The sequence below is a fragment of the Manacus vitellinus genome, unplaced genomic scaffold (genome assembly GCF_001715985.3).
Source record: "Manacus vitellinus isolate BGI_N305 unplaced genomic scaffold, ASM171598v3 scaffold_20_pilon, whole genome shotgun sequence".
Taxonomy (NCBI): Eukaryota; Metazoa; Chordata; class Aves; order Passeriformes; family Pipridae; genus Manacus; species Manacus vitellinus.
In genome coordinates this window covers 2,854,260-2,926,348 of record NW_021939471.1, presented here as the reverse complement: position 1 = coordinate 2,926,348, position 72,089 = coordinate 2,854,260, and the positions used below count along the sequence as shown (strand labels likewise).

The 72,089-nt window shown below is 44.3% G+C and overlaps 1 long non-coding RNA gene across 1 annotated transcript; it reads left to right on the top strand.

The window, feature by feature from the left end:
• The first annotated feature begins 40,092 nt into the window (after positions 1–40,092).
• LOC108639497 lies at positions 40,093–48,332 on the top strand. The gene is made up of 3 exons (XR_001920552.1): positions 40,093–40,188; positions 45,295–45,380; positions 48,233–48,332. It is a non-coding gene; the product is annotated as an uncharacterized LOC108639497 (long non-coding RNA).
• Positions 48,333–72,089: the final 23,757 nt, after the last annotated feature.

The window sequence follows — 72,089 nt, the reverse complement described above, 5'->3', positions numbered from 1 at the left end:
ACAGAAGGAAGAAAAAAAAAATCCGAACAAAAGTCTAATCAATGGCTGTTGCTTTGCTTCCTTCCATGCTTTTATTTCTCCTTGTAGCTTGCTACCTGGTGTTTTCCCTGCCTTTGGAGATGCCTCTGAAGAAGCAAAATAGGAAGTGAAAACTCTGGTGATGCAGTTTCCAAATACATGTTGCTGTTTGGAGATGAAAAGGTAAAACTTAAATCCAACCCTGAGATGTTTCAGTTTCAGGCTTCCAAATAATGTTCTAACCCTCCTGCAAGCACGCTGGGACAGAAACTGTGTGTGTAGATAGCAAAGACATGATCATTTTCTGGCTGTACTATGGGAACCCCTTACTTAATGCTGCCCTACCCATCACACAGCTGGTTTAAAGATCCATGTGATTTATCTTTTTTTAAAAAATAGTCATCTTTCAAGAAACAAAGAGCTTCCTTTTACCTCCTTCAGATGCCTTTCTGACAAGGGCTGGTTTTAGGTCAAGACCCTGCCTCTGTTTTCAGGTGGCAGCTTGTCAGGCAGGATTTTTTTTTTTTTTCTTTTAATTTCCTCTCCCCCCCCCCATGGATGAATGATGGGCCTAATTCAGGAACTCTAAAATTGTTATTATTCTCTCTGAGCATGAGAAACACACCTGTAATTTCTCACAGAATATGCTTTGTGGCAGAAAAATCGCATTCCCTCCTGCGCCGGTGCGTGAAACGTATCCTTATGTAAAGAGCAGCTTAGCTCATCTGTTTATTGCTCCAGCAGACTCCCGGCGTATGGAAACGCCTGGCGTGTTTGTTTGTGTGCCGGTGGTTAATGCTCATTAAGCAGGGAGACTAATAGCACTGCCTGGAGCCAGGCAAAGTGGAAGGCACTTGTTGTATGAATTTCCCCAGCTTGATTTGGCAGGCGCGGGCGGGCGGCGCTTAACCTGCGGCACCCCTGCTGCTCCTCTTGGCTGTGGGAGCTTGTGCCGGGGGCTGGGATGGCTTTAGGAATGGCCTCTACCTGCTCAAAAAGGCACTGATGACTGGGTGGGCCACAAGGGATAGTGATGGAGCCATTCCAGCAGTCCTGCTCCGCCTGGGTTTCCTCCATTTTTCCAAGCCATGGACCCCTCTGCTGTCTGCTGCTCCTCCCAGGCATCCTCCACTCCATTTTCTTCAGGCTTTGCTGCCTAATTTCTCCCCCATCTTCTTCTTTTGCATTCAGGGGATTATCTATGTGTGACAGCAAATGGGAAACTGAGGCATCTGGCTGTAGAGAGTGTCATGTGAAATATGTCAGTGGTGGTGTAGTGCTAAACTCTGAGAAAATATCATCAGACTGACAGGTCAGAGGGAGATCAAGGTGCTGATAACTCACTGCTCTCTCCAGGCAGGAGAGACAAGCCAAGGCTGAAAATCTGGCATAGCACTGGAGGCAATGTGGATTTCCCCAACTTGTTTGCATCTCACGCGCTTAGAGAAAAAGTTCAGTTGGGGAAAAAGATGAGAAGCACTTCTGAAGTTTGATTCGCAGGGATAAACAAAATTTAGGTGCCCAGAACAGGTTCCCCTCCCCCCCCAGAATTGTACCCGTGAAGTGGGGTGTCTGCTGAGCTGGCCCATGTCTGTCAGTAAGCATGGGAACGGCTGCGAGCGGAGGTGTCCGCAGAGACAATGCCCAGGGGATGTGCCTTATTGAAGGCATCGGATCCCAGCTCTGACAGCTATGAAACCACCTTGTCAGCTGCACTGGGTGGGTGAAATGCAGAACAGACACTGCAAGGGAGCCAATGTGTTATGTGGTTATCAGGCCAGGCTCCAGTCAGAGTCACTCGTTTCTAATGTTAGCATTTTACTGGGGTCACACAGAATCACAGGATATGCCAAGCTGGAAGGGACTCACAGGGATGATCAAGTCCAACTCCTAGCCCTGCACAGGACCATCCCCAAGAGTCACACCATATACCACGTAAAGCTTCTTGAACTCTGGCAGGCTGGGTGCTGTGACCACTGCCCAACCACCCTCTGGGTGAGGAACCTCTTCCTAATATCCAACCAAAACCTCCCCTGACACAACTTCAGGTCATTCCCTCAGGTCCTGTCACTGATCACCACAGAGAAGAGATCAGTGCCTGCCCCCTCCTCTTCCCCTCATGAGGAAGTTGTAATTGCAGTGAGGTCTCCCCTCAGTCTCTTCTTTTTGTTTGTCATCTTGTTCTGGCTTGGTAAGATTCAGAGAAGTCTTGTCTTGTGACAGCAGTTATGGCAGGTGTGTGTGTGGCCAAGGCTGGGGTCTGGCTTTGAAGGTAAAATGTAGTGTGATGCTCCCTGATGAGGCTGGAGACTTCCCAAGGGATGCTGGGGGACATGACGCAGAAGAGCCTGGCCAGGGGCTGGCAGCAGGGTACCATGTCAGTGGAGAGAGGGCTTGAGGTGCTGTGCATCACTTTGAAGCAAGGGAGAGCTTTCTCCAAGATCCCTTTGGAGGAGAAGAGCTGAGGGGAGTCTTGACTGAGGTTTTGGGTGCTGAGGATTGGGCTGGGGACAGAGGATGTGGATGTGGCAGGGAAGCTGCCATGACTATTCCAAAGAGGCCAAGCTTTAGTCCAGGCATGTGCAGAAAATCCCACTTGTCATGCTGGTAAAATAACCAAAACAAAAAAAAACCAAACCCCAACAGCTAAAGAAAAGCTAATAGGTCTTGGTGGGTGTGATTTGGGATTCTGCCATATGTGGAGCATCTGGCTTTAAGTCTCTTGGGATAAAATCCATTGCATTTTTCTCTTATAGAAAGGGGAAGATCTCAAGTCCATCAGTAAAGACTCTGCTGGGTGGTTAAAGAAAGCAAAAATGAGGTCCGGAGAGGATTGTCCTCAAAGCTTATGGTTAAGCAGTTGGTTAAAATGGAGAGTGTTCATACTAGAGAAGCTAGGCAGTGCTTACAGCATCCATAGGGTATTTACATTACAGCATCTTCAGAGTGTTTCTCTGAGAAGCTGTGGCAGGGATGTACAAGAGTGTCTGAGGAACTTGGGCACCAGTCTCACTCATTTTGTCTGACAGCTTTGGGCTTCTCAGCCTTCTGCAAACATTACCATCATTTGTCTAGATGAGGAGTGATTATGTTCAAGTTACTGTCATTAGGTAACTCTTATCAGGTCATTAGGTAAGTCTCATCAAGGGATGATGGCTCCATAACAAAAGTTGCCTTTCCTCCTCAATGAGGTAGTCTCAAGTGACAATTTCACTTTTTCTCTCTGCAGAAAAGATGCATCTCCAGACAAAAGGCTGAAATTAGGTCTTATGTTTGGTAAATATACTTTAACCAATGAGATACTGAATGAAAGCTTTTTGCTCTTCTCTTTTTTTTCCTTTTAGATGGAGAAATCCTTCAATGCTCAAATTCTTAATCTGAAAGATTGAAGTGCTGCACTGAGGAGTGAATCTTAAGCATGAAGAAATCCCTGGACTGCAGAGTTATAGGGAGGTGAGATAAGACACCTCCATCCACATCATTCAGTGAAGGTTTCCTAGTCCTTTTGTTGAGCAACTGCCCCTTGTTGTGATGCTTGAAAGGATCTTGTCTTGAGATGTGCAGGTCTTCCTACCTGTTCACAGTGCAGGGAACACCTCTGTCCACTCCACAGGTTTCTGCTATGGGGACCAGCCTCTGGCAAGTCTCAAAGCTGCAGCCCTTCAGCCCCTTTCCAAGAGCTTGATCTAGTAAAGTAAATTAAGATGTAGCCACCGCCTCTGAGAGCCTTTGGACTCACATATATCTAGAAGCATATCCATAAGATTCATGTACTGAATGCAAACTATAATAGCACTCATTCTGGAATAAGAGTTGTTTTATTTTATCTTGACTTAATACATTTTCTTATTCTAGCTTAAGAGCATCCAGAAAAGCTCTTCTAGTAAATTTTCAAGTGTCAACAAGCTGTTTTTCTTGGTCTCACAAACTCATCTTTGAAATGGGAATAACTTAGTCTCCCATATGGTGTTGAAAGCTACTTCATAGCGGAAATCTCCTGTATATTCATACAAAATTTTAGAGGAGCAGGTGGAAATTATCTGGCAATTAAAGTTAGTGCTATGGAGCTAGGACTTGGAATGACACAGTCAATCTATTCAAAGTTCTCATCTCCTACTGTCAGCAGTTGGTTACGTGACTGTTCATCGTACTGTTCCTCAGGGGGAGAAAAAGCCCTCAAAGAGATGGCAAAAGATTTCAGCTGATTTCTGATAACTGCCTTTGAGCAGATGATGACATTTATCTGAAAGGAAACAGTTAAAAGTGGGTTCTTTAGCAGCTCTGGCTCTGACATCGTTCTACAGACTTATTGGGGTATTAACAAAGAAAAGTAGCTTTCTGTGAACGCAGGAAGTGGCCTCCAGTAAAGTTTACAAATTTCACAGAAAAACGGACATAAAAAGGTCAAAACTCTCCCCAGCCATTCATGTCTAATTTTATTTCTAGCATTAGATTCCTCTACTCACTTAAAATACTCCGGTCTGAGCAATAATATAGGGTGGTTGCCATCATCCTGAAGTGTTCATCACCCTCTTGTAGCGTCAGTCAAAGGTGTATCCGTCACCATTTTTCAGAATTCCTCGGTATTTTCTTGAATGTTTGTAGCTGGTGTTAGATCACCAAAGAAATGTTTTCATCCGTCACAAAAATTACAAACTTCAGGGGTTTTGTTTGTTTGTTTAGGTTTGTTTTGGTTGGGTTTTTTTTTCCCTCTGACTTGTTTCAATTTGTGCAGAACTAGTTAATCTCATGCCTCCCTCAAAGGTTTTGCTCAAAATTTCCAAACTGTCCTGAATGAAAGACCTGATGAACTATTTTACCTCCAGAATGTATGACTTGTAGGGAGATATAAAGACATATAAACAGCTGTTTTGGCTGGAAGTTTGTTTGAAATATTGTTTCAAATATATATAAAAATGAAGAACAGCACTTCACGGAGGCCCCATTAACAGCCAGGAAGATTTGCTGCCTGTGCCTTTTACATGCTGCTCCTGTCCAAATTTCTCTCTGGTGTTATGGTGAGGAGCACTGTGGCATTGCTGTGAAAACTCTGCCATGCATCAAGAGCCCCAGGTGAGACCAGTTCCCTGTAAAGCAGATGCTCAGGTGGTTTCCACTGAGGCCTTGATGCTTATGGAGGTCTCTCCATCCTGCTGAGGCCAGAAGGTGATTGGGGAATTCAGTGTTTGGCATGAGAAATCTTGGAAGAGGGGAGAGTTTAGCTGGCTTAAAATTAAGCAGTGGAAGTTAAAGGGAAACACGATCAATCTCAGCTGGAAGTTGGTGCGTTTTAAATATGGGATGGTTCTTTTTTGTGACCTGTGTAAGAGTTTGCTAATGAACCAGATTTATTATAGAAGCTGAAAGAAATAGCTTTGCACAGCAAGATAAGCATGCTTTTGACTTGGTTCCAGGTATGACAATAGCTGAGAGCCATCAAAAGTCGGAAGAAAATAGCTGCCAACAGTCCTGTCTAACTCGGATGATCCTGAATTTCTTCTTGCTCTGTCAAACCCTGCTCACTCAGTCCTTTCTGATGGAAGTGAGGACAGAATGTTCCTTCAAGAGCAGTTTTTGTTTCTAAGCATTGACTGTGCTTTCTTTGTAGGATAATGGAGAGCCTTGGAAAGTGAACTCTCTCCTCTGCCATCCTCTGCATGTCCGACAAGGAATGCTGGGTACTGAGCATGGAGGACACGTGGGATGGAAAGAGGTTCAGCCTCTAAGGTTCAGAGTATGCCAGCAGATATCAGCAACACATCAGAGATGATAGTCAGGAAGGCATTTTTGAGGAAAAAGGTCTGCTATTGAAGTTACTGAAGAAGTCTTGTCTCCTGCTCCTGACTACAGCAAGTGGAATTACCAGACCAACTCTTTTCTTCCCTTCTCCCTGAAGAAGACAGTGAGAGGCCAGGTAAGCCTTCACCACACCTTGGCAGGAAAAACCTGTGCTGGGGAAATTGGTACGTGTGGACTGGGTGAGTGCTAGAAAATGTGTACTCTTAGACTACAGGATTGTGGTCTGAAATAAACCCAGAACCTGAGCTTTGAGGATTTTCTGGCACTGAAAATGCAACTGTTTATGGTGAGGTTTGTGTGTATGCTGTACCAATGCAACTGGATTTTTATGGAGCTTTTGTTCTGGGAGGAACACCTTGCCAGAGAGGTAAAGGACACTTAGCTATTTGGATGACCAGAAAGATAAGGCAATGTATAAAACAAGAATGAAAAATATGACATTCTAACTGGAAAATACAGACTTCGTGAATTTGGGCACTTTCACAGTCTTTTAACAAAACCTGGAAACAAATGGTTGAAAGTTGGCTAAAAATATTTACCCCCTAGTCAAAATGTCTACTGTTTTCCTTGTTTCCCCATCAGGCTGTTTAAACCTGCTAAGAGATTAGTTTTGGCTATGAGTTTTCATGCATAATCTGAGTTGTAAACAAGGGGTTTTTTCTTCTAATATGTAAAATAATTGGATTTTGAACAATGTTGTATATTTGAAGCTAGTCACATATGTAACTAATAGTTATGAAATTGGAGGGAGTTTCAGGTCATTGTTTGAGGGTAAAGATGCTGAAGAAAGACACAATTTGGAGCAGTTCAGTTCAAATACTTTCTCAGCTGCAGCTTTTACTCTGTCCTGTGAATTTCCAGGACCCTACCATTATGTGAAGGCTTATTTTGAAACTTTGAGCATTCAGTCTACGGTTTTAAAGGAGAGGATGAGGGCTTTTTGCCCCACTTGAGGAATTTGATCTTGATCTGAATGCTGGGGCCTTTAAAATCCTGGAATGGTGATGTCTGTCTTTCAGAAATCTATGCAGGTGTGTAACTCAGTACTTCTGTACCCAAAGGCATTTCTTCATGTGTTTCTTCACTAAGACTCAAAATTTCCATGCTGAAGTGCAATAATATTGCTTAGGGAAACTTGCCTTGCCTTGAAATCCTCCTCATTGCTAGAAGTGCCTGAAGGTGCATGTAGTAACTGTCCTTATAGTCATAAGCTATGCAATTATAAGCTATATGTAGTTATAAGTAGCTATAAGCTACTTGGATACTCTAAAAGTAGGGTGGAAATGATTAAAAGTTTCAGGAGGGCTTGGGCAGAGGGAGGAGTCCATGCTCAGGAACACGTCTCCCCTGTTACACACACATGTGCCGGAGGGGAAAATGGAAGTGGAAGAGAAGTCCCCTCTGGGTTTAAGGCTGGGGGGTCCTCGAGGTGCTGCTGCCATGGCCCCAGGGTAGTGTCCAGCCCTAGCAGGGGTCCAAACCTTTTGCTGGTATTTGAAGATTTGTGTCTGCTTTGGAGTGAATTTTTAAAGTCAGTGCAGAGTGTGAGGGTTGCTGGTTTTCATTTTTAAGGAGAAGAGTAATGGGTTTGTTCATCAGCTGCTGACAACTCTGTCTCTGGGCAAAGAGGGAGGGGGACAAGATGTGTAAGTCGGGATAATGACCCCCTTTCAAGACTATCCTGCCTCGGCCAGTAATTTCTGTAACTTTACAGCCAGTGTTTAGTGTGTGGATGGAGATGTTTTCTTCCCTTCTCCGCAGCAAAATCCCTCAGTCCCATGCTCCTTTCCCTCCAGAATTCCTTGTGCTCCCCTCACCTGCCCTACACTAGGCATGCAGCTCTGTTACTTCCCAGCCCCTTGCTTTTCCTTCCTCTACACCTTTCCAAGGGGGTTCAGGTTTGAGATGTAAGTCTCTTTTCTCCCTCCCCTCCTTCACTGTGGTGGATTCATCCCAGTCTGAACCTGAAGGTGGCACGGACATTGGCAGAGGGAGAGTGAGCTCGTGCCCCCTGTGGCATCCAGACAGCACGGGTCAAATTCAGCTGTCTGGCAAACCTGTAGTCTCCCCAGCATGCCCCACTGTGCTGGCTGGCAGGGAGGAGGGGACAGATGATAAATGAGTCACAAAAATGCTGTTCTTGGTGCACAGTGAGTGCCACAGGGCTCCAGAGTAGATCTGAAAACATAACTCCTGGGTATGTGCAAGCCATCTCTCCCGAGGCTGGGAATGGTTCCCTTGCTCTCTGGCAGCCTGAAAGCAGCCGGGGAAGCCATCGTAGTCACAGTCATTGTTTATTTTGTTATTTTATATCAGAAAAACTTCTACTGGGAGAGACACACAGACTGTCCAGTTATCTCTTCCCGCTTTTAACCCATCAATGTCCTTAAAAACACAGTCCAGGTAGACACAGCATGCTCTTCTGAGCCCCTAGCTACAGGTGTGCAAGCACAGGTCCCTCATGGACCCTCTCAGGTGCTTACCGTTGATCCTGAAGATGAAAATTGGCAGTAACTGAGAAGATTTCGGTTTTCCTGAGGTTAAAAGTCACATTTTGTCAACTCTAAACTAAGACAGGTTTTGTCTGGGCGGTATCTGACACACAGCTTGCCGCCTGCTATATCTGAGATTAAGATGTTTCCATCAAAACAAAATCCCCTTATATTAAGATATTTTAGGTCTGTTTTTTTCTCTAGGATACTGAATAGAAGCTATTTAAAGGTATTTTAGTGGGAAGCATCCATGGATGCTGATCACAGCTCTCTCTGCTATCTGTTCATAGGATGCAGACATTCTTGTTCAGTTTCTAGACATTACATCTGTTTGTTAAACTCAAAGATTGAGTTTTTCTCGAGCTTTTTAGGTCTGACTCACATTGCTCAGGGATCATGGTGCAAATGCTGTTTCTTTTTTGCAAGATCAGTACAATCAGGCTGTATGGTCTGGCTGTGCTGTATGGTCTGGCTGTGCTGGACTGAGTGGCCACAGTGTTTGTCCCTGAGTGTCACTATTTCATGGAAGAGATTAATTAGGCTCATTTGGGTTTTGTTTGTGACAGTCCCTGTTACCCAAAGACCACAAGGCATGTGCAGGAGTGTTTCTTCGATGCAGATCTAGCCACACTTTTAAGGAGAATCCCCTGGAGGCTTGCAGTTCACACTTGATGTTGCTTACTAATATTTATTTTCAAATGCAATGTATCAGCTCAAAGAGGAGACTCTTAATATGGAAAAAGTGAATACAACACTGGATCTGACCCAGATTTCTGGCCAGAAACTCAGATCAGAGTGAAGTAGCTACCCTGAAGTTCCTGCTCTCCAATTAGGGAGATGTCAGTGAGCACACAGCTAAGCAGCAGTCTGGTAAACATAGGGATGTTTTTATTAAACAGCTTTGGGATGCAGAAGTATTTATACTGACCTTGTTTTCCAACTCTTCAGAGGCCCAAGGAGAAAGCTGGAGGTTCTGTAAGAAGTAAGGCGCCTTCATTATATTGCTTCCCATCTGTCTGGTTAGTTTTTAGGATCTATATGTATTCATCTCTCAGGGAGCACTGGGGATTTCACAGGCGAGGAAACATGTGAATGAAACTTTATGGGTGAAGTGTCTAAGAGCACCTCCATGTATCAGAGGGACATGGACTCAGTGACAGGTCAAGGGCTTGCTGGGAAGTGAGCCAGCTCATGCTGGTTTGGTGCTGTACCATGTAACCTGTCACTGCTGTGTCCAGAGCATGGATGGGGGTGTGTGTGTGAGGTGGGACCTCAGGTTGATGTGCAAAGAAATCAAAGCCATTGGGCTGCATGAGGAAAGAGAGGTGAGATGACCTCTCCCTTTGGTGTCTGTGAAATAGTTTCCTAAAGACATCGTATATGGTTGTGATCATCCGGAGCAGTTGAGAGGACAGCAGGCAGAAAGGAATCTGATGGTGGAACCAGTGAGAGCAAGCCCTAAGCCTGGATAAAGGTTATGATTTTCCCAAGCATTTGAGAGACTCATCATTTCCACTTTAAATCCTATGATAACTTAAAGGGATATGTTTCCCACTTTTCCTTTTCAGTGCCCAGTAAAGCTTCCAGTGGGTTAAAGCAGGAGCACCCAGCACATCAGAGTGCCACATGCCCACAGCCACCTGGGGGGTGTGAGCCAGGTCCCAATGGGATTGGCTGGGCACAGGGCTGTGAGGAGCAACCTGGGCTCCCAAATTCAGTGTGGCACTAAGTGCAGCTTCTTGTGAGAGGTGAGGTGACACCAGGCTTGATGAGCGAGTGCCTGGTGGTTTGTGTGTGCTTTAATGGAACTATTTAATACCTTTTGGAAAATGTAATTAAAAGTGAAATCACCCAACTGACATATGGTTTATTGGCTCCCTCTAATTAAAGTCTGCCTGGGAGAAAAGTGCTGCGGCAAGTGCAGGTGGGATCCCAGTGAAATCCTACACCTGAAATGCCTTCCCAGGGCATGTGCAGACCAGGGGAAAGAAAGATGGAATAAAAATAAATAACACTGGCTGCAGGAAATGGGTGAAATGATTTCCTAATACACCAAGCTTAATTCTGCACATTGCCTTCACAGTGAACAGAGTGGGGCAGTGCTGCACTCACGAGGTGATGCCCAAGCCGCACTCAGAGCTGGCAAACACAAAATGAGTTTTTGCCATCCTTCTACCCCACAGAGGCCCCACGTAGCTGTTTGCCTCTTGCCCTGCCATTGATAGCCTTTCAGGTATATCCTTGTGACCTTAGTAAGCTTGGTCAGTCCTGTGCCAATGGAGGAGATCTCTGTGGCACTTTACCCTGACGTTGGTGTTTGGCAGGTTAAAACACACCCCGATGTCAGATGTGTTGATGCTGATCCTTCCCTGTGAAGGAATGGGGAGGGCATGTCCCTCTGTGCACATTTGGGGCATGTGTGGGAATTGCAAAGCCAGGTGCCTTCCTTAGGAGGGAAGGCAGCTCTGGATGCCATTGGGACCAGCTTTAAACCTGGCAGCAGTTGTGGTGCACACTGTGCAACCTGGGTCAGCTGTCAGGCTCTGAGTAGCATCAGGTCATGTCCACTGAAATCTATGGCTGGAGGCTGTGCTGACATCACTGCCTGTGCTTAGGGCAAGGTCACCTGTCTGCTCAAGGAGCTGCAGTATTGGTCTTCTTGACCTCTTTTACTGAAGAACCTTGAAATTAAGGCAACACCTTAGTCCTTTAGAAATAGACTTAAGTATGTTAGGAAGTAGCAACTTGAAAATTGTATGCATCCCAATCTGTTGCTTTTCCTACTCAAACTGAAAGACATTATATGAGTTTAAAGGAGCAGTGAAACACATGGTGTGGAGCCATACTTGGGGACATGGAAGTTGTCTCCATCAGCCTTTTTCCTCAACACCCTTTACCTATCTGGTCCCATGTGCTGAGGTGTTGCAATAGGGTGTTGGTTGTAGCATGTATCAGTAGAACAAACCAATTTCTATTTCAGTATTGCCCTCACAGGTTTTTTTCCTGCTCTGTCAGTGCCTGGTGTTTCACCTAACACCTCGCTTCAGATAACTGATGGAGCATGGAGGACTTCCGCTGCTGTTGGAAAACATGGGCTTGCTCAGGTGGCTGCATCATCACTTGGCATGAGTAAAAACCTTGATAAAGCACAAGACAAGTAAACTTTGTTCCCTGGTTCATGAGTTTCGAGGCAGTGTTGGGATTCACTGATGAGCAGGTGGTTTGTCAGCTCTTAAGGGCTAAGGGAGTTATTCCAATTGGTGCAATGATGGTCTGTGCCCATCTTCTTAGAGGCAAAGCAGTCGTGGCATCTCATCCTCCCGTACCAAGCCACATTCAGCCTTTTCCATCTCTTTTTCCAGTTCTCTGTGGCCAATTTGCTCTAGACTAAAGCAAACTTTGGAAGGAGGAGACGGTGAGTGAGGGATAGCTCTGCAGAACTGCCGTAGTAAAGCAGGGAGAGCTTTGCTTGTGCTTGCTGCAGAGCTGGGCTCTTTGGCACCCCCCATTTATTAACCCTTGCTCTCACACCTGTTCTTGTTCTCGCACCTCCGGCGCTCCAGAGCCACTTCTTGCACCTCCCACAAGTGCACATGCTTGTGCTCCAAGAGCTCCCTGGATTTCGGACCTGTGTGTGATCAGAATGAATTAGACTTGGCTGAAGGATGGGATTATTGCAGACCTGTCACTTCACAGTATGTTCCTGTTACAGCCCACACTCATGTCTGCTAGTATTTTAAAGTAAACTTTAATTAGCATCTTCTGAAGAGTGTGAATAAATTGTTTTATTGTTGTTTTGGGTTTGGTTTTGTTTTAAGGCAAAGAGTGTTTACTCACCAAGGACATGTTTCCAAACTCTTCATCCACGCTAGTCCTGGTTTTTCTGATATGTCACTGTGTATCACTGTGAAGCTCTGCGTGGTGCTGTTGGTGGGAGCAAGGCTCCTCAGAAGTGGGGTAGGACATACTGTGGAGGCACATGCAAGTGCTGGAGTGTTTTTGAGTCATGTTGGAGCAATGCTATCAGACTCCTGATGGCCATGTGTCACCCATTTACTAGCAAACTATTCCAGGGGACTTGCTCCAGGCTAGGTACATCTGTCTGCCTTGGTTTAGTGTAGCAGCTCCTTTACCTGAAGTCTGATGGGCATGGCTTAGGTTCAGTGACCTCAAAGATCTTAAATAACTTGTGTCTAACAGTGCTGCAATCCAGCAACACTGAAGACATTCTCCCTTATTGTAAATAACATGTCTGTGGTGCTCTTTGCAAGGGGCACTAGGCATGTTTCCCAGACTTCAGTCCAGAATGAGTGAAGCAGGTGCCTAATGTGGTCCAGAGATCTGCTCATAGACAACAAAGGGATGGAAAGGATTTTTTGTACATGGCTGAATTCCTGCAGAATTACTTTACTGCTGAAAATAGGTACACTAATGATGTGTAAAGGTTTCTACCCATCCAACCCATTTACTGGACTGAATTTGTGAAAGTGGTGGAATAATGGGTTGGAAGGGGATGAGCTGCAGACTTGTTTGTCCTCTTTTGTGGAGAGAGCATTAAGGAAGGGCTAGGAAATCAGGCTGGGGTTGGGGTGTTACCTGTGAGTGCTGACACAGAGTATGATCCCCACCCCATCCCATCTGTTTTTAAAGGTGGTGTGTGATGTGAGCAAGGTAAACCTGCTCCCTGGAATACCAGAGGCAAAGAGAAGTAAACCAGCAGCAGGGGAAAAAAAGGGTAAATTTAAAGGCCTGGGTGGTAAGCAAAATTTTTCAGAGGGAAGAAGGTGTTGCCTTGGGTGAGCTGTGAGGACTCCATTGGCTTTTGCATTGCAAGGAAATGTACTTGAGCAAATGGGCTGGTATGAAGTATTCAGGCACAGAGATTGACTCCTTTTAGTTTCACCCATGCATGGCTTCGGTTCCACCCATCTTGTTTAAACAAACATACTTGGTGGGGATGAGGCAAGGAAAATCCTGTTCTCTGCTTGTGTTTGTTCTTCCCTCTGCTCCTCCAGCAGGGACACTCGAAACACAGATGGAGATCAAGGCGTTAGGTTTTAACAGATCCAAGTCAATTTGATGTGTCCTTAAAAAATCCCACAGTCATTTCCAGTGGCATCCGCAGAGCTGCTAACAGCTGAGTGTGTGCCCAGTCACTAGTTGCTGCATGTATTAGTCTTCTCATATCGAAACCATTCTTTTCCTGTCATGTGGAGGCTTCCAGTGTGGCTTTTTGGTGGCATCAACACAAGAGCATGTTTAGAAATGACAAAGTGGTGTTATCTGGAGGATCACCATGGGAGCAGCAGGGCGGTGGAAACCAGGTTGTCATCTTGTGCTTCTAAGCAACTTGTTCCCAGTTTTCTGGTGAGACCTCTGTCAGTGAGTGCCACATAAAAAGGCTTCCTGTAGGTTGTCAAAAAAAGGATACCACCTGAGAATCACAACACCCAATTCTCTGACCCATCAGTAGTGAAAATAGGCTACCTGTACATCTCAGCCCTCAGTCTCTTCCAGCAGTTCTCCAGAAAACACAGCCTACTTGGCAAAGGAGAGCCCTCTGCCTGCTGGGAAGGTCTGGGGAAGAGTTGCCCCCCATTGCTTCCTAATAGGGGATGGGGGATGCAAGAGAACTGGCAGCCCATGCTCTGCTTACCCACCGGTGTAAATACCTATTTGGTGACTTGCAAAAATAACAAGAGACTTCAAAATTGGAAGGATTATTCTTTTTATGCCACTTCTGCTTTATTCCTTTTTTCCTCAGTTACCCCAGGGTCTCATAGAATTGATGGTGGGAACAGACCTCAGGACTCACAACTCCTCTTCAAACCCTGGGGGCAGGAGCCTCTAGAAGGTGATTCCAATTTCTCTTTTCTATTGTTTTTGTGTTCAGGAATGATTCTTTGTACTCCTTGGCATTGCTACTGGAGGAGAAAGGGGTTTTCTGTGGCCCTGACCTCCCCAGCTGTGGAAGAGCTGTACCAGATCCAAGCCCTGCAGAAAGGGTGGGAATGTCCAACCCATGCCAAGTCCATAGGGAAAACTGTTTCTTTGAAGAAACAGTTTGTGGCTTATTCTACCAAAATTGAAGAGAGAGAATTCAGAAGTTATTAACATCAATTATCAGTATAAAGGATTATGAGGGACTGATCTCTGATTGGGAAGCTCTGATGCACATTCCCAATCTTTCCTATTATTTTACCCTTCTTCTGACTCACCTGGTCTGGTTGCTATGTCTTGCTCCATTCTGGGGGAAGCAGAGCACTCAACATGTTGCTCACCTCTCCTGTGACCTCTCCAATGCCACACCTTTGTTGGATGACAGCAACAAAAACAGTGCAGAGAATTCCCAAAAGGGTGAGGACTCCTTAATCCCTTCAGAAAACCAACCTGATACTTTGTGGGTGGGTCCCAGCTAGTCTCAGAGTAAATTAACATCTCCTTCCTCATCCACAGCTCTCTGCCTTTCTGATCACACTAAATGCAAGTGCCAATCCCAGGTGCCTTTGGCCCATCTGCCTCCTTGTTTGCAAAGGTAGTGCTTCATGGGAACAGGGGGCTCACCCTCTTAAAATCCAGATGTTTTCTCTTTTCCTAGTTCCACATATGGCTATCTAATCCATGGGTCAAGGTGCCTGCCTAGCAGCCAGCAAGAGTACCCTCATTGCCACTGGCTTAGATTAGTTGACAGTTTTGCTTCTTCTTCAATGACCTCCCTCAATGTTTTCCATAACTCTGTTTCTCTTTGGTCTGAATCCTTCATCTCTTTATTTAGCATCTTTCTTCCATCCTGTATTTTGTACAGATGCATCACCATGGTACCAAGGCTCCCTGTGGTCAGTATTAGGCATTAATCATTGAAATGTTGGAGAATTTGCTTCCATTTTCGCAGGAACAGGCTAAAAGAAGTCAATTTTCCATGTTAGGTGATAGTTTACGGGTGAGACTGGACTGACAGACCCATCCTTTCCGCTTGGGTCTTTGAGAAACACATGTTCCAGTCCTGGTGTTAAGAAATCTTGATGCTTTCCCTGGATTTGTAAGGTTGTGATTTATCAAGCAAGAACATAGCAAACCAACATCTTGTTCCACATCTTCACCACAGGGATGATTCATATGGGCTGCTTGTGGCATCTGGCACTGCATTTTGGCTGTTCTTCTGGAAAGAGTGAGCCCTTTGTGGATATCTGGTCATTAGATTATGAATTTTGTTTGCTCCCACCTGAACTTAATTCAGACTCGGTGCCACACATCTTCATTAATCCTCTTAGCCCTGATTTAGTTGCACCCTCTCACCTGAAAGCAAGGAATTTGATAATGCAGCGATGAAATGAGCTGCAGAGATCTGACATTCAAACCCAGACAAACAAAACTCTCTCGACTTGCTTGGAGAAAACCCACATCAATTACACTGTCAGATTTATTTACCTTGCACAGTCCTGAACCATCCCAAGGCTGGGACATGTGCTGTCAGTGTCTGGGGCAATGCCTCTGTGGTTAAGGATGTGCCCTGGTTGCTGGGATGGACCAGGAGCACAGCACACAGAGGGGTGTCCGTGGGCTTAATGAGACTGTGGGAATGCTAAGGAGCAAAGCCTCCAAGAGGCAAATGCCACAAAATCTGATTGAGTTCAATAAAGCACATACTGTAAGCTTGGGCTTGCTGGAAAAAAAAAATGAGGAAAGGAAAAAAAGAAGGAACCTACTGGAAAGGAGAAGTTTCCAGAGTTCCTGCATTCCTGTGCCATGAGAGCAGTGCAGCCCAGAAATGCTCACTTTGTTTGGTTTTCCCCAGCATTTGCTTCTTGCTCATGGCCAGCAATTTGCACTGTACAGCAGAGCTCTCTCCAGTTCCTGCTTAGACTGGAAACTGGGCTCCCCGCAGTAAGCTGGGGGTGGCTGGCTGTGTGCCCGTGCAGGGAGCGCAGGGAAGGCTCAAGCCCTGGGCTCGTGACACCCATTGCTCATCTCTTTTCCCAGAGCTCTGGTGTGTCCCTTCCCTGAGCTCAGAAACCTGCCATCACAGCCTCCAGAGCCCTCTGTGCCCAGGCTGGCGAGCAGTGGATAAGGAGGGCATTGTTGGGCTGTTGTCTGCCTCGGCACGTTCGATGGGGAGAACTAAAACAGACAAAGGAGAAGATTAGGTGTCAGAAAGTGTCTAATTATGGCTTATGAAATTACCAGCTTAGTGGCTTATGGATGGAAATGTACAGAGGAAACCTGTATCAGTCAGTGCAGCCTCCAGCTGTTCCCTGAAAGCCTGGTCTCCAGAGGAAAGGGAAGGGAGCAAGCCCACCAGAACAGTCCTCAATGGCTGTGGAAGATGCAGACAGTCCAGATCCCATCATGTCTGGTTCCTTGAGAGCAGCACGTGCCCCATGTTTCGAAACAGCACATCTCCTGGAGGACAGGAAAAGGCACACTACTATTCCCTACACAGATTCCCTCTGCCCACTCTCGGCTCCATGGAGCACACGATGGGGATCGATGCTGTTCTTCCCATGGCCACAGTGCTCGAGGGCTGTGCCTACATGTACAGTGCTCCAGGTATTTCAGAGAGAGGCCTTTACCCCTCCAAATTTGATGGCTTAGTGGTTTTGGTTTGGTTACTGTTTAATGATACATAATGATTTAATACTTCTCACTCTTACGGTTTTCCATGAAATGCAGGGATGACAGTAAATGCATTTTGCTTTCAGCTGTGAGCACAGTAAGTTTTACAGTACAGCAGCTGTATGTTTGTAGCCTGTAGGGCAAAGCCTGACCCCAGAGCTGTCTCCTAAGGCATGGCAAGGCCAAGGTGTGAGTCCCCAGTAGGTCATTACCTGCTTCTCCAATGATATTGGAGATTCTGACGGATTTTGTGTGCATATGAAATGCATAAACACAAATAGGAAATCATCAGGGTTTTTACCAGCAATGCCTTTCAGAATAAGTGCTCAGTGAAACTTCAATGCAACAACAGGAAAACTAGGACAACTTTTTTTTTAAACTTTCTGCAAGGTAGCCAAAATCTGTCGTTTGATAACATGCTGGCTGCATACTTATCTCTCAGAGATCCTGTAAGACTTCCTCTCGGTAACTAATGTCCCATCTCTGGTACGTTGTATCCACCTTCCTGACTGTTCAGAAGCCGATGCTGCTGCCCAGTCTGGGGGCCAAACCTTGGATCAGCTCACACAGGTGCCATACAGACCATATATGCAATGGCTTTTCCTCATAGTGACTCATGAAAATAGGTGTGCCCTCAATTTCTTTTGGAGCACTTAACTGGAATAACTCAGATGGAATGGGAACGCCTTCTACCTTGCCTTGTGTACTTGTACTGGTCTTGCCAGAGCGCTGGTGGAGACCCAGAGTTTTATTCCTACTGTAGAGAGATTCTGGGCACAAAGTTGCATGGGGAGTTGTTCAAACGGGGTTAAGTTTTATGGGAAGCAGTGTTTGGTCATTTTGTGTTTTCGAATGGATTGCGAGGGATGTGTATCCCTGGGCTTCAAATCTTTATCCTTTGATTTTTTTACCTGTGCAAACCTGATGAGAGTTTTACTCAGCTTTTCTATGCCATTTCCTATAATGCCTTAATTTTGTAACCAAGATGAAGTTCTCTTGGAGAAAATCCTTGAGCTGCTACAGCAGGTACATAGCCTGGACCACTACCAACCCTCACAGTAATCAGTCAGAAAATCTTAGTAACTTTGAAAGCAACTGAAATACAGCTTGTCAGATTTATGGTGCAGCTTCCTCTTTTCCTTTGGTGCAAAGTTGTGGGGTTTTTCCACTAAAAATTACCTTTTCATGTGCACATCTGCTTTCCACCCCAAATCTTGGTATTTATGTATCACACTACTGACAACCAAGCTGCTCTGGCTGAAAACCAAAGAATTTTTGTGCAAAATAACATTAGTTTGTCCCATGGGAACTGTGGTTTTCTCTACCTTCTGCTTCCATTCTCCTTTCTGGACCAAATTTTGTTGCAACCTGCAGCTCCTGGGATGTGCTCCCAGCTTTCCCAGACAGAAAGAGTGGGTGTGCTAAGCTAGGAAAGTCGTTAACTTTTGAGGTCTTATGAATTTGGGTGAAAAAACTTAGGCTACAAAATAAAAATTGAAAAAAAATAAAAACCTCAGGGACAAAAACTGAAGCCCAGTGACACATATTTGAGTCATGACATTTCAGTGAAAAGTATTTTTCTCCTGTGTAAAATTCTGATAAAACCAGAATTGCACATCAACACTTTCTGGAGGAAAATACCTTTTCTTCCTATTTTCATCCAGTCTATTCCTATAAAAAGAAAGAGGTTTCCACTGTAGTTGGCTTATGTGGGATTTTAACAACCCAGCCGAATGTATCAGAAACCTTCAAAGTGTTTCATAGAAAAGTTGTATTGAGTTTCATAACGTTTGTCCAGCGTCCTGAAAGCTGGGGAAGTATTTTGATACCTGAAAAGCTTGCCTGCAGAACCGCTGTGTCAGATGTGTAGCTGGCTGGAATCAGTGCAACTCCACTGACTGGGGTGCTGCAGTGATTTACAGCGTCGGGCGAGTGTTGCCTGGTGGTTCGAGCTCAGTTTGCCCCATGTACAGTCACCAAAACTGGGGGCTCCTCCATGCACCCCAGCTTCTGCTGCTTTCTTTTATCAGCACAGGGAAAGCGGTATGATGTGGCTGAAACTTTTTACAGAGGTATGTTTGTTTTCCCTGAAGGGATAGTACTTTAATTTTTTTTTGTGCTTTTTTTTTTTTTTAAGTTTAACTTTTTTAATTTTTTTTTTTTTTAAATTTAGCTGTCTCCACAGTAGTGATTTTCTGGTATTAACTGATTTTGTGAATTATAGCAACTCTGCTGACGTACTGAGAACTGAGTGTATGCTAGTCCCATCTGAGAAAGAAATGGGCTTTTTTCAATTACAAAGTTCTTCTTGGAGTCAGAAAACAACGCGTTCAGCTATACCAATCCATGGAAATCACTGGTTGTGTTTATCCAGCAATTAAAGGGGGATTACAGCCGCCTCAGAGCTCGGCATCCCGTCCCCTCCCCTGCACACACCAGGAGCCTCAAAGCCACATTGTTCCCTGTAGCCATCAACGCCAGCCCGGGGACAAGGCGGGTCGTGAAGATGGGAAAGGGTAGGTTCTGCCAGGGAGTGGGATTAAAAAAAGAATAAATAACAAAAACAAAGGAAAAAGGGTGGGGGAAGGAATGATAGTTATGTTTTCTTCTTCCAAAGGTGTTTTCTGTGTCCATCCTTGGTGCAGGGCAGCAGGAAGGGAAATATCTCTTCCAAACACCCCCTGGCAATCTTCTTTCAGGGGATGTTGTGGAAGGTGCTGGGCAAGAACATGGGCAGAGGTTGTCCCTTGCCCTGAAAGCACTGACTTAGCGTGAAGGACTGTGTTTGGAGGTGGCATTCCTGGGGGCCAAGGCTCCTACTCTGCTTACAGGTCTGGCCAAACCCGGAGTGGGGATGGGGTGAATCACAGAGGTGAATACGTGTCTCTTTGAGCAGGATCCCTCAGGCTCTGTGAGGCAGGACGGCCACCAGCGAAGCTGGATTCCTGCTCCCCATGGAAACAGCCTCCCGTAGCGCCCATCCCTGCCCAGACAGCCCTAATCCTCCCTCTGCGGTCACCCTGAGAAGCCTCCAGCTCTCTTATCAGCTAGGATCTTTTTTTGGCAAATATTTACGAGAGGCTGCTTTGCAGAAGAGGCAGTGAGCCAGGGCGGGTGGCAGGGGCCCATGCTGAGGAGAAAGTCCTGGCAGGGACGGGACAGGGGTTATAGTGTGGCCGTGGGGTCCCTGCAGTATGTCCCCTGTCGCCCTCCTGTGTTGGGGTGAGCTGGCTGTGCTTCCACAGGTTCCAGAGGGAAGCAGAGGAGGAGGCCTGGACGCTAGGGACGAGGACACAATGCACGCATGGTGCCACCAAGTTTGGACAGAGCAACTCCAAGTGTGGGACTGTGGGAAAAGCTTGAGCAACCAGTGAGAGATGATCCTGCCAGCAGTGTCTTGGACAGACCAGCAGGAGCCAAAGTGAATCACGAGGCACTTCCTGCCCAGCCCCTCTATCCACGGGAGGTACATGTTGGTACAGATCAGGCTGCAGGTCCAGCCCCCAGAGCTCCATTTTTCTGAGGGCTCAGGTCTGTGTAGCCAGTTTTGGAACTGAAATTCATATCGAAACCTGTGCTCACCCCACCCACAGTGCACATGAGGTTTGGGCAATCTCTGCAAAGAACATAGAGATCTTCAAAGGAATTGAAAAGGGACACACCACCACTAATAAAACCCCCACCCCAAAGCCCCAAAACCAAGATTTGGGCAAGTAATGAGTCCTGTCCCAGCTTTTGATTTGACCTTGGTCATGGCCACAGATGCACCAAACTTCGGTGCCTCACTTCTAAAGATGACAGCACCTAGGGCCATGAATGCCTGTGCATGCAGCTGTAAGCTTACTTTTTCTTTCTTTTCCCTCTGCAGCCATGCAGCCAAGTAAGGTAAATGTGAAAGCTCAAGAAGCTTTGTTACCCTGCCAGTGTGTAAAATAAATGGGGACCTGAGAAGCATTGAGCTGGAAGCAATAATCAGCCTCTGTGATAACATCCCACTCCCTGGACAGGCAGCATCAAGAGCATCTGTGGAAATGAGTTGATGTTCTATAGTCCATTACAGTAAGTAAATGATATCTGGAGCCTTTCGCGGCATTTGTTGGCTTTTTACATCTCCCTCTATTGCCCTTCCTCATTGTGCAAGCTGGCCAGTGGAATCATAGAATCATAGAATCAACTGGGTTGGAAAAGACCTCTGAGATCATCAAGTCCAACCCTTGATCCAACACTGCTGTGGTTACCAGACCATGGCACTGATGCCACATCCAGCCTCCAGGGATGGTGAATCCACCACCTCCCTGGGCAGCCCATTCCAATGGCTGATTACTCTCTCTGTAAAAAATTTTTTCCTAATATTCAACTTAAACCTCTCCTGGTTAAAGCTTAAGACCATGCCCTCTTGTCCTACTGCTGGTTGCCTGGGAGAAGATTCCAACCCCCACCTGCCTACAACCTCCTGTCAGGGAGTTGTAGAGTGATGAGATCTCCCCTGAGCCTCCTCTTCTCCAGGCTGAACAACCCCAGCTCCCTCAGCCTCTCCTCATAGGACTTGTGCTCCAGTCCCTTCCCCAGCCTGGTTGCTCTTCTCTGGACCTGCTCCAGCACCTCAATGTCCTGAACTGAGGGGCCCAGAACTGGACACAGCACTCCAGGTGTGGCCTCACCAGTGCTGAGTACAGGGGAAGAATCACTTCCCTGATCCTGCTGCCACACTGTTCCTGATCCAGGCCAGGATGCCATTGGCCTTCTTGGCCACCTGGGCACACTGCTGGCTCATGTTCAGCTTCCTGTCAGTCCACACTCCCAGGTCCCTCTCTGTCTGGCTGCTCTCCAGCCCCTCTGTCCCCAGCCTGTAGCACTGCAGGGGGTTGTTGTGGCCAAAGTGCAGGACCCGGCACTTGGCCTTGTTGAACCTCATCCCGTTGGAATCAGACCATCTCTCCAGCTTGTCCAGATCCTTCTGAAGAGCCCTCCTTCCTTCCAGCAGATCAACACTCCTGCCCAGCTTGGTGTCATCTGCAAATTTGCTGATGGTACACTCGATCCCCTCATCCAGATCATCAAAAGAGATGTTAAACAGGACTGGGCCCAACACTGATCCCTAGGGGACACCACTGGTGACCAGACACCAGCTGGATGCAGCACCATTCATCACCACCCTCTGGGCCCAGCCCTCCAGCCAGTTCCTAAGCCAGCACAGAGTGCCCCTGTCCAAGCCATGGGCTGCAGCTTTTTCAGGAGTTTGCTGTGGGAGACGGTGTCAAAGGCTTTGCTGAAGTCCAGGTAGACACATCCACAGCCATCCCCTCATCCAGCAGGCGGGTCACCTGATCATAAAAGGAGATCAGGTTGGTCAGGCTGACTGAGTCTGATCCCTTGTCCATCTTGTAGGTGCTGTATGATTGCTCCATAACATTGCCAGGCACTGAGGTCAGGCTGGCAGGCCTTGGAAAAGGAGATGTGCTTTCCCTTGTTCAACAGCACAGAGGCCATTAAGGTTTTGGGTTGGTTCTGAAGTCCCTTTGCACACACATAGAATCTTGGAATAGTTTGGGTTGGAAGGTACCTTTAAAGTCCAACACCATCTTCAACTAGATCAGGTTGCTCAGAGCCCCGTCCAATCACAATCTGACCATGAATGTTTTCAGGGATGAGGCATCCACCACCTCTCTGAGTAACCTGTCCCTCTCTGGGCCAGCCCATGTCCCTTCTTATAACAAGGCTCGTTACAGAGGTAACAGCTTTTGCTGTTTCTTTCCCTGGCTTTTGCCTCAGCTTTGTGTCTCCTGCCTGCGGCAGCGGCAGTGCCCAGCAGACTGTGTGGCTTGCAGGGGCATCTAGTGGCTGAATGCTGCAGGAGTGATCAGGGCCATACAGTGATTCCCTTACCCTCCTCTGGTATCAGCCCTCTCCTCCTTACACAGCTTACTGACCTACAGTCAGCACCTGGAGATCATTAACACTGCCAGTTAGCTGATGTAAAAGGTATCCCTCTTGCCATCCCCCCCAGGTCTTCCCAAAATACCTGTTTTGGGTAAGAAGCACAATTTTGCAGGTGGCTTTAATCCTCCTTCAGCTGAAGGTGTGGCACTAAGGCTTAATGGCAGTGACATCCCTGCACACATTGCTGTGGCTCCTCCATGTGCTCTGAGGAGCTACCTCCAGGAAGCCTGGACACAAACATCACTTTGGAGGAAGCCTACTACTGCTCCAAAATTTTTGGTTGAGTGATTTGTTTAGCTCAGCCATATCTCAGCTTAAAAAGACCAAGGAAATCACAGAATAGTGACAGGGAGGAAGAAAAACTATGATACAGGTGACTGGGACCAACTCTGCTGTTGCTGTCAGTGAGATGCCCGTGGAGAGCCAGGCACAGCAGTGCCTGTGGCCATCCCCAGCCTCAGGGGTGTGAGGGGGACACTGCAGTGACACCGAGCACTGCATTCGCTTTCTTTAAATCTCCAGAGGACGATACCTGTGTCAAACACTCCTTGGAAGTAAGATCACAATATAGTGTACTGGAGGCTGATAAACAAGGCCCTGTGACTCATGTCTCCCGGATTTTATAGGAAAATGCACATAAAAGCAATTACTGGGGTGTGAATTATTTCGTTTCTTAATGGCCTGACAGCTTTGACAGTTTCTAGCTTGTTATCTATCACAAACCCTCTTGATCTCCTAACTTTAACATGACTTTTAATTATACTTTCATAGGAGTAAAAGGACAGACAATCTGCAGTCTGGTTTCCATTCAATCAAACTTATTTAAACAACAAGGGAAACTTTTCCTCCTGGCGAGTGATTTGGATGTCTATAATGGGGTTTAAATATATGCTTAAAGAGATGTTTAAAAAAACCCCACAGATAGTTCAGAGTTTGCTCTTTGTATGATTTCAGGGTGGAAAAACAAACAAACAAAAAAAGTCTTTTAATTCAGAATTTAAAAATTAAGAAATCATTTGATCCCCACATGCCTGAGTTCCCAAAGCCTTTCTGTGAGGGCAGTAAGCTTCACTACCTCACCTGGAAGACCCTTTTCTTTTCCAAAATACAGGCTTGTCTTCCTGGTCCTGCCAATTCTTGGCAGCATCTTGGCCCCCACGGCCCGTGTTCCTACTGCTCAGCCCTGGTCCGAGAGCAAAGCCAGTGCTAAAAAGCTGGATGTATTAAGGATTACAGAGAACTTGGCAGCTGTAGGAATGGACATCATGTGCACTGAAAGATGTGAGCTGGAAATCAAGTGTAAAGCAAAGTTAGGAAGGTTACACTAAAATTACAGTAAAAGCCACAATGAACAAAGTTACAAAATAAATTTACTGTGTTCTTCCAGGACAGTCATTTAACAGTTAGGAGGAACCATGTATGTATAACCTATTTTCTTTCTCCTTGTGTATGCGCATTAAAACACAAATTTGCATTTTCTTTAATGAAAATATCATTGTATCATATATCTCATATTTTTCTATATGACCTATTATAAGCATCTCTTACAATATTGGAAAAGAGCAGCATATATGACCAGGAGGGCTCTGGAGTTGCAGAGATATTAAATAGATCCCATACATCAGTTGTTTGTTGGTCTGTCTAGTGACAGGCCGCTGTTTATCTTATGATAAAATAGCATGTTAGGGAAATGCCTCTCTCAACTGCATTTCTATGGAAAATGTTTTTGTAGAGAGAAGATATAAGGAAAAGGTAAGATGAGAAAAGGGAAAAAAGAAAAAAAGTAACTTGAGAAATTCAGGGGCAATAAATCACCACACCAGATGGTATTCATCTGTGAATGCTGTGCAAAGCTATCAATTTAAAAAAATTGCACAAGAGTGTGCCATTAAAATGCAGACAAAATATCTGCCCAGTTTCACTGCCCATCTTTGTGGTGCCTGGGCAGGTACGAGGTGACTTGGTTCCACCTGCTAACATCTCTAGATGCCTCAGAGTCCACTTAGTATCTCCACTGCAGCCTTGGAAACTTGACTCATGGGTTATGTGTCTATTTACTAACTAATTCTCTTAATTATAGCGAGAAAGTGCAACTAAGTAAGTGTATTCTGAATAATATTTTTAAAATCCAAGAGACACTGATTTGCAATGATCTTTGTGCTGTGACACTCCTGCAGAGAAAAATGCTTTGTGTCGAGCTCATATACCTTTCATCCTAGGTTTTAGAGGGCTTTTGGCTGTGTTGGCTCTGTGGATGAAGAGACAGCCTGTGATCCACCTACACGTGGTTCTGAAGGTCAGGAATGAAGTCTCATGTTGCCATCAATGTGTGATCCATCAATCTGTGACCCAGTGGAGGATCCTTTTGCTGTCAGGACCACTCTACAGACCCATCCTGGTCACTCTGAGTTGGGCTCATCAGGTAATTCCCATGGCTGGGGGACAGTGGGTAGGAAATAACAGGATTTAATCTAGTCTTGGGTCTGCAAGATAGAGCATAGTCAATGAGAAAGCATTCCCAGCTGGTCGGTGGGAGCTGCCTGCACTCCCAAGGAAACATGTTAAGTAAGGACTAAGCTCTAAAATACTGGTAGGTTCACTCAGTGTGCCATCTATAAGGACAGCAACCCAGCTTTATCTAATTTGGGATTTTTAACAATCCTTTGAAAGCAAAATAATGGACGTAAGGGAATCCAGGACAATATGCAGAAGGTAGCAGATGGATTACGATGCTTGCACTGAGAGCCTGGGAAATTGTAGCCTGCACAAAGTGAGAGGTCAGTGACATTAAGGAAACCCTCTCATCTCTGTAATCCTATTTTCTCTCTTCCTTACCTTGCGGATCGCAGCGTGAGGATAAATTCTGTGAAAGTGTGAAGGTATGGCAGGTACACAGCTGCATAAAACAAGGGACTCTTTCCACTTGGTAACCTGTGATGTGGTTCTGCTGCCATTTAAGATTTGGTAAAGAAAGGGAAAATAAAGACAGCTGTGGATGTGGTGGTGCACAGGCATTTGTGCATCTTGCACTCGGAGCTCCCTGCTGTGCTGGTGACACAAGTGAATAAATGGACTGAGAAATGGGGCCTTGGGGACCAGCTTTCTTCTGGTGGGGAGGAAGGGCGAGTGCTGTGTGCGTGTGAGGATGCAGGCTGAGCTGGGTAAAGTCTTTGTATTGGCTTAATTGGGAAAATATTTCCCCCCTTTTAGTTTGAAGTGGGGGGCACTGGCTTCATGCCCCGTGAGTCCTGTTTAGAATATATTCAGTGTGGGTACTGGTTTTTTATATTTAATAAAAATAAAATTAAAAAAAAGTGTTATCGCATTCTCCAGTCCAAAAACGATGATTTGTAAAGAAAAGAAAATTGATCTAAAGGCCACAGGAGCAAATTGAGGGGTCAATTTTGACTTTAATTCCAACAATTAATTAAGGAACTTTTCTGGAGAGGTTTGTAAAATGAATATTGATCTCAAATCTCAGGCGCTCTGCAGTCATGTCTCCGTCCTGGTTTATATCCTCCCATCTTGATTTATGGATTGGGTTTAGCAACAGCAGAGCTCCATGGCAGGGCAGCTCAGCAGCACCGTGCGAGTGCCCGTCCCGAGGGCACAGAGCTCATCCCTACAGCAGAGCTGGCATGTTTTAATGGACTGAGCCGTCCCCGTGTCACGTTCAGCGAGTGCTTTGATGGCCAGGTGTCATCTACTGCTGTCCTGCCCCAGCTCACCCTCCCGGGCTTCCAGTAAATGTTCATCTGAGCAGCATTTTTGTCTGCACAGCAATGTAAAATGAACTGAATTCTGGATTGCTGGGAAGGCAAGAATGCATTTGATACTGGAAGATGCAGAAATAGTTGACAGCCAGTTGATAGATGGGGAGGGGTCTGGAGGACAAGTCTGATGAGAAGCAGCTGAAGCAGCTGCAATTGTTCGTCAAGGAGAAAAGGAGGCTCGGGGGGGATCTACAACCTTCTACAGCTCCCTGAAAGGAGATTGTAGTGAGATGGGGTTTGGTCTCTTCTCCTAGGTAACAAGCAACAAGACAAGAGGAAATGGCCCCAAGTTGCACCAAGGGAGGTTTACATTGGATATTAGGAAATATTTCTTCACCCAGAGGGTTATTGATCATTGTAACAGGCTGCCCAGGGAAGTGGTGGAGTCACCATCCCTGGAGGGATTTGGAAGATGTGTGGTGTGGATGTGGCACTTGGGGATGTGGGTTAGTGGTGAACAGTACCGGGTTAACAGTTGGACTTGATGATCTTAGAGGTCCTTTCCAACCTTAACAATTCTACAGTTTAAAGGAAAATTGTCTGTAGAAGGATTGCCAAGGTTACTTCAGGATTTTGAGTTGTTTTGCTCAGTTGGGTTGGGATTCTTTCAGGGCAGGGCTGGGTTCTGTCACTACCAGGTCTCTGTGATGGCTGAAGAAGGGGTACAGTACTCAGGGTGGGTGTGGGGAGGCAGAAAGGCTCCTCCTGGTACCTGCTGCTAATGAGTTTGGTCCATTTGGGTGTCCTGCTCCACAGCATGGGCACTGTAAGGCTGGGCAGAAGTAGAGCCTTCACTCCTGAAGCGTGTGCCTTTTCTCTTCCAACATCCCATCCTGTCCCTCCCATGCCATCCTTGGTAATAAAAAGGAAAATACTGAAATACTTACAGAAAATTGAAAAAAAACCCCAAAACCACTATCTCATAGGTGATTTTCTCTTTCATTCTCTTTTCTGTACTGCCTCTCTTCTTCCCACTCCTTGTGGACACTTGTTTTAAGCCAAGAGATGTCAGAGGTGTGGATTTGGAGTAAAGGACATAGCTCTGTTTTTAGCCTCTGTGTCACAAACAGAAATTTTTAGGAAGGGTTAATCTGAGCAGCTGCCCTTAGCATTTCACCAGTTTCCCTTCTTCTTGCAGATGCCCTTTATACTTATTACAAAGCACAGATTTCTCCAGCCAGGTGAGGTGAGTTTACCAGGAAAATTGTCTCCATGCAGAAAAAGTTTGGTGATAGCTGGACATAAACCAAGTAGCATCAGCTCTAACAATATTACTGCGTGTAGAAGCCTGGGAAGCAAATTTCCAGCCTCAGAAAATATTTCTACCTGCTCAATATAAATCATGTTCACTCTTTGTGGGAGGATAATCAGATTACCAGGTGAGAGGTATTTAGCATGACTTTAGGAGATTAGTTGGAATTCTAGTCACAGTATAGCATGTAAGCAAAAATCAAGGGTTTTAACACTGGGAACTGTTTTGTGGCTGAACAAGTACCCCTGACTATGAAATACAGCTGATATTTAGTGTCTTACTATTTTATTTACTACTGCATTTACAGCACACCCAGGTAGTTAGCCAACTACTTATAAAGCATATTTTATGTTTGGAGATACTCAGCATGGCTATAAAATTATTTTTAAGGGCAAACATGGTGTGTTAATGGCATTACACACACTCGAGGTCCCTCTGGGAAAGAAAACAAATAAACACCCGTTTTCTGAGTAGACTCAATCATCTCATCCTGAGTTTTGCAGATGAGCTACACAGCTCAAACTGGTTGACTTCCCGGCACTTGATGGGAACCATTTAAAAGAATAAACTTGAAGAGATCAATACCCCTTACATACTGTAAGTGATGTAGCACCAAGTACTGCAGGATTGTTAAAAATTCTGTCATAAAGGACTGCTCAGAAATCAAAGACAGTGGTTTTAGGGACTTAGTCCCCTTTTGGTGCGCGGGGGATTCACCTGCAGAGCTGGGGGCTGATGATAATCTTCCAGGCAGGTTTTCCTCAAGTTTTATTCCTGATTTATATGGCTTGCAGGGAAAACAATATCAGATGGAAAGCTTGTGAGCGGGCAGAGATGAGAAGAGACGCCGGGGAGAGAGGCACCCACGTGTGTGTTTATCCATTTATGAAAATGGGGAATCCAGAGGCAAACAGGCTCAGCAGTCCCTCGGTGCAGGTAATTGAAAGTGAGCTCTGCAAATGCACGCTCCTCTTTCATGCTCCAAGGGTTAATAGTCTTCTGGGGCACATAAGAAAAAGTTCCTTTGAGATCCATATGATATCTCCTGCCTATCCCTCAGCCATTACTTTGTTTCTCCTTTCAGTAAATCCTTATTATTTAGGACAGTGTTGCTTTTTCCCTGGCAAACTCATGCTGGCTCACCCTTTGCATATTATATTCATCAAGAGGCTCTACTGCTTTCCCTAAGGATCTTTGCTGCTATTTTTCCTGGTAGTGCGAGGAGGGACTGGGAGTCCTGGGAGAACCATCAGTTCATTTTGAAAGGATTGATATGAACCTGGCCTTCTTCCAGTCTCTCCACTGTAGAAATTGTAATTTATCATTGAAAAGCACACATTTTTTTTGTTAGCAGTTCAACTCCTTCACTCTCAGTTCCTTCAACTTTTCTGGATGGATGCCATGGAAACCTAAATGATTTATTATAATTCAGTGGTTGGGATTGAACAAGCACCTCTTTATTGCTATCTGTACAGCTCCATCAGCTCTGGGCATGGCACAGAGCAGGCCAGCCCTGACACCCGGGCAGAAGGAATGGTAGGGTCTGACATATAAAACCAGGTCTTAAACTTGTTACCCATTTTCTAAACAACTCTTCCTTCTTTGCCTTTGGGCACTTCTTGCTGTGTATTGGCATGGAAATAGAGAACAGAGTTCTCAGTGAACACTCCCTCCTCACTGATGTTCACAGACTTTTTTCCAGTTGCCTCAGACATTTTCTTCAGCTCAATAGAAGAATCTTAGCAGAACTATTACAATAAAAGAAGCATTGACACTGTGCTGGCCTGTTGGATGTAGGAACACTACATGTGCTACAGGAACAAATTTATAAGCCAGAGTAATGCAACAAGTGTGCTGCTACCTCACCTCTGTATGGTTACCTGTCTATTGGACAGGTAACATGTAGCACTCATGATGCTGCCTTATGTTAACAGCAGGATGTCCAAATAATACAGGACAGCAAACTTTCTCTCCTGAGATTATTTTGCTGGTGCAGACACCAGGACTGAGACATTTAAACGAGAAGATGCAGATCCCTGAGGCTTATCATAAAATATTTATATGAAGAGACCACGGACCAATAAATTTCAGTTATAAATGTTTACAGCTGAAGGTAGTAATAAATAAACTTCCAAAAGCAATATTTCAGTTTGCACTTATTGTACTTTACTACACGTTGTATTTTCAGGAAACTATAATAATTATAGCAGGACATGGAATTAGCTCATGTTTAATGAATGATTACCCAGTTTAGTTGTGATCATTATAACATCAGGGCACAATTAAAACTGTGAAATGTTGTTTATTCTGGAGAGAGATGGGACTGTTTCTCCACAGCTACCATTTATATGTCCAACCAATGCATAATCTGTTCATTAAATTGTGAGTGAGGTGGGTACACTTTAATGAATTTATCAGATGACTCATAATTCTTGCATTTCCAGTCCTCTAGCTTCAGCTGTGCAGGCTTCACATGGTCTTTGGCAATAGAGGGTTAAAGCCTGGAGAAAATTTGCTCTACAGGGAGCTTAGTGGCCACCTCCTACTGATTTGCAAGAAACCAAGTTCTGATAATTGCAGGTTATTCTACTCCTTCCCCTGCCCTGTGTTCGCTGCACCCAGAGTGGCTGCTCTCCCCTCACTGCTTGGGGCAATGCTGCATCACCTTTAACCTGTGTGTCTCTTGTAGGGCAAGGCGTAGCTTTGTTTCAAGTTTTCATCTTGCAATTAAATGCTTGGGATGAGTTTCAAAGAGAAATACTTTACCTGGTGACACAGAGGGAAATGCTGTGCTGACATCTGTGTTGGGTTGATTCAGCCTGGCCTGGTGCAAGTGGAATGGTTTATGCTACTTAAAAATGAGTCACTCTTGGTGCCAAGCAAGCACCTGGTAATAAATTTGGTTGTCTGTCTCATCTTCTGGTGACTCCAGCTGACCCCTGGCAGGGGCCAGTAAGCTCTTTCCAGAAGGAGAGAGCTCCTGGGTTGTCTGTCTGGCACATCAACCTTGGATAAGGAGGGAGATAATAGTTACAAATAATTCAATATTGCCTTCATATGTGAGCCAGAGGACTCTTACCTAACCCAAACCCCTAACAGATGGGCTTCCTCTTGTGTTAGGAATGGCAGATACACAAAACTGTTAAGCACAGTCCTCCAGCTCCTGTGGGCAACGCAGAGACATCTAGTAAGGGTGATTTACTCTACCTTGTCCTAAGATGTTGTGATTCTCCTCCTATGGAGGCTTCTTGCTTGTCATTGGCTGTAGACAGCACTCTGCAGTGGTCTGTGACTGATCAGTGTTCACCAGGCAGACAGCTTTTGTGTGGCTGAATATGATGAGATGACATCTCTCGTCTCTAGTGTTTTTAATATCCTTCGAGTGTCTCCTGCCTAATTGCACATTGATAATTTTTCTCTTTTTTGTTTTTTCCCCTGTCTGTCTTTCCCCAGTGCTCTGTGTCTGGCTGCCTTTCTCTGGTCCACATGTCTCTGTGGAAAAAAGACTGACTTTGACAGGAAACGTGTTCTTGGCCCTTCCCAGAGAAGACATGGCATACTGCAAGAATAGATGGGAGCTGTAGACAGGTTGAACCATGGTGCAAGGTGGCTCCAAAGCCCTCCAAAGGTAGGTCTCAGCAGTGACTTGGCCATTCTGGTATTTAGGATAGCCCATGGTATATGGAGATGCCTGAGGGGTGATGCTTTAGAAGTGAGGCACCTCTCTAACTTCAAGGCAGGAGTCTTTATGATAGTGCTGTGACTGTGCTGGTTTAAAGATATGGGTGAAACGAGGTCTGCAAGGACCAAGTATGGTGTTGAACAGGCTACCTCCTGTTTTCAGGAGGAAAAAGAGATACCTCAGGTCACATAGGCACAGATCAGAAACAGCTTATTATTAAACCTGCACATTTCAATGTTTAAATGCAAGTTGAGTGCTGTTCCTCCATGTCTAGTTAGATTAGCTGAGAGAAAATGAGATGGCCACAAGTACAGGAGAGGGTTTACTGGTGATATGAGAGAGGTGGCTGTCTCCTGAGAGGTACCAGCAATCTGTAGTGCAGACAACTTTGTACGTTTTTTTGCCATTTATAGATGTTACAAGTGTTTCCCAGATGATGTCTCGATGCACTTGGCAGATGTTGGACTGCTTCACCTGCTCCTCATGAAGCTTAGCTGTTTGGAGGCTGGGAAGGGACAGCAATGGAAAAATGGTGAGAATGAGTTTACTTTTCTTACATTCTTCCTGCTTCTTGATGATCTTCCTTGTCAATTATTTTTTTCTTTTCTGAGAAGGCTGCAAAATTTCCCCCTTCGTAGTTCACATCTCCCCTCATAACTACCTGAGATAAATTTAGCCAGGAAACCAAATTGATTGGGTTGCTTTCTGGGGGAAAGCAAGCCATCCACAGGCTTTGATCTTCGCTGTGGTGTTTGGAATGTGCAAGGAGACAGAAAAAGGAGAAGTGGGCAAGTATTGGAACACCTTCTGTGACAGCTCCCTTTAGCAAGCACTTCACCCAAGAGCCCTTTGGAGAGCTTTCAGCTGCATTGCCTCAGGAGTGGCCCTGCAAGGGGGAGATGAAGACAGCAAAGACAGGACTAAAATTGTGACTGCCCTCCACAATTCTGAACAAGCTCTTGTACAAGGTTGTGACCCTTGTACTCAAAAAAAGGGTTTTTCAGACAAATTTTTCTTGTTAAGAAAGCAGAAGGAGTCCTTCCAAAAGCACACGGGCAGCTCTGCTGCTCTTAAAGTCAAAAGCACAGTTGAATGCTTCAGTGTGTTAGGACCTTGGAGTAGATTTGAGACCATGTGCTCTGCACCTGCCCTCATAAAATGATTCACTTCAGGCTCTTCTTCAGCTGCTTGTCAGTAGCTTTGTGCAGGACAGCAAGACAGATGGAAAAATGGGCAAAAATGATGAAAATATTAATACATATTCGGGTTCCCATTAATTATTGAATTACTAATTCACTTATTGAAGGATAATTATTAATATTTATAGCATCCAGATTGCTAATGATAGTTTAACTGTGATGGCATAATTTAGCAAATATTTTTAAAATAAAACATTTAACAAATAACATTTCCAACATTTTTCCATCTTAAGAAAAAGAAGTGTGAAGGCCTCATGCATATATGCAATCTTTTCTGATTTTAAAGCATGCTTTTGAATATTTTATTATTATTATGGATTGCTTTATTGTAGATTTTGTCCTCAGGTTGTTTCCAAATGAACTTATACACTCTCTAATGCAGAAAGAAACCTGTGGCAAAATAAGCTTATAGTAACAGCACTATAAATCCACGGTGTAAGCACAGTAGTAAGTAAATGAATAATATGGTTCTATTTCTTTCTACCGATTTCTCTTTCTGAAGTCTCTGTAGCACAGTGATTGATGTATATGGAAACCATTTAGCACATATTAAAGTGGGGAGTCAAAATATTATTTTAAAGTTTTCCAAGATACATTGATCCAAATTTATGTCAGAATCTCCTGAAAGGTTACATTGGTCCGTGTTTTTCACTGTAAAAGTTCCTACGTGACATGGCAGTAAAGTCTAACTTATACATGGGTGCCAAAATGCAAAATTCCACAAATTTCTGAAACAAAACAGAAAGGGAAATTTGCAGTTTCTGCAAAATGTCAGATTTGTAAAGGCTTGCTTGTGCTTCTTTGTTAAAAAATGATTTGTTAGGTTTTTTTATCCCCAAAAGGTTTATTTTATTGGAAAAAATTGGTTTTGGGGGAGGTCATTCACCTGATCTTACAACAAGCCTATGCCTGCCAAATTCTTACGGCAGGAACTCTTCCACCAGATGTTTACTGTGAGTGATATTATAACGTTTTCTCAAAAGAATTTAACTGCAGTTCATGGGGAAAAACGATTCTTAGGCTTCCTTCACAAAAGCATCACGTCAAAAATAGACATGAGATCTTGTTATTTATATTACTGAAGTACTGAATGGCCTTGCCTGAGAACAGACTGTTCAAGCCTCGGAGAGTACCAAGTTACCGTGGGAGATGGTCTTTGCTCTGAAGAACTAACACTTGAGGGAAACGAGACAGGCAAAGAGAAGGCAACAAATGGAGCAACCTAAAACTGCCACACGGAAGGGATGGAACACAAGTGGCAAACCTGAGCCATTTTACAGAGAATCCACCATTTTCTGCTCATTCATCTCTCCTCTCCATCCTTCCTCTCTCGCTGGCGATGGGCCTGGGATGTTCTCCTGGTGACAAGAGGCAGAAAATTCCTGCTTTGCTTCAGTGGTTGTACTGAGAAATGAGCTCATTAAGGAAGAAGCCCTAGAAATGTCCCAGGTTGTACCTTGTAACTCAGCTGAATATGAGCTGATAGGGAATGAGGATGACTAAATTTATTCAGTCAGTGGGTGGACATTCCTGTCTTGCAAACCATGATGACTGATCCATCATAAAGAGTTGGGCTATCATATTGCTATATAGCAAATACCAGCTGAAACACCTCTTGTACATCTGAAATGATGCCTCCCTGCAAGGCCTGGGGGTCTAGCTGGCCCACCTTGTGTGATAGCTTTAGTTACCTCTTCATAGGCATTGCTAGTGAGACTGGTCCTTTAGGAGGTCATCTACCCTGAAGCTCAGAGAGGAAACTGGCTTGCAGGTTCATTTTATTTAAATGTGTCTATTATAATTTATTTATTCAGTGTAGAAAAAAACCCTGATTAACTGAAAATGCGCAGATTTTCCAAAGGACTGGGATAAGTTTCTAATTTCCTTGTTAGTGCTCTTTTCAAGCTGCATGTGCCACTCCATGCAACTGCTCTGGGCTTCAGTTTCTTTTGCCCTGGGTGATATCACAGCTGTAGAGTCCCTGCCATTTATTTACTGGAGGTTATGTAGAGTTTGCAAATAATATTTCCTTGCCTAAAAGACAAGGTGATGCTTCTTTAGCAGCTGCTGGTCTTTGAACTGATCTGAGGGCTTTGTCATCCAGCAAACTCTCTTTGGGATTCTGCTTCCTGGTATATATCAGAGGCTATTTCTTGGCATGACATAATTAGAGGCAAAGCAGTTTTACGGCGGAAGGCATGGGGGTGCTCACTAATCACAGCCTTCTCCCTGCTCAGTGCTGTGCTTGCTGACAAACCCCTCCTTGCAGGAGGCAATTGTGTTTTCTGGGGCAAATCAGGTCACCAAGACCCCCACGCTTCCTCGTGGCTAATGCAATCAGCTGGAGCTACAGGAGACAGCTCGTCAGGACGGTGCTCACTGTGGGTGAATGTTGGCACCCTGAGAGGGGCAGGCAGTCATTACCTGCCCACCTGGCAGATTTTGGAGATGGGAGTTGCTCTGGCAGGGTGTTCATTTGCAAATAGATGCTTGTGCTCATCCAGGCATGAAGAGGGAATGGGCGATATCTTCTCCAGAATGAGAGGTTTTGCCAGCAGAGTTTGTGCTCCGCTTGAAGGGAGGTGAACTTTCACAACAGCTCCTGCAGAGGGGAAGCTGAACCAAGTGAGGCTGTCGCATATCCCACGGACAATGCCAGCGTTCCTCAAACCAGTCATCATTTTAGAAACACCTCTGAATGAACAAGGTGGTGGCTTTGAGTCTTTTTATTCAGGAGTGTAAATGTGAATTGAGATTTTCTTTGTATCAGATCTAAGTAAAGCTCAGATGCAATGCACTAAATGTCTGAAAAGACTGACTTTTTCAGCTCCCTCTGCAGTTTAGATCATGGTGATCTTCCAAAACTGAAGCTCTTCTCACTCTGACATGTGGAGTTTGAAACTACTACAGCCACAGGACTAGGATGGGTCTGCCACGCAAAGACCTTGTTTTCTGTGAAGTATTTGTAGGGAATGTAGTTTATTCGAAGAGACAGCAGTACCCTTCCTCACCTTTATCACCACAGCTGGAAGCCAAAATGGAATATTTTGTTTTTTTCAAGTATTATGTTCCTGCAAAGAAGATTCAAGTGGAGCTTCATTTGGTAGGACTTCTCCAAATGATCTCATTTAAGGTTTTCCATAGAGAAACTACTGTTTTTATCCTGCTTCCCTGCTTGCACAAAGGTCACTGGTTCAGCACTAGGGTGTAGCTGATCGATGCAGTTCCTCAAGGGCTGATGCTCAAGGGCAGACACATGGCAAAACATGGAGGTATGGGAACAGCCAAAAATGGTGGCAGTGACAAAGCAGGTTTTCCTGCTTGTACCTGTTCTTATTCTCAAAGTTAAAATCTAGCATCCTCACAGGAGGACCAGTGCAGGACCAGAGCAGTGCCTTATCCTTTACCAGTAGAGTCACACATGGTGAGAAGAACCATCAAGAAAATAGTTTTCCTGGAGAAAACATGTCTTCCTGGCAGATGGCTTGGCCAGCCAGCAAGGATTACAAACCTCTCTAGGAACCTTTTCTTTATGGCTAGTGAGAAGGTGATATTGCCACTGACAGCGCAGAAAGATTGGCTGAAATAAAATAAAGAGGTTTCCATGGTGATCCCTTCATATTGTAGTAAATTTTCATCTTGCAGTCAGCTGGGTTATGCTTCTTCCCCTGGAGGAAGAGTCCTCAGCTCCCCCCACATTATTAGTTCCTACTGGTGCCAAGGAAATTCTGGCAGACCCTGAGTAAAGCCATCGACATGGACATCTCTGCAGTGGCCTTGTTAATTATCCTAAAGAGGTTGGACTGCCCAGACAGCCTGCAGGTGCTTTAGAAACAATCCTGCTTTCTGGTTTGAACTATAAATAGATAAGGAATAGATATAAAGATGTGGTTAAAGATAAGAGAGGAAAGAAGTAGATCTCTTCTCATTTTACAGCTGAGGAAAGAATCATAGTTCAAATGGTGTAAATGTCCCAAAACCAGAGCCCAGGTCCTGTTAGAGGAGGGAGTTAAATTTGTAATTCCCAAACTCCAGCACAGAAGACACCTTTTCTCCCAAGGTTATTGCAGGGGAAGGCAGTGACCTTCAAAGAGCCCTCAGGCAGGGAAGGGAAGCTCTTTGCACTTGGGTGACCAATGCGGTGTCACACAGGAGCATAGCAAAGGGAAGAGGCGAGGGATCCTCCCAGGCTCTGGGCTGACAGGGGTGAAAGCTATCCAACAGAAAAGGACCTTTCATTTTGGAAGATGAGGAAACCCCTCCAGCCATCGAAGCCACTTGCTCACAGGTTCTACATAAGTGTGATCTCTCCTACCGTGCTGATAAATGAGCAGCCGCAAGACGTGTCTCACTGTGGGTAGGCTCAGTGACGAGTTTCCCGGCTCGTTCCTGGGATGATGGCATCTTTCCATCTGCATCTGAATTGGAGAGTCATGAATGCAGTGCTAGTCAAGCTTTGCCACCCAAAACATGCTTAATATGAAAAGTGTTTCCCTAAGAAGGTGTTTCATTGAATGCAAACAAATGCTGCCTTAAGATCATGTTAATTTATGCTACAGAGCAAATCACTTCTATCTGCTTCATGCACCACAAAAGCAAAACATGACCACATTCAAATATCTGTGTCTTTGTACTGTTTGCTGTCTATTACATACAATTCAAATAATATGCTGGAGATGGAAAAGTGAAGAAGGATGCACGGCAGTGATGTTCTGGCTGCTGCAAGCTGCAACGTTCCAGGGTGTGCAGGGACTCTCGGGAGAGCAAAAAAAGGTGTATGGGGGTGAGCTTCTCCTAAACACCAAAATTGCTGGGGTCATCTACCCACTCCTGCTCTGCTGGGAATTCATCATAGAGAAAGATAAAAGGAATCTGCTTGAACAATAGGGGCTTTTTTTGGATTCCTTCTTATTTTGCTGTTTGGAGGAAAACTTACTCCAAATTGGCTGGAGAAATGGACCAGTGCTTCACGAAGATGTCTTTTGGGAGGACTCAGGACAAATGGGAACTTTGTTGGGGAAAGGAACTGGCATGAAGTTGCCACTGTGAGCAAGAAAGTCATCCCATTTCCCACTGCTGTCAGTATGAATTGGGGCTCAACCCTCTAGTTAGGGTAGCTGCAGTAGGGCAGCTATAAAAACCTGTTGGGCAGCCAGTATTTAACGTGCAACCAGTGATGTTCATTTTATTATGTTAACAAAAAGCTATGATTCTTTCTGCAAAGAAAAGAGCTTTTAAAAATGGGGGGAAAAAAAGAAAGAAAATAGAAAGCAATGAGAGATCACATGCTGATCAACTCTGCAGAAAGTCTTACTTTAATAATAAATAAAAAGACATATATAAAAAAAAAAAACAAGGCATAGGTTGGAGGCTGTGATTGTTCTCCCAGTTCAATGCTGTTGAGCTGCAGTGTCTGCTTGGGGTGATTGCCCACATCTCCCTGGGAGTGTCATGTGGGTATTACCGGGGCAAATTTGCTTTGCAAATCTACCTTTGTGTCTTTGGATTAGCTTTATTAGCTCAAGGATTTTGGAGGTAATGTGGAGGAATATTCATGCTTCTATTAGTTAAAAATCTCTGCTTCTTTTTAACATCATACCAGCATGCCATTCAAGACAAGCATCCAGAGTGGTTATATTGGGGATTAGAAAGGCAGGGTTTTTTCTTTGCTTTGAAATAGTTTCTCTTAAAGTTACTTAGCTATTTAGTTGCTTGCCTTTGCCAGAGGAGCCTTGTAATGGTCCCCTACCAGCCAGTTTTATTCCCAGAAAAATGGTTTATCCTAGATTTCTTTATTTAAAGAAAAGGGAAACTCCTTTCAGTAGGAATGTTTGCCTCAGACTAGCCCTGTCTCACTTCTGCTGCATGTCCAAAGTACCTGGGACAGACTAAAATCCTTAGCATATTGCACCTTGTAAAGGGGACTTTCTGTCAAAGATCACAGGCAGATTCAGGGAAGAGTCAAAGGGTCCTCAAAGCACAGGAGGAGGGAAAGAGAACCATTTACATTGTAGTCAAATACACTGAAATTGCACAAAATTGTGACATCTGATCGCAAAACTATCTTTGGCTACATGGCAAAAGGCTTCAGTTTTTTCACAGGCAACACTTCCTGGAGATGAACAATAGCTAGCAAAGCAGCAGAAGAAGAGATGAGGAGTGGGCTATTGCCATAGAGTAGGCCATAGTGGACTACTGTCATAGAGGTGATTCTGAACACCACACACATTTTCTTGGTACACCAGGGTGAAGCCAAGAGGGTACTGGGTTGCCCTTCCTCAGACTGCAAAACATCAGAGCTCTGCTTGGTCTTAGCACCAGGCTGGCTGCCTGGCACCCTGATGGATGTGGTGGCAGGGAAGCAGGAGAGCTGCAGGAGAACATTAGCCAAAATCTACTGCTTGGATGGCCCAGACCTCAGGGATTATCCAGAGAACTACACAAGGTAAGCAAAGTAGTTTTGCTGAATCTCTGCTTTCAAAGAAGCCCCGAGGTGTTTTCTGATGCCTCGGGGTCTCTGCCCTCACAGGCTGTGAAGCCAGAGAGGGATTGTGCTGCTTGCTTTGCCCTGGGAGGGGACTTTGCTGCTCAGGGGCACACAGCTCACACAGTCAGGGTCGGCATCCATCCAGCAGAGAGCACAGGCACCATGCTCAGAAATTCCATTGAGGTAGGCAGCCACCAACTCCAAACACGTGGCACCTGCAGGAATTTGTTACTCTTTATTAAAAAGAAAAGGGGAAATTTTTTTACAATTCCCATTTGTTAAAAAACGTGCAAGCACCTCATTAACTCCAATGGTGTGGTATTTTTGGCTGGCTGCATTGCTGAGCATGTGTTAAGCTCCGATGAAGTGCAAGAAATTACCTTTTAAACAGCAGTGGTGTCTTCTAAATGCAGTTATCGCCTCCCCAGCACTGATAAGGTGTGAAAAATGTTCTTCCCATCTACAGTTGTGTAAACTGAATGCAATTAGCACCTCTACATGTGTTTAAAATCATGACCACAGGTTATAAGTTTCGGCAGCCTGCAATACATTAGCACTTTGTTCCATCTTTGGGAATCAAGGGAGAAAAAAATCTTGGCAAAATTAGTGCAATGAATACAATTAAGTGCCATTAACATTCCATGAACTATTTTTAATGAAGTAAATCCAGCCCCAGATTTGTGAACCGTAGACGGGGGACCTTTTGTAGCTCTGGACAAGAGTTGCCTGCTGTATAGGAATGTGTCAGAGGAAAATCTCTTTAGTCCTTGGTTAAACAGATCTTTTAATCTGAGGTGGCAAAGACAGGCTTTTCCCTTCATCCTTAGGCTACAGGCACCCCAGGATGCTGCACAGAGTGCAGGATGCACCTCCTTAAAACGCTGCCTTGTTTGAAGGGAGAAAATGGAGAGAAAGAAGGAGAAGAAAAGCACAGTAGGTATTTTTTCCTTTGGTCCAAGTAGCCAAGTTCCAGTGTATTGATCATTTATTATATCCTTCTGAGGCTATTAATCTCTAACTGCACTGAAAGAGATCCTTACTATGTCTCTGTATGGAAGTCTCTGCTTCTCCAAATAATTATTGTTTGCAGTCTCCAAACTTCTTTTCCTGCTGTTCTCCTTCCAAGTTTTGCTGACCAAAACTTATTATATGGAGTGTTGGTGTAATTTGCACAAGAGCTTCAATAATTTTTTTTATGCAAACATGACATGCATATAGAAGGTCATCTTCAGACATCAAATACTTGCACTCTTCTGTTGAATATTTGAAAGGTGTAAATAAGAAGGCAATGCAGACACACACCTCAGTGTGATTGAAAAATACTTTCATCCCAAACACCCTTTTACGATAAATACTGAATGAATGATCAGTCCAGGCTATTCCATGCTTTTCAAGAAGTTTTGCTGAAATCACTGGCAACTCTCCACAGCAGTGAGTATCCCTACAATGGAGCTGGGATTGGAAGCTGGATGCAACAGCAGCAGCTTCTCTATCTCACCTCTATTTGTTTTTTTAAAGCCAGATATTGATTTTTCACTTTCAAGAGGTATCTCCAACAGCTGTGATTTTTCTTTTTTAAATTTTATTTTATTTCTCCTTTTTCACTAAATTTGTAATTGAAAGGGACAGATCTCCATCTGGGACACCTCACAGTGGATGTACAGGGCTTCTCCCACTGCTGGCAGCAGCCTCATGCTGGTACAGAGACTCTACCTTGTCAGGGCAGAAGGAAACCCCGTGCCCAGGTCCTTTCACTCCCTGCCTAAAGGGCATAAAGGCTTACTCAGTGATCCCTGCACAGAGCCAAATAACTTGTGGCTGAACTAGGGCATATCTTTGAGAAAGACACTCTGGATCTCGCTGTGATCTGTTCTTGACCACCCCTTATTTTCTCTGCATTTCCACAATTCAGGGCTATCTGCACAGGAATAACTGCACTGAGAATGATTAGCAAAGAGCTCTCTGAGAGTGATGTCCTGGTTCTGAATGAAAATCCAATCCAATGAAGCAAGAGAACTTGGGTGTCTAACTCAATGGATCAGTAGTTAGGTCTGGCTGTTGTTGGTTTTGCTGTCTCTGACTCTCTGGTGGGGCTGATACGAGACCTACAGGTGCCAGCATGAAAATAATCTCTTGGGGAAACACACCTGTACTTTTTCTTTTATTAAATCATGTCTTTTAGCAGTTCCCTTACTGTGTGGGGATAAATGCTTCTCTACTGTGTATTATCCATGTGTAGTGATACCCCACAGTGTCTCAACCCTATGAGAGTGAGAGTGGCAACATCAATCCAACCATGCTCCTTTTATCAGGGCGATTCATGCTGGATTCAGGCTCTAAGAGTCATGCTGGCTGCTGCAGTGAGAGCTGCCAGTGGAAAATAGCATCCAAGCACGATGAGCTTGCACCTTCTAGGCAGTGTGGTGCAAAGGTCCCTGCTGGCCGAGGGGGAATTTGAGGGACAAACTGGCTGTGCCAAATTGTTACCTCCTCACCTCTCTGAATGGCAGTGCCATTCAATGGTGGCCGACAAAGTAGGTCAGGAAGAAATTAATCCTTTTGAAGGAAAAGTCCTAAAGCTGGAGTTGAGAAGAGACAAATCAGCACTATTAAGAGTAAGTGGATTTGGGGCTGCGTGCCCGACGGGGGCCTCCCGGCGCCGTGGCAGCCTCTCGCCTGGAGCGCGGCGTTCTGCAGTCCCACGCGGACGCAGCCGGGAGAATGAGGCACCCACAGCCATCCATTCTGGAAATTAAATTTCACTCCCTCGGTTGTTCTCGGCTCACGGCCCTGCTCACTTGCCAAAGGATTTCTGATCTCGCAGATTATTGTGGGCTGAGTCCAAAACCTGTGAGATCAGCGAGAGAGGCTCCAGCAGCCCAGGGAGGGAGCCGGGTGCTCCAGGGGTGGGTTTCAGCTCGCATGTCTGCAGCTGTGGGCAGAAGGGGTGGGATGGAACTGGGAGCCTTCCTCTGCTGCTGGAGGGCTGCAGGTTAGCCTGTAAACCACTGGATGTTGTGGGATGCAGGAACCGATCCTGCTGTCCCGCTACTTGAGCAGGACAGGACAGGCAGTATTTCCCTGGAGCCTACCAGGTTTCCCTTCTTCTCTACCCCAGCGTGAGACCTCTCACCAAGGACTGAACTAATGGACTGAAGAGATCAAAGAATCTTGTTGAAAGCAGAGGGAGGGGACTGCAATCAGCTGTAGGGTGAAGCATCCCTCCTTGAATCTGGTGGAAATCCCAGTTTCAATAGCCTACATCTGTGAGCTGAGATCCCTGGGAATCTGGGAAAGGGAGAGCAAAATGTGAGCAGTTAACTGAGGCTGGGAGAGTACTGCTGTGTCAGCAGGCCCTGAGGGGACCTTCTGGCCTCAGAAGCAGAAAATTCCAAAAGCATGATCCTTGCTTGTGAGTCCTACTGGGTTTTCCAGTGGTACACTGGGGAAAAACAGTTAATTTAGGTTAATTGCACAATGCAGATATTTATAAAATGGTATCTATTTAAACAGAGGAATGTGCTTTTTCCCGATGAGGTCTCTGCAAAGCAGCAGTGTGTCACTTGACCCAGGCCTTTAACTGGAACCATCTTGGCAATTTAATGAAATTAAATGTCTGGACTGTGGGGAGTTCATTAGTAAGTAATCCAAAGGCTAAACCTCTGCGAGCTAGTTCAACTCTGAAATGCTTATTTGTGTTTGCCAGATCCAGTAAAGTGAAACCCCTTAATAGGCACTGACAGTATTTGTTACATGCTCCCCTCTGGTCTGGAGGTGGTAACACATGCACTGGGTGATTTTATATTTCTATGTGAGATTTTTATGAAAAAACCCTTGAGGACAGCCACAGGATCCTCTGAGTGTCACTGGGCAGACTCAGGTGGCTTTGCAGAGGTGCTTCTGCTGTTCGATGCCTCAAACCTCTTGCTTCTGGCAAAGCAAGTGAGGGAATCTCATTTCTTTCCAAAAAAGCTTTCAGAGATGGTTCTGCTGCCAGCAGTGCAGCACTGAACCTGCGAGGGACTCTGGCTTTCTTGTCACGCTGGGCCATGGCTGGGATTACGAGCTGTTTTATTTCGTGCCATTTGCCCAAGGGTTTGGACCAAGGATGTAAAGTGCCTCTGGGATTCTGGTGGGTTGTTAAAAAGGATGATGAATTGCTGCTTATTTCCTTTGAGTGGGGATTTAGAGGAACGAGGAAGGTACGGATCTGCCTCCTGCTGTGTAAAGGATTTCTGGGTTTTCAGAAGTGAATGTGCTAAAGTTTCACTCTTTAGTTCACCAGGTGTAAACAAGATTTACAAATAAGCGATCTGTGGCACCACTAAAAGTTTGAAAGGGAGTTCACTAAACAATAGTTGATATAGTCAAAGGACTAGCCTAACTCCAATATAGCTGAATTTATTTTTCAAGGTAGTATGTAAAGACAAACCAAATCCTGTATTGGCCCTTTGGGCTTGTCCACTATGAAAGCCTTCAGGGAAGGCTCTGTACACCCCATCCTAGGAGTAGTAGTTAGTTTTTAAAAAACTCTTTAAAGCTCTTGGTGTGAATTTAGTGCAAGTCCAACACGAGGTCCTTGGGCTGGAGTTGAAGGGCTGTGGATTAGATCCATGCAGGAAAACTTCCCTGACCTCACAAGGAAATGGGGTTTCTGTAATAAATCCATTTTGGGGGAAATTCTTTTGGGGCTTTACTGTAGCTGCTGCACAAGTTCTTTTAAAAGTAAATAATGCCATTGGTCAGGTGCTTCTTGTAAAGAAGTTGAATGTTGAATGTTATGGATATTACATCAGTCTGAGCAATAGATATCCCAAATATTGTCAGATCTGCAGTGGTGTTAGCAGGGCAATTTTTGTTCTGGAGTGTGCAAAATGCTCCAAGAGTCAAGTAGATTTTGAAAGGATGGTCACTGCCAAACAAGCAAGAAAACTGTGTCTGGTTACTGGGGGTGCTTGAACCCATCTTAATTCACGCCACAGCACTACATCTCCAAAGACCTTGCACTAAATTAGGAATTGCCAAACACAACTTCCATGTCTTAAATTTACAGTGTGGAAAAAGACTGGACATTTTATCCAGAGGTAGGATGCAAAAGGTCTTGTGGCAGATACAGGCTGAAGCCCATGTAGCAATCCTATTTTCTCTTCTGTGGGCTTGGGTCAGCTGCTGAGCTTTGCAGATACTTCTTCTCCTTTTCCTCCTGGCTCAATGAAGTTCAGTGGCTGATAAAGGGGAAGAATTAGCCACAGCTCTAAAAATCTCCATTCCCAGCGTGGCGTTGGGAAGAGCATTCATGTTCCCTTCTCCATAGGTGCTGCACAAGCATGGGCTTCCAGCTACAGCAATGAGAGAGGTGCTTTTTCATTCCTAAACCCTTCTCTCCATATAAAACAGCATCCCAGCAGTCCCATCCAAGCAGTCTTTGTGTGGGGCAGCCCTGCTCTTAAGGTCCAGGCAGGACAAAGTCCTCACACAGCCCAGCTTGTGTCTCAAGGTGCTGCTGCAAGTCCTGCATGTCCACGCTGTGGCCATGGCATGGGAGGCCCCGTGTACAGCTGCTCACACACTGGGATGAGTGGCTGGAGCAAAGTGTTGGTACCTCTCCCTCAGACTGGTGTTTTAGGAAGAGACAAGCGGGTACTGTGGGAAACCTGCCCCAAACAGTCGGTAGAGGTGTGGGGTGCTCCCGAGGGAATGCCTGGAGCGCACGAGTTGGGGTTTGGGTGGGAAAGGCAGTGCGTTTCCCTGTGAGGGAAGCAGTAGGCAGAAGGGACAAAAGCAGCACAGCAACGACATCTTGTGATGCACAGTGATGGCTGCATGTGCCTGCTGCTGGGAAGCCCCTTGTCCGGCTGCCCAGCTGGAGCACTCAATGGTCTCCTTGCTGAAAGGGGAGGGAGGGTGGAGCTGATAGACAGGGAGGAGTGTCGTCCCCAGCCAGAGCCAAAGTAGGATTTTAGCAACAGCAGAGCAGGGGTGGGAGTGAAAAGGCTACAGAGGAGAGTCCTGCAATCTCTTTTTCCATTTTTCTTTCAGTATGTCATTGCTGCAAAGCAGTGGAATCTCCCAGGTGCTCTGTTGAAGCCTGCACTTAACCCATTGCAGATATCTACAGATATCAGGTACACAAGGAACATTTCTTTTTTTTTTTTTGCAAGAAATATGTTAGTGCAAATATTCTGTCTTATGTCTGGGGATCACTGTGGCCGAGGATCACTTTGAAGATGCAGACCTCCACTGTATCCGAAACAAGCGCAGTAGTACTCATTCCTTCCCACTTTGATTGCACCAAAATTACTCCAGACTTGCACTCTGGGATTCAAAATTCAAAATTTCTAGTGAAAAGGCAGCAGCAAAGTCTGAAAGCAGGTTGGGTTGGTGCCTCACTGCTGCCCAGCTGCTGAAGAGCAGCCTCTGTAAAGTGCCAGCCCCGCCCACAAGGTAGACAGTTCTTCGAGACCCTTAGTTGAATTAGGATCACCTTTATACTGAACTAATGCCAAATCAGCACGTTTTGGAACTTGCTGGTGGATGAGTTTCTTTTTGAGGCTTAGTCTTTGTTCACACCAGTGCTTCCTTGAAGAGCTTGTCAGATGGAGGTCATGCTGTGAGATGTGTCAGAATTCAAGGAAAGCCTTTGCATGAAGTCCTGCAGCATTCAGCTGCTGTGCTTTAGGCCATCACGAGCAGAAAGCAGCTCCTGTCTGACCCTTGCTGCATTACATCTCAGGGTAGAATTTTTAGAGACTCCTGCAGCACGTACCAGCAGAAGTGCTGCTGAAAGTCGATGAAATTTTGTTCAGAACAGCCTCAGGTGCTTTTGAAAGGCTTGTTCTCTTGTGGGTTTCTTTAAAGACTTGTAAATTATACTTAATTCCTACGGCTTAGGTGTATTAGTTGATAGAGCCCAGGATTACGTTCCTGTCCTCTTTAGGATCCTGCCTATGCAGCCTGGATTGAAAGGTTGGCAGGGCTCAGGAGTAGCAGCTCCTGCCTTCAACTTCAATGTCCCATTCCCCATCCTGGAGGGACAGGTCTGCCTGCTACAGCTGGGACAGTGCTCCTCCACCACAAGAACTGAACATAAGCTTTTAGGGAAAAAAATAAAGTTGACTGAGCTGTGGTCATCATAATGCAGGTCACCTCCAGCTGGGAAACTGTGATACTGGCAAGGCACCTCTGCAGGGAAAACAAGACCAGCTGTGGTTTTGTCTGGTTTGTGATGCCAGCTCCTCTCTTTCCTATGGAAATTGAGGTGCCTGTTGCACTCAGACTGATGAGAAAAAAGAATACCAGCAGGGATTGTAACAAGGCCACCTGCCTACAGACCCATCATGCTGCTGTGTGCCTGTGAGGGTTTCCTCACTGACTTTAGTTTCTGGGTTTTTTAGGGAATATCAGTCCTTCCCGTGCTCTTCACAGATAACCAGGAAGACGTACCCCCCATAAATGAGTTAAAACCTGACAAGTTCCTATCTGACCTATTGTTCACTTTGGAGCAACTTCTGAAATTAGTTGCAGGTAGTGAAACAGCTGCAAGGTTTTATCTTCGTCATTGGGTTTTCCAAACTCCTCTGCTCAGAAGCAGCTCAGTGCCTGCCTTGGCCAAAGTTTTGCTTCAGGGGCAGATAAAATGGTCTTGGTCTGTAGGTCAATCAGGTAAAACATGGTCTGCAGGGAACAACAGAGGACTGAAGGTACTAGGTGAGGGGTGATAAAAGTATTTTGCAGAAAAGTCACTAGTTTTGTCTGAAAAACAGCTCAAAACATCATAGGCAGGGGTTAGTGTTTTCATCTGGATGCTTGCACAGCACCTTGCCAGTGGGGCTATCAGATCTCTCTATTTTGTTGTGGTGTTGAACTTTGGTGCTGGACTCCCACCAGAAAGAAGGCACAGTTGTTCCTGTCCTGTGGGCCTGATGGGAATGCTCAGCGCTCACAGGCCCTTTGCAGTATTGTGACAACATGTCTCAGTTCTGCTGAAATTTCACTGAAAAACGTCAACAAAAACCTTAGCTGCCTAGATAGCTCCACAGGCAGGTTTGAAATGAAGGGTTGTCCTCTCTTTGTGTGCTGCAGTAAAATACATATTCCAAAATATATCCAGGTGGTTTGCTGCTCTAAATCTTCCTCTGCTGGAGTGGAAAACGTCTGTATAATTTAAGTTGTAGCGTCCTGGGGGGAGCTCACAGTAAATGGTGCTGAGCAGAAGACAAGGAGCTCTTGTCTATGTCCCAGGTCATAGATAAACTCTTTGCGGTGATTGTTTGGTTCTGTGGGACCCTCCTAGCATGGTTGTCCCACCCCTTGATGTGACATTGAGTAATGGAGCTGTAAGTCAGCATCAGACTCTGGTTTGGAAACTATTTTAGGATTAGGATTAGGGTGAGATTAGGGTTAGGGTGTCTGACCCACTGCCTTGGCCAAAGCATGGGAAGAGCAATAGCTGTGGCTGCTCCCTTCTGTCTTTGTTTTCAGTGAGGATGTTTGAGAAGTTGTGGATGCCCCATCCCTGAAAGCATTCAAGGCCAGGTTGGATGGGGCTTTAAACAACCTGGTGAAAGTTGTCCCTGCCCATGGCAGAAGGGTGGAACTCAATGGTCTCTCATGTCCCTTCCAACCCAAACCATTCAGTGATTCTTTGCTCACTCCAGAAAGTGGCCTAGGTAAAATCATACTGGGGATGCAGCATGTCAAAGGTTAGTTGTGTCACCTTCTCTTTTTAATCTCTGCATACAGCTGCTGATAAATCAGGAAACAGTGATTCATAGTGGAGTTTAGCTTTGCACTGAGAAGAAGCTGGTACTGTGTCTTAACAGTGCCCATACTGAAGACTAAAACCTTTTCACTGAAACTGGGAAGGACAGTTGGATTGTTCTTAGTCATCTCCAGTGCCTGTGTGGATGGGTTTGAGGATGGGTGACAGTTATGATTCTATATTTTAATGATTTTTCTTTTTCCCTTACACCTACAGATTGAAGTGTCTGCGGTGTTGTTGCTCACACAAAGGGCCACCTCAGAACAGTGCTCAGAGGTCCACAGGTGCTGAGGCTTGCCCTTGGGACTGTGAGGGCAGCAGAAATAAATGAATAAAAACAGGAGAGCCACAAGAAAAGCGGTGAATAAGTGCACAAGGCATTGTGGAACAAAACAGGGCTTAGCTGACCCTGGCACACTGTTGAGGAGATGCCTATCTGGGTGCAGTGGAAAAAGTGCTCGTGAAGTATTTTAAGGTTGTGGCATTGTTCGTCTTACAAAGATAACTGAAGTGTGAAACCCCTGGTGGATTTTTTTATCTCTTAGAATAGATACTTGCATGCTGCTGATCGCTGCACCAGTGGTGCTGTATTGATATAAAATATGTCAGCCACCATCAAGGAGAGATCGTCCCTTAAGCTACGGTGCTTGGGCAACATCTGATTCTATGAATTCTGAAAACAAAAAGAAGTCTTGTGCCCATATGAAAGCACTTGGTCATTCCTTGGGCAGACCTGAACTCTTTGCCTGATTTCTGCCCCGTCTCGTGGCTTCTCCAGGCCTTATGGGAAGTGGTGTGAAGCAGCTCTCCCCACAGAGGGTCCACAGGGAGGGACTGGCTCCTGGTGCACATTCATCTTTTATTAGTTTCCGACAAATTCAAACCAGAGGAGGCTTCAGTCATTTTGCTGCTCGTGGAACTGACTCGTCCTCTCGACTATTTGTAGAGAACTATTTGTATAACTGAGCAGGAGGAAAAACCCGCCCAAACCCTCTCTGTGCTGACTGCTGCCTATGAAAAGATCTTGACAACCTCTCCTGTGAAAAGCTCTCACACCTCCCCTCTGCAGCGTGCCTTTCATGCTTTAGCAGGTGGGTAGTCCTCAGGCTACTGGAGTGCCTTTCCCTTGTCTTCTGTGCTGCTCAGGTCCTGCCCACTCACCCACGCACATCTCTCCCACGGTGGAGGTGGACCCCCTGGATGCGTCTGGAGCCCTCACTTCCAGTGATACAGGACTGAGGAGGTGCTTGAGAGGCCCTTATTTTGCTTGGGCACTACAGGTTTGTCAGGTGCAGTGACTATAACCTGTAGATCATCAGATTTCTGGGGAAAGGAAGAAGATATTTAACACCGAAACTAAGCTTGGGCCAGATCCTCCATCCTTCCCTGGACAGGAGTTCAAAGCAATCCCTTCTCTGATCCTCAGTTCCTATTTCATATTTGACTGTTATAAAGGAAGTGTCATCCATTGATGTAATGGGATCATAGAAAAACAAAGAGGCATGAAATTATTTTCCTTCTTTCCCAGATAAATTCCTTGTTGTAAATTAAGCAGTTTACCCTTGTAACTACACTTGAATCACCGATACCTGCTTGAGTCTGCTGTTAATAATGAGGAACATTATCCAGGACAAACTTGCAGACCTCTTGGGTCTCTCTTACTAATGATGAATTAATGTCCTTCACAAGATTTTACCACAGAGACCCCAGGGAAGCTGGGAAAGGAGCACAGCGTCAGCTGCTCTCATTGTGAGGGGTCTGGATGAAGTGATACCCCCATTGATATCCCCCAGTATGAGTTCTCCATGAACAAAAGGAAGGTTCCATTCAAAAGAAGATTAGGATAAGCATGGGATCAAGTTGTCAATGCAGGCAAACCTTGGAAGAGGTGGACAGACAGCTATCCTGAGCCAGCGGGAGCATCCCCTGGCTGGGCTCTCTCAGCAGCAGAGCTGGAGCTCAGGACAGGGTGTCCTTTGATGGACTGCACTAAGTGACCCTGCAAGGTGAGCTTTTTGTTTGTTAACCTCCCAGTGAAATCTGAAATTACTTGCATGCTATAGCAAATGTAATCAGTTATAACAAAGCCAACAGAAACACAGGATTCATCCATTTTTTCACTGAGTTGTCTTTCAAAATGAGTTTGAAATACTGTTTGTTTTACACAGTGGGTATAAATTCTCTTTCAAAGTGATTGAAGTGTGGTGAGAGTTTGTCCCTGTGGTTTATCCTCCGAGAAGGCTTGGCTGTAAGACAGGAGGGGTAAGAGATGGCAAACTTATTATTGAGAAGAGAAAGAGTTGAGCTGTTCAGACTGCTGAGTGCAGGATTGTCCAGTGCCAGTTGCAGGAGTCACTGAAGGTTGGATGGGGCTTTGAGCAACCTGGTCTAGCAGAAGGTGTCCCTGCCTAAGGCAGGGGCTTGGAACTAGATGATTTTTAATGTCCCTTCCAACCCAAATCATTCTTTTATTCTGTGATTCTGACTGGTCAGGTATTAACAGGGTCCTAACAAAGATAACAGAAGATGACTGCAACTAGCAGGGTTCGTGGAAGAAAGAGGTTCTTGTTTTATTCCTCCAGCCACAGCTCTCCTGGCCTACCATGATTCAAATTGGCTGTCATAATTGTGGGTTGGAAGGGGACTTTGAAGACCATCTAGTTCGAACACCTTCAACTAGACCAGGGATGCAGAAACATTTCTGAGGGCAGCACTTCCCGCCACAATGAAACAGAACCTTACTCTCTAGAAACTAGATTTAAAGCTGATGTTATATGTTCTCTTAAAGCCATGTAACCCGAGGATCTTATTGTTAATTAAAGATACTTCAAGTATAATTAAAGATAATTAAGTATTCATATCTATATATCTATATATAAAAATATATATAGATTAGTTATATGTATGTCTATATATAGTTATAATTAGTATAATAATTAATAATAAGTAATAATTAAAGATAATTTAAGATTATACTTTTTCCAGTTCTTGGGCAGTGTTGGTAGAATTGGTGTTTTCCTTTCAGTCTGACTTATAAACTGCTTGTCTCATGTCTTGGTGGGTGTTTAAGGTTGTCTCCAGGCAGATATTTGGACTAAAATGTTTCCAAAGGCATTGAGTGGCTCGTAGATTATCAAGACTATGAACAAGGTTGGAAATATAAAAGTTGTTGCCCTGGTGTTCGTTATGGAGGCAGCTCATCCTTCCTGTGGGAAGAGATAGTTCATTCAGGTGCTGATCTGGTGTTTGGCAACAACCCCTCAGGATTTACAAAAGTGAGGAAATCCCTGACATCCCATAAGATCTTACCGCTTTGTACATGTCTCAGGGCTCGGTTTTAAGAGATATTTAGTCACCTGGTGCTGAAGAGCTGTTGGAAGTTCAACTCTGGATTTCAGTGGGTTTCTTATCCTCTGGTTGATTTAACAAATGGGGTTTGTTGTGGGTGAACATGTGGGTTTGTGGCACTGTGAACCTCCACAGTGCATCCTGCTGAAAGCTGCTGCCCCAGACATTACATCCAGCCTTAGATTCATATGACTAAACCAGACTCCTGGGCTTTCCTGCATGCTGAGCAAAGCCATTCTGCACTCCAAGCTCTGAGCCTTTCTTTCTGTTGATACACAAGTCAGGTACATTTTCCTTTTGCAATAACTTTCAAAGGTGGGAAGATAAAAATATTGCCCCACTTTATGGGAAAGCAAAAGGGACGAGGGTCACAAGAGGACTGCAAGATTCAGGGACTGAGTCTAAACCCATGCAATGCTCTTCAGTTTTAGTAGCATGTCCTGCTTCTGAGAGATAATATTGATGGACACACAGCTTAGAAAATTATTTACAAAGCTATTGTCAGCCTACCTGTTCAGACAAATAAGGGGTGTGTCTATTGCTTAAACCTGTTTTCAGAAGCACTAATGTAGTATCAGAAAGCATTAGCTTCGTGGATGCATCAGGTTGAAATGTGGCATTAGTTTTTCCTATGCCCTTCCATTACCTTTACTTTTTTGGAAGCAAAAAGGTTAAATACCAAGGAGAAGCAATAATTTGGGACTCGTAGTCTAGTTTAGAAGAATAAAGCTGAAGCAAACCTTAGTCAGAGTTGGAGCTTGATGCTGATATTAACATGTCTCCTCTTTGGTGGCATGAATGCTGCTGAAACAGCCTCATCCACAGCTAAAATGCCCACCGAGAAGAAACGGGATGCTGAAATCACAGCCTTTTCTGGGTCACCCACTCCTTCTCTGCAGAGGCAAAATGAGTCCAATAAAGCATCTACCAGGAATGGATCTGATGATGGCTCCTCACCCTCCCTAGCCAGCTGGTGTTTCTCACTCTCATCATCATCCATCTCCTTACTGTATGTTTAAACCTCTCCATACTTCCACCATTCATGAGCATCTTGAAGAAATCATTTCCTTCCTGTCAACAGCAGTGATTATTATATTGTATCCTCTTCTTCAGACCTGATCTTCCACTATTTTCTCCTGGACCGTACTTTCTGAACATGTGCTCCTGCCTGTGCTCTTCTTCAGTCCGTGTCTTTGTCTTAAAGTCAATGCAGTGCTTATCCAAGGACTGCTTTGCTTCTTAATGATGATATTTAACCTGCAATAATCCTGCAAGAGCTTCTTCTACCTCATATCAAGGACAAATTTTTCAAATTTTTATCTATGTGTTAGGACCAGCCTACCTCTTTCACAAAAGCTGGAGTCAGCACGAGAGATTGAAGTTAAGCAGCATTTTTCCTATTACGTAAGATATTTTTGCTTTGGACTGGGGGTAGAATTAGTTCTGCATTTATCACAAAAAGAATGTATTTTTTCTGCCTAAGTTAGGAAAAAATGCCTGATTAGTCCCCTAAAAACTCCCAAGTGCCTATAACTCATGGTCATGGCAGACAGAGGGTTCAGATCCAGCTCCATAACAAACTGCAGTGGAAATCCTACCCTAATGCCTCTGATTGCTTTCAGATCATTCCCCTCATCTACGATTTAATTTGATCTAACTATAGCTCCCTGGCAAATGACAATTCATAGTTAGGTGATTTTCAAAGTCTAATTGCTCCAGAGTTTTCTCAGTACTTCAGAATTTCTTAATTGTATTAGCAAAGGTGAGGATAATTGCTGCTTTCATATCCTTGAAACTCCTCATACAAAAGAGGCTTATGCAAGAATCTGCTCATTCTCTCCAATAAATGATCTCTCTGTTATTAAGGAGCATGTATTGAAGGACTGCTGGGAAGCATTCCACTGCACCATTATGTACTTGAACAAAACCTGAAACTTGCAGGTACAAGACTAAATTATAGTCTGAGGCAATCATCAGAACACTCTTTTTTTTTTTTTTCCCCTGGAGGTTTCAGAAGAAGAATATGCCTCAAATCTAGAAATAACCTAGTATTTTGCATTTGGGGGTCTTCTGGGTGGGGAAAATATCTTATTTATAGGTCAGTGGTGCTGGTCACAAATACCAACACTATTCTTTTAGGAACTTCTACTCTGTGCCAGTCATTGGCTTTATTTTTTTTTTTGTTCATGAAATCCTTGAGCAGGGACCATTTCTTCCCTGGGTTTGTATATCTTCAGGATCTTGAGCAATAAGCAGGGTTTCCAGACTCCTCAGTATTGTAGCCATGTACCTGTGCCTCAAGTGCCATAAATCCACTCAGGCATGGAATTAGGCATAATGGTCTTCCTTAAGCTCCAGCAATTAAGCATAGACATCTACATGTACAATCAAATGCCATGTATCACTTCTGGGGCTACAACTACCATTAGAAAAAGAAAAAAGAAGATGAACCATGTACTTTCTAACATGCCAATTCGATACAGCTGAGTGTGGGAAGGAAGCATTCAATGAGGCAAACACTTAATCCAAGAAGCAAGTTCTACAGAAATTGCTGATAAGGTAGACAAATTTCACACTCCATTCTGGGGGAAATACTATATTTCATGGTGCTTTACAGATGATGAGAAATCCTATTAAAATCCTGAAAAAATATGTATAAAATTAAATGTGGAGATTTAAAATGATCAGTGTTTTTGGATGCTGCATAAAAAGTAAAATGGCCATCTCTTAGGAATACTCTTAGCAATAATAAGTGTCACAGGGGTTTTACACACGGTGCTTGGGAAGAAGTAATTTTATTATCGCTACGGGACCAGTATCTCTAGCACCACATGAAATAATGCTCAGAAATAGTACAAGTATTTCTTCCAGTTGCCAGACAAACTCAGAGGATAAATGGGATGGAGGCTCTAATGGTGTTTGAAGGACTGCAAGAATATCAAACCTTTCAGGTTCACTCCAGGGCTGTAAATCAAGGTGGGCTATGCCATCATTTTGAGGGAGCCGAGCTATAATTTAGGAGCTTTTTCCAGTTACCATGACAGGCTGGAGTACAATGGTATGAGCTTTAGAGAGCTTTAAATTATTGCTTTTTAAAATCAGATGCCAGAGCTGTGACTGCAGAGCTGTGCTGATGCAGTGGACAGGAATGTGCCACCTACTGTATGCAATGTCCATCTGGGCAGGAGATGGATCCACACCCATTGGTATCCACCTCAGCAGCTGCGCCTTTTGTGTCATACACTTCTGTTGCAGATACTTCCAGATCCTCCATCTACATTAGGTCTTTCCAGGACTAGATATGTCTCAAAGCAGCTCTAAGACTCTCAGTAGCAATGTGAAATTTGTCCAGCTCTAGAGACATCTCACCCCCAGTGAGCTGCCCTTGCTCTCCAACCACATCAGTGCATTTTCCTCCACTATGTTGCCTGATCGTGTTTGCTTTTACACAAACCTCCAGAGTCAGGATTGTGATAGGCTCTGGTTTCTGTGGGAGAGAATAGGCTCTCTACCAGAGTCCTCTTGGGGACATGTTGACCTCTGGTGACCAGCTACTTTTGTACTCCAGGAAGACTTTACCCTTCTCACACATTTAACCTATAACACTGGAAACCTCCTGAACACGCGGAGTACCAAATCTCCCCCGAGAGGAGCTCCTCCTGGTCACTGCAAGACTTGGCATGCAGAGAAACCCTTACACTCCTGAGAGTTAGTGCCACGTAATGACCTAATGGAGGAACTCTGCTCCTGAGGGACAGATGTTTATAGAGGCCACAGCCAATGTTTTTGGGAACTTTTCTAGCGCTTTTTCGAATGCGAGTGATGTGAAGCAAGAAATTCTCCTCTAAGAGTGTGACACTTTGGATGAGAGGACAAACATGGACCCACCCCAGCCATGCCCTGTTTCCTTGATGTAAATCAGGTACTGCTGAATTCCTCCATTCCTGTTTTTGTTATCTGTAGTACTCACAGAAAATAGAGAATATTCTAAGGCATGATTCCTAGTGGTCTGACAAAGACTGTAGCAGATGAACTATATGGCTCTATCTGCCATGGATCCAGGAGAAACTGGTTTCCCACAGGCTTATCTTCCACCTTGGAACATCAGCTCACTCCTAAATCCAAGCAGGAGCTTTCCTGTGATCTAATATGAAACTAATAGCCTGGAATAATTTGTCTTGGAAACTTAATTCCAACTTCTTTGCTGAACTTCAGTAAGGACCATCGCTTCTTCATGACAGTAAGTACTGGGAGGTGCTAAAATGGTCATAAATGACCTTCTCTGGTGAAGATGACAAATGATTGGCTTGTGGGGACTGTGTTGGTTATCAAACACCCAGAAATATTCGAGGAGAAAAACTGCCTCCAAACACAGATTAGTTTACTAAAAATAGCACCAGGAATGTCTCTTATGTCAGATGGTGTGAAATGATGTAAAAAACAAAGCCTTTTTGAGAGCCTCTATTACAAGGTATGTATGGGATGCTGCTACAATAGTCATTTATACAGTTGCCTGCCAGAAGATCCATATATTTGTTACCAGCAATGAATGTCCATGCTCCTGGGGGAAAATGTTTGTCCTCCAATTCTGGCAAGATAGGTTATCCATTTTGCATGGAGGGAGAAGCTCTCAAACAAGAATTCTGAGTTGCTCCCTCTGCCTCTGGAAGCTCTTTCCAGAGCATTTCAGGACTGTGCACAAGCCAGCTTTGCTCATGTGAGGTTTCGCAGGGCTACACTGATTTTGGGAATGGAAAGAGGACATTCAGATGGAAAAATTTGACTGTCATTGTTCAGACTTGAAATTCTGGTTGAACCCAAGGAGATGAGACAGGCAAGCTTACATTTGTAGCTTCCAGGAGGGCAGGAAATACAGGCTGGAAGGACAAAGAGAAGCCTTATAACAAGGAAAATTAGAGCTGCTGGCGTGTTGTGGTGGGGTGTGGAGGGGAGATGAGGTTGGCTTATCCCCACCTGTTGCTGTACTGGAGGAGCAGGAGAAGGGAAAGGAGATTCCAACAGGATGCAGTGGCTGGAGGAAGCCCAGGAGAGCAAAGAGTCAGTGCTTCCTCCCTGCTCTGCTGGCATGGCTACTTACCTGACCCATCTATCACACCAGCAACCTTTAAAAACATTTCCATTTAAAATCTTCTAAGAAGGGAAATATTTCTAGTCACTCTAGGAAATTAAAAGTAGACTTGAAAAAACTTTCAGGCATGATACTGGCTATTCAGTTATGAAAATACATGGCTGTAGTGAGGAAGTATTTTTTGATTATTTTCAACTGAAAACTAACTCGATGAATGACCGGACAATCCTCCTTAGAGCACTGAAACTTCTCATGATGATGAAGCTGGATTTGCAGCTAATCAACTCTGCCATTTCAGTGAAGGACATTCTCAGGCATTTCTTCTTTTGAACTTCTCTTTTAATAGCATTTTTCTTACCCTCTCAGAGATACTTTCTCTACCCTATTAAATCTCCTGGAGCGCCGTTATCTCCAGGTTGCAGCAAGAAGACCAGTGGTGTATCCCTGGCTTTAGGAAACTTCACATGGTCCTTACTGCCCTGCCATGCTACAGGATGTGTAGATGTAGTACTTGGGGACATGGTTTAGTGGTGGACTTGTCAGTGCTGTGTTAACACTTGGACTCAGTGATCTCAAGGGTCTCTTCTGACCTACATGGTCCTGTGGTTCTGAGATGATGTGACACCTGTGATAGGAGAAGAGGAGGAGAGGCCAGGACTCCTGACTGGGGGCTGGTTGCAAGTGGAAGTGATTTGAAAATTGTGTAATGGGAGAGATCACGTGTGGCTAAAATGAGCAGGTGGGGGTGTTTATTCTTGATTGCCTGTATGAGTTTTAAGGTGGGGGACCTGACTGTGTCTCTTTTCTTGGCTGTGACCTAAGGCTTCCTGTCTCTTTGTATGTGATCCTCAAAGAAGGGGTACCTTCTGAAGAGGTACCTTCTGAAATATCTGTCCTTCACCTCTTAAAACATTTCTGCCCCCTCGTAGGGGCACCTTCAGCAGAGGTGATGTGGACCTGGTTTTTCCCAGCAGCCTGCTCAGCAGCTATGGAAGAGGAAACATCATCTTACCTGGTACAAAGTCTTTCTTAAGCTAGAGAGATATAGGCTTCTCTTCTACTTCTTGTCAGCCTCAAAGGTGGGCAGAAATAGCGTATTGTGGCTTGGTTCTGTTTGGGGGAGCAAGCCAAAATCAGATCTTATCGAGGTACCAAGCTTCCACCAGCCCTGGGAACTTCTGGATGAAGCACCTTGAGTGCCTGTTCATAGTGCTGTGATTTGTGCTGCCTTGCTATGCCTTCTGGAAGTAACTTAATGGTCCCTTTATGGCATCTGAGGAGACAGGGTTTGACATATCTTAGTCAGCGCTTTGACAAGGAGAATGTTTTTATTTAATTAATGCTGCCCTACAGTGAAGGGGACGAGGCCGTGGAAAGCTGAGTGGGGAAGAGAACAATGTTGCCCAATTCAGCAATGCAGAAAGAAATTATAAGTTTAACGGGGCATGAAATTATCCATTCTGTTTTCTTCAAAGTTAATTGTACTTCACAATACAGTCTGCTATGGCTGACAAAACCCTGTCAGGGTTGCCCACACAAGAAACCAGAAAACAATTGCCTTCACTGTAGGACTCTGATGTGTAGCTCTGAAGACTGTTAGCAGATTATTTGCCCCTGTCACCAAAAGGGACCAAAGGCTGCTCCCTGTTCCACAGAAGAGTTATAGATCCAGATAGACAACCTAGAAAATACTGAATTTCCTCTCTGAAAGTGCCAATGACACTGGAAATGAGAAACTTCATGGCTCTCTTAGAGATGATAGATGATAGTTGGTAGTAAATTGATATGATGCTCTAAGGAGTTGGTTTAATTCTTCCCAGGGAGAAAAGCTGGGTGGCTGAGTTGTGCGCTGCTTTGGGCATACAGATGTGAGAATGGAACAAAGATATTGCTGCATATGTGGAACAGGGTTTTGTGTCTGCATCCTCATTTTGTCCCATTCAAATAGTTGAAAATTTGCCTAAACATGGAACTGCTTCAGTGTGAAATTATTTATGTTCAGGAAGTCTTAAAATGTAAGTTATAAAACAAATGGCTAAAGGTCCAATAGCTGGATGAGTGAGAAAAGAGTGAGCAGAAATCCTGCCAGCTCACCCAATCCAAACACTAGGAAAGTTTCAGACCCCTGCAGTCAATTTCTAACTGAATATGAAGTAAAAAAAAAAAATCCTTCCAAATACTGACTTCTATCTCAGCCTTGAAAACTGCCCCAATCCCACCCCATTTTAAGGCCACACTGCTATTTTTGACTCAGCATCCTTTACCTCTGTTGTCTTCTCTGTGCTATTGGTGGGAGGTGCTTCAGCAGAAAGGTTTCATGACAGGAGGATTTATTCCTTTTGCTATTGTGCAGATGGAAAACTGGCTGCTCATCCAGTGTTAATTGGACGTGGATCAGTGGCAAGTGGCCCTTTCTGCAGTACTGCCATAAGGAGAGATACTGTTGAATGTGATAGAAAGGGAAAGAACCTTTGAAGTTAAAATATAAACATAAACCACTTGCACATCTGTGGCAATTGACTGAAATTACAGATGTTAATGACCTTATATATTAAATTATTGGGAACCCCTTGCTTAACCAGCCCCGTAGGTCTCACTGTGATTGTTCTCTCACTGATTTCCTGGGGACCAGGTAAGAATGCTTGGTTGGAGTCTCCTTTGTTGGAGACTGTAGCTGAATCATGAGCAACACTTTAAAAGGAGGGAATAAAACATGGGGCAGATCTACACGTGTTTCTACGGAAGCCTACCTTGAATTGTGCAGAACAGTGTGGATTTCTTCCTGCCTCTGATAGGAGACCTTGCCACTCATATTTCTTCTGTGCTTTAGTGGTCTCCAAACCAGGAGACCTTTTTATGACTGATGTCTTTAGACAATAGTAGGATAGCTGAAGGCTCTTAGTTTTGTCTTGTCCAAACTAGCCTGATTATAAGAAAAAGCTTATGAGGAGTGAGCAGCACGTGGATTCGTTCTGCATAGCCTGGTAGGAGTGACTGCAAACCAAAGGTTCATGGCTGGTTGCTTATTCATGAGACAGGAGAGCTTTCAAAAGGGAAAGGCTGACACAGCCACAGTTTTCCTTCAGCAACACTTTGTTGTGATCAGGTGTTATTTGATGCTGGTGGGAGCTGTGGCCGTAGCAAACCACACACCAGGTGCTGACAAGTGGTTCCTGACACACTTTAAAAATAAGCTTGTTGTGGATTGCTAAACTCTTGCTGTGTCTGTCTGCTGGCTCTGCTTTTGTTCCTGCTTAGCTGACTTGACTTTTAAATAGAGACTGGATTTCACTACAACAAATTGAAATTTTGTACTATGATACAAAGTTGAATTGTGGTTGATTGCTTGATTCATTACTTCCAATCAGTCAACAGCTGAAATATCAATTTATATTGTCTTTCCTTCAAACCTTTGTTAATAGTGACCCTTTGAGCCTCTGTTAAAGCCATCTGGGGGAGATCTCTGGTCACCTGCTAAGAGAGCAGGGACTCTGAAAGCCACGATCCAGTATGCTCTCCATCTATTTCTTTGGAGAAACCACTTCAGTGTGTCAAAAAGTTTTTAAATAAAAAGCCGCACTCCATGTTAAAAAGGGAAGAAATTCCTTTTTCCTTGCTTACACTCCATCCTGCTGGTTCTGGGTCAGCCTGACATACCCTTTCCTCCCTGAAAGCCTCTCTGCTAAGCGTGAGTAGCAGATGCCAATCTTCCTCAGCACATCTTGGGATGTAATGTAGCCCATAGCAATTAAATTTGTTTTGACTTGTTCATTCCACACTGATTCAATACTGGGATTCTCCAGGCTGAGAGAACACTAATGGATTTGCAGCGTTTGGAATGGAATGGATCATTTAGACAGTCACTGATGGTTACATTTTGGTTTGTTTTTTTTCCTTACTCTTCATAAAGTAGACCAGAAAACTGGATTTTTTTCTTTTTCATTTTTCTCAGGCTTTGTCTAAAAAATAAGCCTTAAATGTAGCATTGTATTTGGCTGTATTATTATCTGAAGTCCAAAGGTGGTCCTTGATATATTTTTGTAGAGGGCAGCTTAGCCTGGGATTTAATTTCAAATATGAGTATGTTCCCATGTTTTCACTAAAGTTTTCCAGTTTTCCGTACTTGCTTGGAATCTGTACAACCTTTGCAACACTTCATTTATGAACAGTGACACAACAAGATTAGCACTGACCTTTCTGTAGCAAAGGTACCCCCCCTACCACTCCCCCAAGGCCCATAGGCTGCTGTTGAGTACAACTAGCACCTCATACTTGAAATTCCATATTAAACATAATGCATAGGTAGCCTGAAAAAAAAAAAAAAGGAGAATTTATTTGTTTTGTGGAGCCCAATTTCTCATGCAATGAACACATGCAAAGTAAGATAGAGCATACATAAATTAATGGACAGTCACTGCGGGGTTATTGCTGAATTAAGATAACAGAGAAACTACCTTTAAAAATTGAAGATGGTGTTTATCTTTCTTTCACTCTTTTTTTTTGTTTGTTTGTTTTGTTTGTTGTTATAGTTACTTCACTTTTTCTAATATATGAGTACTCTGCATGGCAAAAGACAATCTGTTGCAGTTGTCAAGCGTGGAGCACCTTTGGTGGTCGAAGAGGGAGTTGAGAGGTCTCTCTCCTTCAGCCCTGTGTTGAGGAAAGGGGACTTGGGGAGAGAAGCAGAAATGTGATATATCAGAGACAGGACCACCTGAAAGGCAAGAAGATACCCATAACTGCAGAACTAGGATATCTCAGGAATTTGCATGGGTTAATTTAAACTGTATTTGTGCTACAGTCCAGCCTCAGTCAAACCAGTAGTGCTCATGGCAATTTGCTACAGCCTTTATTTCAGAAATGCTGCTCTTCAAGGGTTGGAAAACTTGATTTCAGGGAGATATAAATTTAACTGGTATAAGGTAACCACCATGCCTGTGCATTAGTAGACAACAGTTTTCTTATAATAAGATTTTTCAACTTTGGGCTTAAAAAACCCCATCATCCAAATGTATGCAGGCATCCTGCTTTTGGGACCTGAGGTATCATCTCTGAAGCTGGCTAACAGCAACACACTCAGCAGAAAGCACGTGGCTCTGAAAGCCTCCCTGAGGTCTTCACCATGTGGGAAAAAGTCTGGGCAGATCCACATCCCAGCCCTGCATGGCTCAGGGTCGCACAGACTACTGCTTTATCTGTGAACAGGAGTTCACATCAGCTTCAGAACCCTGCCTGAACTTCTGGAAAACTAGAGGAGATGTGTCCTTTCACCAGGGTTTTGGGCAGGCAGGCAGCAGGGTTAATGCTCAGGGTTAATACCTCTCCTGTCGGTGTTGCTGTAAATCTTGGCTGGCACCTTGGCCAAGCGAAGATGGGACCATGGGTACATGGGAGACAGTTGTGTAAGAAGTCATTAGTTTTTGAGTTAGCAGTGAAGGTTCAGAGCATTTTCTTGTGTGTTTGGACAGAAGCAAAAGGCTTATTTATGACCTATTTTCCTTTCCCCTAGATTTTTAAAATCCAAGTTTGTTTAGAAGTCCTTTGTACAAACAGATTGTGTGTGCACAAGGAGAAGGGGTAGGACTATATTTTAAACCATGTAACATATCGGTAATCTGAGACTGAGATGACGATTGAATACAATATCCCTGCAGGCAATTTTTCTTAATTGCTTGATTTGAGAAATTTTTGATTTTTTAGTTCAAACTGGAATGAAGGTGGCTGTCCCTGTTTCATGATCCAAATGTTTAAGATACCAGCTTCAGTTCATGTTGTCAATATATTTGAATCCGTTTTGTTACTTGAACTAAAACCCGGGTTAAGATCTCAGTAAAGTTGCTACTGACAACATTATGAAACTTTTTCTAATAGTTAAAAAAGATCCAATTTCTTTTTCCAGGTCAAAACCTTGATGAATGTTATGCAGTGTAGAAAAAAAGATTTCAAAGAAATGGGTATGTTCCTTTCCTTGTATTAAAACTTCTTGCCTAGGTCTGTTGAGCAGCTCTTAGCAAACATAGGAATATTTCATTACTGTTGATAATATTGGCAGGTACTTTTGATATTGTACATCTCAGCTCTTCTTTAAACTTGACTCAGCTCTTCTTTAAACAAACTGGGAAGAAGGGAAAGTTCAACTTTTTTTGGAAATCTTTTGGCCACCTGAGAGAAGGAGAGATTTCTGTCTGTTTGGGTGGGGCCTTGGTACTGAAGATACTTTTACATTTCCTATTTATTTATTTATTGATAACTCTTCATCCCCGTGACTGTAAATTTCTACAAGTGTAGGTAAAACACTGACATCTAGTGCCTAAAACAAAGCATCCAAACATAATCCGAGACTCCAGCTTTGGGCCTGCTGGGCAGGGTGCTAACTGCCCACTAGTATTATGGACCTGAATATATTATGGATATTATATTAATGTTTAGCTCTGGATCAGTAAAAGGAAGCCATTGCTTTGTGCACTTGATATCAGAACATGCAGCTGGAGGGTGCCTGGGGAGACAGAGTGGGAGATGAAGGTGTCTGTCTACTGTGCTGCTGGAGTGAGGGGAGCCAAACACCAGCAAAAACAAACCTGTGCCTTATGTCTTCTTGGTTTTAAAGATATATTACCTTTGAAATTCCTTGTGTTGTTAAATAGTAATGAAACACATTTAAATACAGAATATAACAAGGAAAAAAAATCTGGGTTTGTCAAAGAGTCTGTTGTAAAGATTAGCACATCCCTTGGAGTCCTACTAGATTCTGAATAAGCAAACAAGGTGCTGATCAGCCTGGGAGGACACAACTCCTCCTCTGAGCTGAGGACCTTGCAGTTGGTCTCCATCGAGTAATTCCCTGTTTAGCTGTGCCAAGCTCCACATAAGAAGTGGCTCTCTCTTCTGACCTGAATTTTGCCTCTTGGGAGCTGTTCCATAATTCCAGAATTCCATTCTAATGATGGTTCTCCAATCTGTTTCCAAGTTCAAACTTGACATGTTTATGGCCATCTAGAGTGACATGCTCTTGAGCCGTTGCTAATCATGCCTTTTTCCAGACAGAAGGAGAAACCGAGCTAAACACCAGGTGACAGAAGCAAGTCCTTTAAGTGACCTGTCTCACCAGATGCTTTGCCATCTCCTCCTAAAAAGGGTCTCCTGATCTCTTTTGGAGGTGCTTTTGTCTTTCTGTAGCAGTCTCATGCTGGTGGTCCAGAGGCAGCCTAGAGATCTCCTGATGAGCCATCAGAGGTTTCCTGTTCTCAGTTTCCAGCTGATGGACTCCTGCAGCAGAGCTGCAAAATATATTACTTAACCTTTTTTTGCCTTCATTATTACACAGGTCCTTAGAACTGTTTATTTCCTTCTGTAAGTGATGATATATTTCAATGATGGCTTCTAGCAAATGCTTCCAAAGAATCTCAAAGACCCACAGTGCCAGGGATCAAAACTCTCAGGAATTAACAATCCTGGCAGCAGGACTTGTCTCTCCAGCGTCATTCTTTAAGCTGCCCTTCAACATACAAAAAACAAGCAAACAAAAAAACCAACCAACCGACCAAAAACCCAACCAAAAAAACCCACAGAAGCTACAGCAAAACAAACAAACCCCATAAACTATGTTTCTGCCCCTAGATTTGATCATTTTTTTCCCATTATGAAGTAACCTATGCAAAGTCTTGTTAAAATGCTTTTCTTGCCAAGTGGATTGTTAGAACTCCTTACTTTCCTGTTTCTCGTGCTTCTTATTATTACTTTCTTCTTAAGCCAGGACTGCCTACTGGTTTTTAACTGGCATTTAAAAATTATTATTATTTTGAACAGTAATTTCAAAGCTGTTGTGAAAATGGCAGAAGAAAGCTCTTGTTTGCTTTATTACCGCTGCCCCTCATTATCTTACCCCTTCCCCCTTTTTTTGTAAGCTTAATGAGATTCTTTTTCAGTCATTCTGCAAGAGGAGTAGTGCAGACATGCACAGCTAACAGCTTACACAGCTTTGCAGAACTCTTTTCTGTAGTTCAGGGTTTAGTGTCTGGACCACTTAAAAACATGTTATTGTGCCCCTGCAAGACCCCAGATCATGAAAAAAGCTTCTGAAATTCATGTTCAGGCTGATGATGTACTGACTTAAATGTCCTTGAAAACAAAGGAAACTTGCCAAACAAAAATCATTTGTCAGGAATTTCCATGTGCAGAAACCAGCAAGGCAAATATTAACTGGTGTGTTATTTCTACAGGTGACTCTGGTGTTCCAGGTACAAAAATGCATGAAGCCAAGTTGCTTTTATGTAGACTGCTTTCCTAAAACTCGTTTATCCGACTTCATGGATGCAATGTTCCGGAGGTCCTTCACCTTGTTCCTGCTATACTGTGCTGATGGGATGACAGAAGCAGAAAAGCAAGCCCATAGCATGAGCTGGGAGCCACAGTGAGTGGGCTATTAAATCACATAATACACCAATAGTTGGCTATACTTACTTCTCAAGAGGAGGTAGTTAAGCCTTTAAATCAGCTAGGAAACCAGCTCAACAGCCTGGAATAATTATAGGGCATTTCTCGCTCACTTTTATATAATCCATTAAGTAGATCCTGTATTTATCTTCCTATCTCTGCTGTTATATGTCATTTGCAGTTTCTAGTCTAAATAACTATATTTATGGGATTAGCCAGCAGACAGGCTGATGAGATTTGGTACCTGGGATCTAAACTCAGGAGCAAGGATTTCCTTCAATCCGGCATGAATAACCCATTTTGCATTTGTTTTGCATATCTTGTTGTCTAAATGAAAGAGTAAGTATTTTCTAGATACTTTTGTTTTTTTCTGGCCACTAAAAGTAGGAACTACAGAAGGTTTCTATGCTAACCTGTCTTTTAGGAAACCTGAAATAATATCTGAGTTATTAAAGTTTAATAGCTAGTGGAGGGAGGAAAGTAATTACTTCCCATAACATCTTTCTCTATCAAGAATTTCGTTGTAACCCTTGCTGTAAAATTACTGCACTGGCATTATAAACTGCCATGTAATGTCTTATAATGTTACCTCTTACTACCACGGAGAAACCTTTGTTATGACTTAAATTATACATTCATCACCTACACCAAAAATGAAGATGAATATAATGAAAGCAGACAGCTAATGTGTCAAGGTGGCATTTGAGCTGAGAATTATAATTTTTAAATACATATATAAGAACAAGAAATAAGTTGGCCAGATTTTTGTCTTGGTAAAAAGGGGCAAAACTCAGTTGTCTTCAATGGCGTTTTACCCATTTTCTATCAATAACAGTGTTAATAAATCTCAGATTTCCTTTTGGCTTCACTGTTGGTTTTTTAGAGAGTTTTTTTGGCATGGTTACTGGTGATTTTCCTTATTCTGTTACTTTAGACAGGAGGCAAAAAGCCTGAAGTTGGGTTTGTCCTTCCGTTCCCAAACTGATAGTCCCTTGTTTAAAGTCTCCCTTCACCCTTTACTTTTCCACCCTTCCTCATACCACAATATTCAGTGTCATTCCTCTGGAATAAAGCCTGGCCAGGCGTGGGTAGGATGGCAGTGAAGAGTTTCCCATGAAACGTTTTGCTGTTGGAAAAGACGGGCTTTTTTCAAATAAAACACAATGAAGGAATGTAGATGTAATGTACATGTCAGATGTAATCAGCAGTGGGCAGGATAATGTCATATACTAAATCTTTATTAACCTGTTAATTCTGTGGTTGAAATGCTTCACTTGAACTCTCTTTAATTTAGTTTTGACTTTGTGCTTCTTTTTGTTTAAACCTTAAGTATAGGATGTTGCACTGAAGACTTCATAAAATAGGGAAATAGGATTATCTGTATGAAATTTCAGCTTTATTAGAAATTATTTGGTGGTTTTGAATAAGACTATTTTATGGCCTTTTTTTTTCCTTTGGGTCTTTGATTTGTCCTTAAATGCTATATTCTTGGGATGGAAAGTTAATTTATGACCTCTTCTGGACCACCACACCAGTATGAAAACTGAATTGTTTTAAGGGCATTCAAACACATCAACTTCAGGTTCTTCAGACTCAAAGCAGCTTCTCTCTGTCAGCTACAGCCTGAATCACTTTTATGTTTTCTGTCTTTCTTTCTTTCAGAAGCAGCAGTCATATTATAGCAAGGTTGTTTGCCTTGCCAAAAAAATTGCTAATGCCCATCAGCAGATACAGGTTTCTGACACGCGCAGTGGTTCTGCTGATGGTGTTTGAAGTGACCCATGTAATTGGTGAGCATCAACTGGCAGTGAAGTTTCAGCATTAAACTTGAACTTTGCTCATTTGGGGTCTTAATTGTGCTTTGAAATGTTTGATGGCTTGGCTGACCTTTCTCTGGGTTGACTGAAGACTGAGATTTGTCTGCCAGGAGAGAAGCTGCCGAGGAAACTTTGGAGCATAGCACTTGATTGGTGTCAGTGAGGCAGCGTGGTCTGGTATCTCTTGCTTTAGAAATGCCTTGAAGCTTTTTATGGGTTTTGAATGGAGCTGTAGGAAAAAGAAGACACTGGATATTTTACAAGAATTTTACAAGAGTGGGCGATGAGTATAAATGGAAGAGGTACTTACACTGAATGCAGGGATTGCACACTGTAATCCCTTTTTGTAGTTCTAAAGCATTTGTAACCCTTCCTTTCCCTACGGGAGATCTCCCAGGGATGTGGCAAATTTCCCCTGCTAGTGGGAAAGTCCAGCATTGCCATCTATCCCCCAGACTGCTTCCCTGCTGCCCCGGGGATGGGTGCCCTGGCTCCCAGGGCACCTCAGGTGAGACTTGGTGAAAATCCTTACAGCTTGCAGAACCTTCCCTTTCTGACCTAAAGCTGTTTTGGAGATCAGCAGTTTTCTCCAAAATGAGCAATTTTATCTTTTTTTTCTTCAGGTCAGATTCAACATTACATAGAGGGACAGATGATGCCTACAATGAATGCAGATATTGCATCTGTAGACTTTCTCCCACCCCTATGAATGTTTGATTTCCATGCCAGCCTTCTGTCTGTGTGCTGACATTTGTTCTGCTGGTCCCCACGGAGCTCAGGGCCAGCACTGTGTCCTGAACCACCCCGTGGGATGCAGCCCCTCGTCACTGTGTAATTAGTCTAGGAGCCACGAGACACAAACCTTGCCTGGCCATGTTTGTGCAGGAGGCAAAGGGCAATATCAAACACAGAAGGTAAGCAGCAGGGCAGGCAGCTGAATTCAGGCTGAGGGATGATTTGGGGCAGTGTGACTAACAAAGGGGGGCTCATTTGAGGGGGCTGCAGTGCCTGCTTGTCACTGGGGGCCAGGAGACAAACCATCCCTCGGGATGCTGCTCTTCAAACCACCATTCTCAATGACAAAAGGGAATTTGGGGCCTGAAAACAAATCCTCTGAAGTCCTGCAGTAAGGATGCACAAGCTCATCCCAGGTTAGCTGCATCCCAGCCTGCAGGTACTATCCATATTCCCACTGGACTTGTGAGCCCTCTCATTAGCAGCCCCCAGGAGAGGGGAAAACCCTATGATGCTGGGAATGATGTTGATAGCCAGGGATGTTGCACATTTTGGTAGAGATTATGAAATCACCTACTACTAACCTTGATATGCCTGAGCTAGCATCTTATCTGGGACTCCCCAAGAGTCCCACTCTCAGCATAGCATCCCTATATGTTTAAAATCCTGTCCCCTTGGCAGACACCTTGTTAAATATTGGCCTCCTGCAACAGTATTTTATCTTGTATTTATAATCCCAGAGCATACAAAAGAAATACTAAGATGAATATAGTTGATTACGTTACCTTCATCCTTCAGAGCATTGGGTTAAGCCCAGCCACTGAATAATTGCACCTGGAAAATAGGTTTTATTGGAAGAAACAAGAGTAGAAGGACTCTGCGAAGTATGAAGAAGCGGAGATCAAGATTGGTTGCCTCTGTAAAACCATTTCAAGCCTCTTGGCTTGAGACTATGTCATTAACTTGTGTCAGTGATTAATTTGAAAACTATTTATTCAGTAATGGACTATCTGTTGTATATAGTTTAGTTCATAATCTACTTACCTGCCCTTGCCAGCACATTGCACAGTAACATTGCAGCCAGTGCTGAACAAAACTCTGTGTGGTGCAGCATCACCTTCTGACCTCTTCATGTGCCATTTATATACTTAGCAGGGATAAGTCCTGGAAATCTCAGTCGCTCAGCAAACCAGTTATTTTTCCTGCTCTGGCAGGCCTTTGTCCTCAGCTCACTGGTGATGCTCTGTTGAGACCATGGTTTAAGCACTGTTCAGTCAGAACCACTGTGCAGCAGGGCAGTGACAGCGGCTGAGGAGCAGAGGAACACGGGGCTGGAAGGCCCCAAGTCTGCAAGAGGAAGGTAGAAGTTGAGGGCCAAAGTTGTTCATTGAGTTGCAGATCAGGAAAAAACCTGAGTGGAGAGACTGAAACATTCTTGTCAGTTAGGCTGCCAGCATCCAAGTGTAGCTTGCACTTTTACCTGCCTGTTTTATTTGCAGCTCAAGAGCCTGAGCTGTGCAACAGGAATGGCTGTATGGTCCATTTTTAGTAACATTGTGCACTGCTTTATTTCCCTCCATCCCAGCTATGTCTGCTGCCCATGCACCCTGAACTGTTCTCCAGGGGCCTGGGGCTGCACCCAGCTCAGCTTTCCCAAGTATCTGCAGCAGCAAATCCTGCTGCCTTGTTATCCATCAAGGACACCACCTCTGAGCAAACATCTGTTTTACTTGGGCTTAGTGCTGACTTGATGCTACCAAGGAAATTTTTCCATGTTGAGAAGGAAAATAGTCTCTTTTCAGTTGACATGACAGAGCAAGGAGAATGTGTGTCAGCAGCACTCAATGTTGTGATGGGCTCTCCGGGTTTTTCTTGTGAGTGTAAACCTGGGGTGTAGGTGGCATGGAAGCAGAGTGTAGGACCGTGCCAGGGATGGGTAATTGCCTCTCTCTTTGGTTCCATGGCTGCCTGTATCAGCAATGAGTGGCTACAGGGCAGGAATCAAACCCACCCATCCCGCCTCCAGCCGGGGGGTGGCTGAGGGACGCGAGGGGCTGGATCCCTGCAGTGCTCTGCTCCCATAGAAAACAGGGTGCACATCCCAGCGGTGCCAGAGCTATTGAGAGGAGTAACCTGTTTGTCAGGCTGCGTTTGTGGCCCGTAAACGTTAGATTTGGGCAGTAGAGGAGCCGTGAGAGGGCAGTGTTGTACTGCGGGAGCAGCACCGAGACCTGGCGTGCTCCGGGAGCGTCTTGACTGTGTTTTGGAGTGTCAAGCCTTGGTACTTTGCGACTGAGATTAGTTGTAATAGACATTCTTTTCCCTCCTGTCTTTCTCTTTTTTATTTTCTTTTTATTTTTTTATTTCTCCTTTTTTTTTTCCCCTCCTCGTTTCTCCTTTTCTTTTGAGGTAGTGCCCAGACCTTCCAGCAGTGTTTATGGAGCATCCGAGGGCTGGAGGGTGACTCTTTGTCAGCTAAACATCCCTAGAATCAGTGGCTCACAGGTGGCCCAGCCAAGATATCCCTGATGACCCACCACATCCCATGTGTTCCTGAGCTGTTTACCAGCCAAACTTCAGCATCACAGCCACCTCTGCTGCATGCCCAATGAGGTTACCCTCTGGCTGTCAAGCCCTAGAGTAGGGTTACACAGAAGGTTTTCTCTCATTTAAGAGAATAAAAAGCCACATTGGTCACAGTAACTGAAACAGGTGAAAATGTGCCATGTTGTTTTGTCTTGTGCAGTGTAAAGCTGCCCCTTTCCCTGCCCTGCTTTGTTTTATATCATTTTCGATTATTAAGTGGTTGCAAATTATCTTATTTGTTTTCCTTTCATTTCCTGGAACCCAAAGCTTTCTATAGGTGCAAACTATTGCACCTGAGCACGTGGTGGTGAGCTGCCTTCACCTTTGTCTGCTGCTCTTGGACAAATGAATCCACGATACAGCAGAGCACTTGCAGATAATTATCTTTCTTCTGTGAAAATTTACCTATCAGTATAAATGGTATCTGGAGATGGGAAACCAGAAGTTCAGGTACTTCACCTTTCTTTCACCAGGTCAACAAGGAGATTATGATTTTTCTTGTGCTATGGTAGCAAAACCAGGAGCTCGTTTTTGATTCCTATTCTCTATGACAAAAATAAGAGTGGGAGGGAAGGACAAAGTTTGGAGGGACCAGCTCTGCCCCTTGCAGTTATTGAAGGGCTATCTACAAAGCAGGGTGGGAGGCCAGGTCTTGCCAAGGCAGACAATATGATCATCTCCTGTGCTCAAATTGCTTAAATGGGTCCTTACCATTCAAACCAACCTCTTATTTCACTGCAGTTGTCTGTATTGTGGAGGCTTTCCTCAATATGTCAAAAATCTGAAGGACTAAATAGCTCCAGCAATGTCTGGATCAGGAGTTATTCCTTATCTAAAGCATGCCTGCTGAGGGGCACTCTTTCTGTGATGTTTTTCAGGCTAAGAAAAGTGAATGACCAACACAAGGTTATTTCCCCCCCTTGTGTTCCTTTAGGTTAAGGTTTTGAGAGGATAATGATTATCTTTGGAACTGAATCCTGCTTCTGAGCTGATTGATGCACTGCAGGCCCCACTCCCTTTGCACCCTCAACAGGAGGAGATACCAGAAAACCAACCAGCAGCAGCCCTGTGTTGTTGGAGATAATTCATCTGCAAAGGCAGTGACATTTGTACCATCACCTTTCCTTGATGGCTCCCCCAGCTCTGCTCCTGTGAGGAAGCTCAGTGCTGAGAGGTCATCAGGAAGACTAACATGCTACTTTGTGAAAATCAAGAAGCTGTGGTGAAAAAAAGCCCCTTCCAGCACTGAGTTTTACAGCAGTCCAACTGGCTGGCAGGTGCCATTTGTTTTACCTGGTAGCTTGGTTGCTTTGATCTTTATTAAGTCTAGCAAACCTTTAAGAAGAAAGTGGTTCACCTGTTCTGCATAGTAAAAAAAAAAAAAAAAAGTCCACCCCAAAACATGGTGGAGGGAATCTCTGCTTATCTATCTGCATCAGTAATGCTAAACTGGTATTTCAGTGGGAGAGGGGCTCAACCCTGGGCAGGTTTTCCAGGGTAGTTAAAAGGAATGCAGTGGTATCAGAAATGCTACTTGCTCCATGTGCTCATGGCTTTGTTAAGCACAGAGATCCACAGAAGTGTGTATGTAACATTCCTCTTTACCCCTGAGACTGTGAAGAGAGGATGGGGCTATTTTAATGGCTCTCTGTTTTTATTGAAATCCATCTTTTCTGGGTATCACGGGGTTTACAGTGACTTAATACCTTTCCCTAACACATCTCTCTATCAACAGAGACATCTGTGTTTACAGGGCAACATTTTTCACTTGCTTGTCATCATGTCAAGCACTACCAAAACACACAGTCTCCTTCTGAATCCCCCAGCAAATCATTCATTTATTTAAACATGCTGTAGTGTCAGTAATGGTATTGGAGATGGGTTAAGACAGCCACGATTCTGCATACCTATGGAGAGACAAAAAGCTCAGAGCATCTACCTGGGAGGGGCCACCATTAAGAGGGAAATTCTTCTTGGCACTGTTTTGTTGTTTAATTGTTTGTTTGTTTGTTTGTTTGTTTCTTGTAGTTAACTTGAAAAGGAAAAGAAAAAATGCTAACTGACT